Below are 72,089 nucleotides of genomic sequence, written 5' to 3' on the forward strand. Positions count from 1 at the left end.
CCATCATAATGCCTGGCCTCACGATTACAACCAACTGTCCCTCAAGGCCATCAAAAGGCCTCACGATTTGAGCATGGCCGCATTGTATGGCACTCAGCACACGGAATAATGAGCCAAATGTAGTGGGATGACTTACCTCAGCTATGTCAACATCCACAACACATTAGGTCTCGTCGTGTCCTCTATGCCATCATGTAGGAGCTTCCACCATGCCCTCCATGCCTTGGTTCACAACGTGCAAAGTGTAACCAGTGCACAAACAAAACCCATCACATTAAGGGCGCACAAACTCCCTTGCAAACTAGCACAAGAAACAAGAAGCCCCAAGCCTACCCATTTTTGCTTTTCAACGGCTTCCCATCACATATTCAATGCACAGCAACGCCAAGAAGACAACCTTGACCGGACTCCCATGAGGCATTCAATGCGTAGCAAGGCGAAAACCGTAGAATACTCCATGTGAGATCAAACCAGATAGTACCAGAGAAAACCATGTGAGACAAAAACCCTGTAGCTGTGTGTAGCATACATCCCATCAATGAAGGACATCGTGACAGATGCCGCAGAGGAGGATAGCATCACGCGGAAAAGATATACACCATGTGATAGAAAACCAGAGAAAACAATGTGAGTTGGAAACCCTGTAGCTACGTGTAGAGTACCTCCCATGAGTCCCATCAAGCAGCACAACACGCGCAAAACATCAGCAAAGCGGCATGCAATTTGAAAATCCCTAGCCTTAAAGGCTTCGCATACACAAGGCACTCATCCTCGCTGTCAGAAATCAAAGACTGTAAATTTGCACGCTTTCTCTACCAACCCCCTATGGTCTTTGTTTGCCAAAAACACAAATATTCTACCAATGTGAAGTCTATCGTCTCTTTATATAGACACAAAATGTCTACATAGTGCAATGGGACTTTAAAGAGAAAAAAAACGCTAAAGTAAAATTAAAAGAGAAGAAAAACATAAATATTGTACCAAAGTGAAATAGATCGTTTCTTTATATAGACACTGAAAGTCTTTTGACTTGTCACCTTCATGTGTCTTTTCATTTCTTAAACTCACAATTCACTTACACACTTAAGATGTTTTGAAAGGTTTTTTATTTTTTGGAGATTAGCGAGACCTAATAAATAATATATTTTTATATTAAAACACAACAAAAATTCCATGTGATTTTAAGCACTCATTAAAACATATTTTCCATAAGTCTCATCCTCCCTTTAACTTAGCATGCCTTTGTGCTTCCTCAACTTAATATATTATTGATGGTTTCTCCGCTATGGTTTATTTTTAGTGTTCTATCCTAGGCATTTTTTGTTGCCAATTTGGATTTTTAATGTGATGCTTGCAACTTCTAGTAGTTTGCTACAGTAACACAAAAGGGTCCAAGTCCTCCTTTTTGCAAGAGAGAGAGAGAGAGAGAGAGCGAGAGAGAGAAGATAAAGAAAAAGAAGAAAGGGGTGGACACTTCGAGGGATCCCATAGATTGTGATCTTTCTAAAACAAATTTTGCCATCTAAGATGATTAAAAAAACGTACACTAATAAGGACCCCTAGTGGCAAGTCGAAAACCCCTTACAATGGCCCCCCCCCCCCCCAAAACCAACAAAACTTGATGGTGGCTCACACGTGGCCAACCCTTTTGCTCCATAGCCTCAAAGCTACATAAGTCACACATACCCAATTGTGTGGGTTGGCGTATGAACCTCATGACTTCTCTTTGATGCTAAAACCACTTGAATGTCCAATCGAATTCATCTTTAAAAAACTTTGTAGAAGCCCTTATTCCCACTCACTGTCTAGGAAAAGTGTGCCTCAGCTTAACTTTGTGCCTCTCAAAAATTTAAAACAACTGTTTGAAGGGAGGGGTAAAAGGAGAAAATTCGCTTAGAAAATTTAAGAAAATAGAGTAAAATTGCAAAGAATGTCGATTATTTTGAACAGTGTCTTCTTTGAATCTACCTTAAAGGGAATTTATGTTTGTGAAAACGATTTTTCTCGAGCACTGTGCCCACTCAATGCGCAACATTACCTAATGCCCCTTCTAGAATCTCTACTGCTACCTTGTCTGAACCTGACCTTGTTTTAGTTTGTAACGGTCCCTTCATTATTTTAGTTTGTAAACAGTCCCTTCATATGGGGTGCAAAACGTTCTTTTCAAAATTTTTGTTTTAAAATGCCAACTCATGAGTCGTCATTTAGTTAATTAACATGTTCAATCCACCCTTCTAAGAAATTCTTTATGGTAATACTAAAGAGCAAGTGCTTACATTTTGAAGATAAGACGATGTTTTCAAGAATTATTCAAAAGTGACATTATAAATGGCTTCAAGCATAAAATGGAAACCAAGTACTAAGTTGTGGGTTTTGGGAGGTCAAATGATTTAGTGGCTATAATAATAATAACAAGCTAACTTAGAATTTAAAGTGGGAGGGAGAGAGGGGGAGAGAGAGAGGGGGGGGAGGGGGGGGGGGGGGGGGGGGGGGGGGGGGGGGGGCGGGGCGGACTGTTCTCTTTTTGCCTCTCTCTCTCTCTCTCTCTCTCTCTCTCTATATATATATATATATATATATATATATATATACACTTATGATTTTTTTTTAGAGAATATGCTTTGTTTGTATATAATCAACTCATCTTAGCATGTGTTTTGACCCAAGCCGAAATAAGCATAAAACGTAAAAGAAATCCCGTCATGAATATGAGAGAGAGAGAGAGAGAGAGAGAGATAGAGATCCAACCCCAACTCCAATTCACCTCTAGTTTAGTGTTCAAAGCTTTTTACACATCGAAGTGTGCCTCTCCTTCTGTTTTCAGATGGGCGGGGATGTTTGTTCACATCAAGAACAAGATTACAATTTATAATGAAAATTACTCTCGTAAACAAGTAGCTTATGTATCTGATTGGTTGAACATTTGTCTTTTTTTGATGGCGTATTACGTTCAATCCCTCGTTTGAGCTTGGTCAGTGGGGCTTGCTTGCTGAAACTTTTGTCTAGACCACTTTTGCCACAAGGAGTCCTCTGCTATCTCGTTACTGCCACACACACACACACACAACACGAGCGTTGGTGTGAATGCAACCTATTTGGTCTGTCCTAGACTAGTTGTCCTTACTATCTAATCTTTTGTATGTGATCTTCTCATTACTTTAAGATAGACATTGGAAGTGTCTTTCACTCCGGTGAGAGAGAGTGAGAGAGTGTGGAGATAGCAGAGGGAGAAAAATAAACCATACCTTAAAAAATTTGAAGGACTGCGTGGACATACACTCCCTTTCAGCAGAAAGGGAAATGCCAATAAAGGAGTAAAGATAATGAAACAACTGACTAGAAGATAAATAGCTATGGTGAAGTTTTAACCTTGAGGCTCGGTATTTTGGTATTCTTCGAGCAGAAGGGAGATGCACCTGACGGTGCGGCATGCGAGTTGGAAGTTAGAGAGTGCGCTGTGTATACGAGCGGGCGGTAGTTAGCGGAAGCTGAGTGTGTGTGTGCACAGAGAGAGAGAGAGAGAGAGAGAGAGAGAGAGAGAGAGAGAGAGAGAGAGAGAGAGAGAGAGAGAGCAGCAGCAGCAAAGATGACAATAATTGGGCTATTTCGGAGGTACCAGAGGTGGAATCCAGTTCACCCCACATATGGAGCTTTTTGGGGGATGGGTATTGGCGTGGGATGTGGAGTTGGATGGGGCCCTGGCTTTGGACCCGAGACAGTTGGCTTCGTGGGAGGTGGCTGTGGCCTTGGCTTCAGTGTTGGCCTCACCTTCATTGGCTTCGGCATCGGCCTTCCGGCTAATGGCCTGACAATTCTTCCTTACAATGGTCAGTCCCTTATTTGCTATCATTAAAATTTTAGTCTTCAATGGGATGTGCAGCATTTGCTACTGCTAATGATTAAGAGCTCTAAGACTGGCTGCATGTCTACCTTAGAAGTGTGCATTTTTGGGAAGGGTGAATGCCGTGGTTTGTATTCATTGTAGGTCCATACGTGAAAGACATCAAGTAGGGAGTGACCTATTTTGTGTAAGACAATTGATGGTATTGCATATTTTAATTGATATAGTGTCTGAGCTGCTCCATGCATATAAGGGTGTCTTACTGTTCCCTTATTTGGCCCCCCCCCCCCCCCCCCCCCCCCCCCCCCCTCTTTGGGTTCTCAAGCCCTAGCCCAATTACATGTGGGAACACTCCCCTATAGCTTGCATTGTAGCTTCAGTTTACATGGCCAATTTCCTCTATATGTTGTAAGGTTTTTAATATAATAGATACATAGCGTTCCTTTTTTTTTTTCTAGTGTGTCGAAGTTCTCTCTCTCTCTCTCTCTTTAACCTCTCCTTACTCTACTGAATGCCCTCCTAAGCCATGGCAAAACCAAGGTGGCATCCTCCCTAGTTGCAATCCCTTCACGTGGTATTAGAGCCCAGGCGGGCAAGGGCGTGGCGTTTTGATAGGCGGCACCTGCAGCTTGTCTTGGTCGTCATCCTACAACGACGGCATCTCAAAATGCTGTCGCTAGCAAGGCGCCAGTAGGTGGTGCAGCTTGGCCAACGTAGAGAGGGGTTCTGGGCATTCTGAAACGCCATTGTTCATAGGAGGGCAATTTTTGCCAAGGCAAGGCGTGGTGCCATCACAAGGAGCATCTCAAAACGCTCTAGATGGTGAGCTCCTTGCCCTTATTGAAACGCTTTTAGTTGAAGGCAATTTGACAAGGGTAATGCCAACGTTCTGAAACGCTCCTAGTTGTAGGATTTGTTGGCATTTTCGGCACGAACCTCTCAACACGTTGCACCTGCACACTGGGTTTAGAAAACGCTGTCTTAGGGTTGTTGTGGTGCTAGGTTCTAAAACGCTGCAAGAAGAAGAAAGCTTTGTCCTGCTTGACAATGAAGCAGCAGAGAGCCCATCATAGACCAACATATTGAAACACTGGCTAGGAGGTGAAGATCACAGAAGGGCAATTGCCCATGGTCTCCTCGCTGTTTGCATTTATCAATTATTCATATTGAAATTTGTTTCACAAAACTCTTTGACAACCTTATTTTTGAGCCTTAGACATTGAGAAGGGGATATCCGATATTCACACACCTCTACACATCTCGCGGCTTGTATCCTTGATAGATGAAAATCAAGGGCTACTCAATGTGGAAAAAATTATGGAGTATTGTAAGACTTGTTGGAACATATGTCACTGCTATGTCTACAAGATGCAACTACAGACTGTTTTCAAAGAAGCTTTGCTTCGAGCACTCGGTACATCAACAACGCAGAGTACAGAAAGAAATTTTCCCAGTTAAATGTTATAGGTTTATTTTTAATTTGGTATGTTGTCAATATCAAATGTCAAAAGCCTTGTTTAAGCCTATCAATTGTCAGTTACAGCCATGTCTCACAAATTTGTACGGGTTATAGACAGTGCCACATACAAAGTGGTAAGACCTCCCAAAAAACATATGGTGTGCCACTTCTCGTGAGGTGATTGGGTACACCTTAAACCCAAGGTTTGGAAGTCAACCAAAAACTCCATATATTGGTAGCTTAACAGTAGCACCAGGTTATGGGTATAGCAAAACCCTTGGTTGTGAGAACCTAAAACTCACAATTACATATGGGCATTGGGAACACTCCCCTATAACATGCATTGTAGCTTCAGTTTGCATGCAGTTTGCATGGCCAATTTCCTCTATTATTGTAAGGATTTTAATATAATAGATACATAGTGTTCCTTTTTTTTTCCTAGTGTGTCAAAGCTCCTCTCTCTCTCTCTCTCTCTCTCTCTCTCTCTCTCTCTCTCTCTCTCTCTCTCGCATTAACCTCTCCTTACTGTGCTGCACGCCCTCCTAAGCCATGGGGAAGCCAATGTGGCATCCTCCCTAGTTGCAATCTCCTTCCCCCCGCCCCCAAAAGAAAAAAAAGCAACCCTCTCTTGCCATCACTCTTCTTAGATATATGGATGTTAAAGAGTTTTGGTGGCTCATCTCTTAGGTTTGTGTCGAGATCTATTGGAGCGAGGGCTTCTTTGTGGCTTTGCCTGGTCTTCTAAGCCTCGTCTCTTTTGGAGAGGTCTTGGACAAGTCCGAGGCATCCTATTTTTAGCTGTGACTTCATGTTCTCCTATTTGTTGTTCATGGAGCCAGGCAGCCATGTAACATTCCTATGGCTCCTTGATTTGACCCATTGGTGGGTCATTGGACGTGTTCATTCTTGTATAGAGGTGCCATAGCAAGGCCTGTCTTCTCTTTCTCTCTGTAACATTTACTCTCTCCTCATCACCCTTGTTAGTCCCTTGAGTCGACTCCCAAGTAGGAGTCGACTCAAGCCTATGCTTCCGCTTGATCAAATACTTGGGGTAAGAAGCCTTTTGAGACCGCTTGACCCTTTGATCAGGAAACAACTCGGGGTCGAGTTTACTGTGTGGTATCCTCCAAACTCGGGATTTCCTTCAGAGGAACGAGTTGTTCATCCTATCCAACTGCTTTAGTCACGGGACGGGCACTATGTGCCAGCGGAAAAGAACAGACTGAACAAGCTTTTAGCACCTCATTAACAATTGAATTGAAAGAGATGCACGAGACACGAGACGGGGAGTGGCGGAGTTCCACCTCGGAGAGCACTGACCCCAAACCTTGGTGTCCCTTTCAATATTTCTTTATATTGCTTGAACACAGTACATTGCCGGTACTCCACCCACTACACTTTTGTACTGAAGCATGCTAGACAATGAGCCCTTGGCCTATTAAAAGCACTTTACATGAAAAGCTATAAACTCAAAAGCATCAAGTCCAAAAGCAGATGCCCAAAAGTTGCTAACGCAAAAGCAAAATTTTGTACAGCTCTGCCACGTCAGTAGTCAGCGTAAAGCGCGGAATCCGTACGGGTTTGCCACGTCAGCATGTCAGCGTAAAATCCAAAAATCCGTACAACTCTTTCAATGCAGAATCGGGGGATGCCACGCAATTGAGTGTGTGTGTGGGCTTGCTTTACTTTAATGTCTTTGGGTCACTTGGGCCCCATCGGACGGGGTTCCATATGTAAGGTGCAACAAAAGTGAATGTTGAACTTTGCTTAAAGATGAGTGCTCCGAATTGTGCTCAAGGTTCCTTTTACTTACGGAAGGAGAGTCTTCCGTTCCTTTAGTGAGAGAGTACAATGGACACAAACAAAGTGGATGAACTATGTGAATGAAGGTGCTGAGATTGAGAGAGAGAGAGAAAGAAGAATACGACACCAAAATGTTGTCAAACCCTCCTCCGAAGGCCCCACTTTCTAGGGAGAGACGGTCTACTTATGATTGCACAAATCTCTACAATGCTTGGACTTGCCGACGATGAGACGGGCTGAAATCTGAAAACGCTAAGGGCTGAGTAAATCTTTATCTGCTGAATTCTGACTTTGTGTCGATGATGACGATGCAACGACGACGATGCAATGATGACACGCTGAAAACGCAGATGCTGAAATCTGCGTTTTCCGGGCTGAAACTGCAAACTTCGCGGGATCTGACCGTGCAACGAGGATCTGCGAAGAATACGACACTAGAATGTTGTCAAACCCTTTTCTGAAGGCCCCACTCCCTATGGCGAGAGCGGTCTACTCATGATTGCACAAATCCGTACAATGCTTGGACTTGCCGACGATGTCGAAGACGACGAGACGGGCTGAAAGCTGAAAACGCTAAGAGCTGAAATCTGCAAATCTTTATCTGCTGAATTCCGACTCTATGTCGATGACGACGATACGATGATGACATGCTGAAAACGCAGATGTTGAAATCTGCGTTTTCCTGGCTGAAACTACAAACTTCGCAGGATCTGACCGAGCGGCGAGGATCTGTTGCGGGAAGGTGAGATCTGCGAGGTTCGGGGGTCTACTGCGGGATCTGACTGCTGAAAACTGAAAAGGCTGGTACTTCTTGAGCTTGAGTCCTTGTTGCGATGGAATTGCAAAAAGCTAGGGCTGATCTGCAAACGAAAAACGCTAGGGCTGACTTGGAGTCTGCTGTCGCCGGTTGTCCTGCAAATGCAAAACGCTATGCTGATCTGCTGTTCTACGGTCGCCGGGAATCTGCAAGTGCAAAAACACTGGCTGATCTTGGTGCAAAAACGCTAGCCTGTTGCAGATGGTGCAAAACGCTATGCCTGCTGGGAGTCCTTCTGAGAAGGTGCCTGTTGAACCGAGTTCCTGCTGCCTCTTCTGCCAAAAGTGCCAGCGCTAGGTTTCTTGATATACTTGCTTAGTGAATTTGCCCTACCCAGTTCCCAACAAAAGTCAATTAAAAATAATAAGTGAAAAATGTCAAAAAAAAAGGGAAAATAGGTCTATGCATTGTAAAAATGCTCATGATGGGTTCTGACTGAAATTTGACGATCATGCTGTGTGCAACCAGAGGATATGCATCTATTCTAAGTGCCTGGACATGCACGGTCTGCGAACAGACTCACAAAAGTGCCAGATCACTTCTTATTCTAGACTAACTGAACTGGACTGAACCCTTCTCATGAAGTAGCTTGTCCACGTACACATAGGGTTAGATGTGTCACCTGACACCATAGGTTGGTGGGAACTTCTCTTTAAAAATAGGCCTCTCGGCAAGACTTTGCAAGTTCGTAAAACTTTTTATGTTGCTTCTGCTTCTTCACTTAGGGTTTAGGCCCCCTCGACCGGGATCTGAAGGCTGGCTCCGTTCTTCAGTGACTTGACACGTCAGCAGTTTGTGATAGCTTCTTCAAGCGGCTAACATGGAATATGGGATGGACAATAATGTCGGTGTGACAAGTCAGTGGTGTGGCACCACCAAGTTCCAACCAATGGAATAAATGTAACATAACATGGGTGAGCGAAATAGATTGACAAAATAGAAATTGACAGAGTACGCAAAATAGATGGAAGAGAATAGAGGATCTGTATTGGTATATGATGATTATAGAAGGAGCTTAGCTCGAATCATAACCTCTCGACTAGCCTTGAGCTCTCTCACTCTCAATCGCGCCTCACTCTCACTCTAAATTTCAATTTCACAGAGATTCGCAATCACCAATCTCGCTCACATTCCTACTCACAATCACAACCAAGCAGCCTTCTTAGATGCTGTGTAACGGGGACGGGCACCACGTGCCAACAGAAAAGAACGGATTGAACAACTTTAAGCACTTCAAAACAACCGGAAAAGAAACAACACAGCGCGGCGGAGTTTCAAGCCAAGACGCGTTGGCCCTAAAGACTGGCGCCCCTTTCTGTATTTTGTTATTGCTGTTGATTCGCAAAGTACAATTGCCGGGGAACACCTTCTCTGCAATCTGTGCGCCGAAGAGTGCCAGAGAGGGCCGTCAAGGCTCATATTTAAAGACCCAAAGCCTAAAAACATAAAATATGGAAAGCTGACCCCAGAAAAATACTTTCCTAAAATTTTTGGATTTCTCTAAAAATCCGCCGCAAATCAGGGATGCCTGTACAAGTGCCACGTCATCATATTTTGAGGTTATAAACTTGTTTGACTTCTTTTCGACCACTTTCGAGCGCTTTAAACAGGTTTTCTTTGACTTTTAGGGTTTTTAGGCCCCTTGGCCGAGATCTATTCCATTGGTCAAAACTTGGTGGGAACTCTTCTTTAAAAAAAGGCCACTTGGCAAGACTTTATAAATTGGTAAAACATATTTTGCTGCTTCTGCTGCTTCTTCTTGGGGATTAGGCCCCTTGGGCCCCTTGGCTGGGATCTGCAGGTTGGCTCTGTTCTTCAGTGGCTTGACATGTCAACAGTTTGTGACATCCCCCCTTCTTGAAAGAAAGTAATCGTCTGCGATTACAACGCACTTGCAAAACATCTCAAGTTAGCTAAAAAATTTCCATTTCGAGGGACATTCCAAGGGACAATGCGAGGGACAATTGGTTTTCTCATTCCAAATCGGAGCTCTTGATTTCCTGGGTCGTTGGCTTGGCACACGTGGCGACCACAGTGGTCACGACACCAGATTCTAGTTAGGTGGCAGTTGTCGCCACTAGCTTCAGCCAGGGAGAGGCTTGTGAGTGGCAGAGAGGGGCAAACAGTGCTCCCTATTAATAATTTGGACCCTTATATTGGAGTTCAAGTTATCGATGTTTGTACCCCTGGGTCGGAGTTCAAGGCACATGCATCTGGCAGGGAGCCAATCAGACGCATCTAAAACTGTAATCACTTCCTACGAGTGATTGGACGGAAAGACAGACGGAGCGACAATCAACACAATTGGCAACACATTTAGTACTTCAAAACAACTGATATTACAGAGAAATAGAGAAACCACACGGGAACACGTGGAGTGGCAGAGTTCCACCCCTAGACATATTGGCCCCACAGATTGGCGCCCCTTTCGGTATTTCTTTCTTTATTGATTTGCAAAGGATTCAACTCCCGTCAAAACCAATCTTCCAGCTCTGCGTCCATATGCTTGAAAGACTGGCCCTAGGGCCACTTATAAAGAATACAAGGGTTGCTAAAGCAAAGCCCCAAAAGCTACCCCAAAAGCTACCGGCCTAAAAGCATTTCAATTTAAAAGCAAATGCTCTCTAAAAGCCTCAAGTAGAACTGCAAAAAAGTTTGTGGGCGCCAAAAGCGGAAATCCATATAGTTCTACCACGTCAGCAGCCCGTTTTATGGGATTGTCCGTACGGTCAACCATGTCATCATGTCAACGCAAATTGCGGGCCGGCCGTATTGTAGTGCCACGTCATGAGACTTTTGTGTGTGATTTTATTGAAATAACCTCTAGGGAGCCTTTTTTATTAAGCCCCTTGGTAGAACTTATATGTTGAAAGGTTTTTGTGTCTTTTTCTTTATTAACTTGGGCTCCTCGGCGGGTGGCCATAAATAGGTACCTTATCTTTTCTCTAGGGTTTAGGCCCCTGGGTCTGAATCTGCAAAACATAGTCAAGTTAGCCGTGGGTCACTCAGATGTCCCTAGTGCCACGTAGACGGATGCAAATACCACATAGAGAGAATTGTTCATGACATGGAGGATTCTAGCTTTGACCAAGAGATTGGCATGGACCACCTTCCTAGGGACAGTGAATCCGTGACTAGCCAAACGAACATATGGATTAGATGCGTCTATGACCTCGACGCAAAAACCCTAACCCTAAAACCCATCACAAAAACACTATGGATGAGTGCACCAATTCATTGTTGTTGGCCGGATTATGGACAGGATGAAGTTCATTGTCTGGACGTGATGTGTCCACAGTCCACGAATGGGGATTCTTGGATGTCCCAATACACTTGTCTCCCCGTCGGCTTCTTACACCTCTTTCTTGACTCCCTCCTCTAGTGATTCTGTATTTGGTAGAGGGAGGGCTAGAAGTTATACAAGAGGCTGTCGCAGAAACCTACCAATCCGAAATCTTTTGGATATGTGATGTGCAGGTACTAAGGAACGCCTGTGGGTGGCAGACTTTACCTACCTCCGAAGAAAGAAGCATGTAATAGAATATTTACACACTGCTTGTTTACTAGCAAGATTTTGGAAATTTTTAACTCCCCAATTTATTTTTAATAAATGCTTTAGACATGTTTTGGGACCAAATCTGTTGCTAAAAGATGTGATGTTTGGATGGAAATACTTGCTGTCTATCAAAAATTTTATTTATTCTAATGATTTCCTCCACAATGAAGATGTTCCTGTCTGTGTTTGTCACCTATATCCTAAGTTTTCTAAGTCTTTTACTAACTTAGGCCTACATGTTTGTACTTCTAAACTTAGAAATCATATCTGATACACTTGTGAGGAGCCTCTTAAGTAAAGACTTGAATCGTATTCCTCTTTTTCCACTGAATCCTCAGCTTGCCTTCATGGTTCTACTCGAATGCCTGGCCGACTTGGCCTTAAAACTCCAACTGGAGTTTGATGTTCACTCTCTACTTACCTCTACACTTAAAGAAATTTTCTGAAAAAAGATGAGTCTTATGCCGCATGAGTGGCTAAGTATTGAGACTACCTAGCTGACTCCCAGGTTTAAGACTTCCATCTCTGATATTAAGGATATTTGGTTCATTGTAGGCCTAGATAAAGCGTTTAACACGGCTTCCTTTGTTTGTAAAAAACTCGCTTTTGATTGTGCCTTTTTCAGACTCAATGGTGTTGATTTTTTTAAACTTGATACCTCTCCTCTTAGAACTTCTACACTTCTAAATGATGAATTATCAGAACTTGGTTATTGTCCTAACTCTTTGAAAATACCAGTACTCTTCCCAACTTATAAAAATCATAAACATAAATTTAGATGGATCTCTGATGCATCTAATAGCCTGTTTTCCTGTATTACAAATGACATCACCTTTTGCTTAAACTTTAAAAATTGAAGCAATTTGCGTCATCAAGCGTAATGATCTAAGACGATTTGGGAATTTAGACTACTGCCCTCTTTGGATAGTAAAGAATGTAGCAGAGGTTTCTATTAACCTCCCAGAAAACATTTACTATCTTTACGACAAACATAACACAATGTTATGAGAATATTCCTCTAACAGGTTCTATTGGTGTTTTTAATACCTTATCTAATCTTATAGAGATAGCATTCTCCCACAGAGCGACACTTGGATATATATTTGTCACGTGCACATCTAACCCTATGTGTATGTGGACAAGCTACTTCATGACATGGGTTCAATTCAGTTAGCTTAGGAAGTGATCTGGCACTTTTGTGAGTCTGTTCGCAGACCGTGCATGTCCAGACACTTAGAATAGATGCATATCCTCTGGTTGCACACAACATGATCATCAGATTACAGTCAGAAGCCATCAGGAGCATTTTTATACTGCATAGACCTATTTTTCCTATTTTTGACATTTTTCACTTATTATTTTAAGTGACTTTTGCCGGGAACTAGGTAGGGCAATTTTATCAAGCAAGTATATAAAGAAACCTAGCGCTAGCACTTCTAGGCAGAAGAGGCAGCAGGAGCACTTGCTCAACAGGAAACTTCTCAGCAGGACCCAGCAAGGCCTAGCGTTTTGCAACATCTGCAGCAAGGCTAGCGTTTTCCATCAAGAACCCATATCAGCGAGCATTTTTGCATTTGCATCAGCCTAGCGACAGCAAATGACAAATCAGCACTAGCGTTAGTGGTTTGCACCGGCAGATTCACAACGTGTTTGCAACAGGACCCATTTTCAGCCCTAGCGTTTTTGGTTTGCAGATCAACCTCACCGTTTTTGCAGATCTTCGCGACGGAATCAGCCCTAGACTCAGCGTTTTCAGTTTTCAGCAGTCAGTACCCGCAGTAGAACCTCCGAACCTCGCAAATCTCACCTTCCCGCAGCAGATCCTCACCGCACGGTCAGATCCCGTGAAGTTTACAGTTTTAGCCCGAAAAGGCAGATTTCAGCATCTGCGTTTTCAGCGCGTCGCCATTGACATCGTCACCGGCATAGAGTCAGAATTCAGCAGATAAAGATTTGCAGATTTCAGCCCGTCGCGTCGTCGTCCTCATCGTCATCAACATTGTCGGCAAGTCCAAGCATTGTAGAGATTTGTGCAATCATAAGTAGACCGCTCTCGCCATAGAGAGTGGGGCCTTCGGAGAAGGGTTTGACAACATTCTGGTGTCGTATTCTTCTCTCTCTATCTCTCAGTCTCAGCACCTTCATTGACAGTGTTCATCCACTTTGTTTGTGTCCATTGCACTCTCTCACTAAAGGAATGGAAGGTTCTCCCTTCCGTAAGTAAAAGGAACCCTTGAGCACAGTTCGGAGCACTCATCTTGAGCAAAGTTCAACATTCACTTCCGCTACACCTTACAACATCTATCTCAACAAAAAAGAATACAAGTCGGGTTAAAAAAATCTGAAATGTCTACATCTGTTGTCTTTAGAGAAGATGATCCATATAGATATATCTTTTGGCTCCTTAATAATTGTCGTCTCCAAATAGGGATTACTTGCTACAAACAAATTTTAAGGATTCCAATGGGATTTTCTTGCTTTCTTGTTATGTGTAATCTTTATCTTTGTCACTTCGAATACCAATAGCTCTTAAAAATGATAAGTGACCCTGCCAGGGCTCCGTTACTCACACTTTTTTCATACGTTTAGGTTTATGGATGACCTGTGTAGCCTTAACAATCCCATGTTCGAAGAAACGCTAAGAAATATATATCCTCTCTGTCTTAATATTGAACCTACTTTCTCTGATAGAATAATGAGGCTTGATAAATGGGTCGTCTCTAGGACTCACTTGAAACTTCTTGAATATCGAGATTACTCTTAACACCCCCCATTCTTGTGTAGTTTTCATACTCGTTTCTTCTGGAAAAGAGATAATCTCAAGCTCATATCTTCTGAATTTACAAAAAGAAAAAGCAAGGGACCCTTTAAAAATTCTTTACACACCTGTTTAGGAATGCTATTTCTAATAATGTATGCCTCTTCAGTCAGTTTTTCAGCTTATAAAGAAATTAACACTCTTATTACCAAGTTTATCTATAATGGATTTCTTAGAAAAGACCTAGTTGCATGTATCTGCAATTCCTAAAAACTTCGTAATTGGCCCGGCCTTAAGTTTGACCTGCAGAATAATCTCATTAAACCAGAATGAGATACCCTTGATAAATTAATTTCTCACTTCTTGAAGGAAACCCTTTTTCCTTCTTAAAAATAGAATTACAATTTTTTTTTTCTCTCTTTTTGAGGTAGTAGGCCCATATTTTATGGTGCCTGGGAATGGATGGGCACACACACGTACATACACACACATTGACTCACTGTAATGCATAAATTATCTTTCAAAAAGAAGATACAAATTGCACAGAATGTTCAGAAGGCATCTGTAAACCTTTACATCTCGATTAACCCATCCATTATGTGATCACAAAGACAACTATCACATAAAAGCACATATGGGGACGTTCTGTTAGCGGTAAGATACGATTAGCTAGTATTACACTGAACTCTCGGGTCCTGGGGGAGAAGTCAAAATATCCTTGTAAGTATAAACCAAAATGGAGACTTATATAGATTTTATGATGAGGTATAAACTGCGCTAATAAAAAAAGCCGCTCTGAAAATTCACGCTTCATCGACTGCTCCACGCAATAATACTGCGGGCCTAACCCCATGGCTTCCTTGACCATCGCCAGACTTATATTTTTTTTGAAATGATGTCGACCCCAGAGTGTCACTCTAGTAAGCTTATCTTGTTTGCGCTACTGAAGTTCCTAGTTGAGGAAATAGATGGCACGCATATCTGTTTACAAATGCTTTCTTGATAGACTCACTTGGCTGTTTGCAGATGAGGTATGGCGATAGCTAACACCATATTTTGACAAATATCCATTGATGAGGGAGAATGACACTGATAAAAAAAGCTAGTGGATGAAACTATAACTATGTTTACCACCGTCTCAAAATCAGCTCTGTTATACACTAATGCTGCTCCTGTTCATTTAACTACATTAAGTACCTCTACCTATGACTGCAGTTTAGAATATACACTGCTATTTTCTTTTCTCACTTTTGATAAGACTCTTTACCAGAATATTTGAGTGGCTCTCCAAGATAAACTACATTGCTAAAAACTAGCCTGGTACCATGCTAAAACCCTTTACCTAAGCTTGATTTTGGTGTCTTTTTATATAGCCTCTCAAAGATATTATGATAGATGTTTTAGCTCTGTTGACTTTATAAACATACGTATAATTTGATAAGTTTACTTCATAACTCTGCAAGAGTAATCATTTTACTTTGTGGAACCTCCACTGGATCCATACGTACTCTTTAGCCTCGAATATTGAGAGCTTGTTTGTAACTTAGCAAACTCTTTCAAAATAGTTGGAGTATAGGGTGTTAACTTTTTGCTTGACTACCCTACTTAAAGTAACCACACCTCTTGGATTACTTCAAACCCCTCCCTTTTTTTCTTGTTTTCTATGGTTTAAAAAGTATATATATATATTTAAAAAAATTTGGTTATATTTAAGCCTTACTTGGTTTATGGCGTTTTTTTGGGTGTAATATGATGGAAAAATTTGGTTATATATATTTATATGTAAACCTTACTTGGTTTATGTTTCTTTTTGGGACGTGATATGATAATCTTCTCGTATTTGACGCCAGTGCTTTGCACTGCGTACATGGCTTGCCTTGTTCCTTCACTCCTAATCCGCTGTTTGCGCACCTTTCACTTGCTTTGGCTTAATCTTGGCGTTGGTGTCATCCACTCTCAAAGGCATGCCGAGTGCAGATCATGGGGGGTCTCAGGCCTGGCTGGAATCTTCTGCGCTGTCATTTAACCTTGTTTAGGACTCTCCTGGGACATACCTATAAATAGGTGAGTAGTCTTACTCACTTGGCATTGTTACAGTATGTGGTTTTTCTGTCAAACTGTGTAAGAATAAAATATAGTGAGCCAAGTTAAACCATATCCAAAAAAGTTTTTTACAAATGATCGCTTTTAGACAGTTTATAAGGATTTTTTTTGAAAGTGAGATAAGCAGAGAGATTTAATAATCTCAAATGACTTCATCATTTACAGCTGTATCTTTTCATATGTCATGGCCGACATATTTTTTCACAAAGCCAGTAACATATTCCTGTTTTATTCCCTGCTAAAAAAAGAATAATATCAATACCAATTCCATCATCTATTACCAGATATTAAAAAGAAGTAGCAGATTTTTATTCTCGGTATGGAAACTGAAAATGCTGAAGAATTATAAAGTATGTTTTCATAGTGTAGGCCAAAGTGCTATACTCTGAATCACAACTAGACCAGCCGAGCAAGTCTAAGCCCAAGAGAAGCATTAAGCCAAAAAAAAAGAACTAAAAAAACCAGAACAGTAATAGCTAGAGATTAGTAAAAGTACAGCTAAAAAGCCAGAGACCAACAAAAGCATAGTCCAAAGATCAACTCTCAAGCTAGAGAGTACCCATTATGCCATAAACCCATTTTAAATATCTATTCCCTAGCTGGAGAGAGCAAGTTTCATATTCTTTGTAACCAACATCATAATATTCCAATAGATCTCTTTTTAAGGAAGTATGCTAGGTATACACATAGTTTGCATAGTATCCAATCAACCACACTATATATTGCTATACAAGCAAATGTATGGTAAAAAGGAGCCAACTTTTGCTAAAAAACCCCAGTTATCCTTGATACATATCATTAAATACCGATATTTCCTCTGAGCACAACCATCCTAGTATATCAAACTAAATGACAGGTCAGAGAGCTTTACAAATCTCTAAGAAATCTGAAAAAGACTCGACCAATCCCGAAACAAAATCAAAAGTAAAAAGTCAAAAAATTAGTTATAAGAAACCATATTTTCTTAACAAGTCCATCTACTATCCAAGTGAGAGGGTAGAGTATAATCCAAAAACCTGTCAACAGCTTCTCGGCCAAGAACCAAGCTAAGTATGGTAAAAAACCACCACCCTTGCTTTCAATGTTTCAAATACAGTTTTAAAACTATCTCCTTCTTTAATTCCGATGTGGTCGTATCCAGATCGAAGGTCAAACTTTGAAAATACTTGTGCACCGCTAAGTTGACTCATCAGCTCATCGATATGCAGAAGGAGATATTTATTTTTAAAGGTTCGTTTATTGAGCCCCCAGTAGTCAATGCACAGTCTATAAGTCCCATTCTTCTTCCTATGGAAAAGAATGTCAGGGCTACCCCAAGGAGATACACTAGGCCTGATTAACCCTTTCTTTAGCAAGTCATCAAGTTGGAGTTTTAGTTCTTTAAGTTCATCTATGTTGAATCTATAAGGGGCTCTAGAGTATAGTTCAGATCCTGGATAAAGTTCTATCCCATGGTCTAATGATCTAGGAGGAGGCATACTGGGCAGGTCATCAGGAAAATCATCCTTGAATTCATCAAGAAGCTTTTTCACATACTCTGGAATTATTTCTTTCCTTCCTTATTTCAGCTCCATCTTTTAACTCATTTGTAAAAGTTATAAATGTCTCACACTCTTATATAAGTCACTCTATCAATTCCATTGCCAAAACTAGATTTAGAATCTCTTTCTGTCCACGAAGAGTGTGACTATCATCATCAAATGATTAAACATAACTTTTCTTTCTTAACAATCAATCAAAGCATGATTTTCAATCATCTAATTGATACCAATGATAACATCATGCATATCAATGTTTATGATATAGAAATCATCTTTATGCTTCCGACTCTTCAAAGAAAAAAACAAATTTTCTACTAATTCTTTCGTGAAACTATTAATACCACTGGTTAAGTCCACAAGTTTTTTAACTTCTCGGTTTAATTTCTCAATCAATTTAGACGATAAGAAGCAATGAATACTATCCAAATCAATTAAGAAATTCAATTTTAAATCTCAACTTTTACGCATAAATTCGATCACAGAAGCTTTCAAAGGACGTATCAAAGACATAAAACATCACAGAGAAGGGGTAGATGACTTACTTTTATCGTACGCATCGCAAATAGTCTCCAATTGAGTCATCTTGGTAGGTATTGTCTTATCGGTAACTCTGGTGGTCTTGTACTCTATATTGAAAGCATATTCCGAATCTTCGAGTTCTTTAATCCACGCTTCTAAATCTTTGCATGTCTTTCTTATGCCATCAGCTTCATTGAGCTTAGCCTTCTTGAAGAATTATTTGATCGTCACTTCTTCCGCATCGGAGTCCTCATCATCGTCATCGGTTCTTTTTCACTTCTTCTCATTTGATCATTTACGTCCACTTTTATCTTCTTCTTTTGTCAATCATTTCTCACATTCTTTCATCGATGTCACAGAATCGAAAGCGCTCTGATACCACTTGTGACGCGGCATGGGAGAGCGAAATACATAGATAATGAATAAAGAATATACAGAGTATGCAGAGTAAATATATGAAATAAAGAGTCTATATGGATACAAGGTAATCATTACAAGAAGAATATAGCTCGTTTCATAACCTCCCGACCATCCCCGAGCTATCTCAATCTCAATCACACTCTCACTTTTAATCACAATCGCAATCTCAATCACACTCTCACTCTCAATCTCAATCACAATCACACTTTCAATCTTAATCTCTTGATGGCAACAACGATCATAATCGAAATCGCAACACGATCACAATCCCAATATCATGACACCTTGCACAGATCATGTTTCACACATTGGTTTCTACGCCGTCTACAAAATAGCCAAAAGAACATACTCGTGCAACCAAATCAACATGATAATCAAATTCAAAACATCATTTTGTACCATCATAAAAGAGTAAAATCACTTCTTGATTGGATCAAACAAAAGAGATATTACGTGTGTATATCTGTTTGTAAGCTAACGTGTTGCTGCTTGTAGGTTATCCTGCTGCTGCTGACAGTTTGTTTTTATCATAACTTGATTAAAGGATGCAAACTGTCCCACCCAAGTCACAGAAGTGGTCACTAGTGTAGAAGCGATCTATCCGAGATAGATTCACTCCTCCCACTCTGCGGTCCAAACGAGAGAAGGCCAGCTTGTTTGGGGGCCTCAAAGCTAGAATGCTGCCACACATCTGAAACCCGCAGTCATACATAACCTCTCCGAAGCTGCCAACTCAACTCCATGCAATGTAGTGTGGCTACCTCCAATCCTGTCAGAGGGGTCCTCCAACATGTTGAAGTCACCCCCAATGCACCATTGCTCTGCCTTGGGCAAAGACTCTGTCACAAATTAGTGATGTGGCAGCCTGCAAAGGAGCAGCAGTTATGCACTCACACACCCTTTCTCTGGCCAGCTCCCGGAAATGGCAGAAATTCAGCGCCAAGGCTGACGTGGCATGCTGTACGGCAGTACCTGTGATTCACGGAAGCTGTATGGAGTGACACGTGGCTGATAACGTATGGAAAGCAAAGCTTTTGGCCAGGGCAGCTTGCGGCAGTTTTGCTTTATTTTCTGGCTACGCAATTGGCAAGATAGAGAGAGAGAGAGATTTTCAAATTCAAGCCCTTGCTTTATTTTAGCTCAAGAGAGCTTGTGAGAGAAAATTGAAAGTGCTTTATTGGACAGCTTTTAATTTTCAGCTTTTGGGGCTCTGCTTTTGGCATCCCTTGTAAATCTTTAAATTAGTAGTTTGGGCTCTCACTTCTCAGAGCATCTGGACGCAGAGTTTGAGAGTGAGTCCCGGCTACTCGCTTGTACTACGAGTTACAGATTAATACAAAAAGAAATACCGAAAGGGGCGCCAGTCTTTGGGGCCAATATCTCTAGGCACGGAACTCCGTCGGGCCAATGTCGAATCAATTGTGAACTGTGAACTGTTTTGAAGTGTCTTCTTGTGGTGTCGCGGTAGATTCTCGACTTGGAGTGTCCAAGTCTGTTACAGTGGTATCAGAGCGCGGCCGATTTCTCTTCTACGGGGAAATCTGATCCTTTTTACGCGAAACTTATGCCTTCAGACAGAGATCAATCGACTCCCTCTGCATCCGGAGATGCGGAAGGAGAGCACGAAGAAGATTCACGCGAGGAGTATGGCCCGCCTCGACCTACTCCGGCGGAGCTTGAAGAGATGGAGCGTCGACGACTGATCGACGACGCAGGAAAGATGATGTTAAATTTTGCGAAGGACCCGAAATTTGCAAAATTTATGACTTAGACCTCCTTTGACCAGGTGTATGCACAGTGGCAGCAGACCACTAAACCACCCCCCAAACCGGTACTCAAGAAACCTCCTACCCCAAGGATGTTTACTAAGCAAGAATTAGAAGAGGTGGTTGATGCACGGATTTCTCAGCTTTTTGACGCGCAGAACAAAGCAGAAACGCACGACAAAAAGCAGAAGAAAGGAACTGACTTCCCGGGTTATTTGGGTTGTCAGTCTACTTTTGCCTCGGCCAAAAAGCAGAAGAAGCATGTGCGGTTTGAAGGATTACCTAGTTCTTCTTCTTCTTCTTCTTCTTTGAGTTCTTCTAGCTCTTCCGATTTGAGCGAAGAAGACAGAGAAGACAAAAAGCGAAGTAAAAAGCAAAAGGGCAAGAAAAAGGCAAAGAAGTCTAAATCTTGCCCAGTTTGAGATAGTTCTACAGAGGTCTCGTCTTTTGATAGTTCGGACGCCGACGACCGCAGATTCTATTCAAAGAAGAAGAATTTTTACAAAGCCAACCAGTCCGACTTTCTGGAAGATAAAAGCAAGAAAGTCCGAAAGTTCAAAGGTGCATAGTTAGTTAAATTTAACACTTTCTCTGGTTGCTTCGAAGGCTTATAGAGCTGTCAACAAAATCAGCATCAAGAATAGATTTCTGATTCCTAGAATCGATGATATACTTGACCGACTTCAGGGATCCTCGTGCTTTAGCAGGATCGACTTGAAAAGTGGATATCATCAGATCCGAATCGTGTCGGGAGATGTCTACAAGACAGCCTTTCGGACGACTTTTCGGTTCTTTGAGTTTTTGGTGATGCCTTTTGGCTTAACCAATGCTCCTGCGACATTTAACCGGACGATGGACATGATTTTTCGAGTGTACAGACTATTTGTTGGCACTTTCTTTGACTATATCATTGTTTTCTCCAAGGGTGAGGCAGAACATAGAGAACATCTGCTTCAGGTCTTTCAGGCATTACGAGATCACAAGTTGGTGATTAATGGGAAGAAAAGTGAATTTTTCCTACCAGAGACACTCTTTGGGACACATTGTGTCAGTAGCAGAAGTACAGATGGACTCGGCCAAGATAGAGACTATTCGTGATTGGCTCGATTTGAAGAATGTCCATGAAGTTAGAAGCTTCTTGGGCTTGTGTTCGTACTACAGGCGGTTCATTAGAAAGTTTGGAGAGGTTGCTTCCCCTTTGCATATCTTGACACTGAAAAGGAGTGCCTTTCTCGTGGGGACCCACAAAGGTGATTGCTTGTCAGACTTTGAAAGAGAAATTGACTATCGGACCAGTTTTAACTTTGCCGGACTTGCTGAAGTCATTTGAAGTATATTGTGATGCTTGTGGTCGTAGACTGGGTGCGGTCTTAATGCAAGAAGGCCATGTCATTGCTTACGAGAGCCGATTGTTCTCAAGGCCGGAATTAATAGCACAGATTTATGAGAAAGAGCTTTTGGTGGTTATCCATGCTCTTACTCAGTGGCGGCACTACCTACTCGGAGCGGATTTTACTGTCTTTACAGACCATCAGAGTTTACGCCACTTCTTGTCACAGAAGCAGCTATCGGAAAAGCAGATGCGGTGGACAAACATCTTGTCACAATTTCACTTCCAGATTGTCCATGTGCAAGGACATAAGAATTTGGTGGCAGATGCTTTGTCTCGGAAGCCGTAGGTTCTGGCTATTTCTGCGATACATTATAGGAGTTTCAAGGATAGGGTCGATCAGTATGCCACATATACAGATTTTGCAGACATTTTTACACGGATACGAGATGGGAAGACAGTAGTGGGATATTCCATTGGGGATGGCTACTTAATGAGGAAAACCATGTTGAGCCATTGAGGGAAAAGGTTATGACCGAATGCCACTGTCCACCTTTTACGGGTCACTGCGGCATTGCTACCACCTTGAAAGGGGTAGAGAGATACTTCTTTTGGCCGACACTCAAGAAGGATGTGGACGAGTTTGTGCGTAGGTGCTTGGTATGCTAGAAGGTCAAGTTTGACAGGCATAAAGCACAGGGATTGTTACCACCTTTGCCCATACCCACCCGCTTCTGGGAAAGTATTGCAATGGATTTCATTTTTGATCTCCCGAGAACACAGAGTGGTCACGATGGTATCTGGACTGTTATTGACAGGTTTAGCAAGCAAGCTCATTTCATTCCAGTGATAAAATAGTCAAGCCGGATCACTTAGCGAGACTGTTTGTGGCCTAGATCTTTAGATTACATGGCATGTCCGAGACGATTGTCTTCGACAGGGACCCCAGATTTATGATTTTGTTTTGGAAGGCAATTTGGGAGAACATAGGCACGCGGTTGTAGTTCTCGTCATCTTTCCACTTGCAGACTGATGGGCAATCCGAGATTGCCAATTCAGTGGTTCTAGATTTATTGAAGTCTACATCTCAGATCAAAAGACTCAATGGGAACAGTATTTACCTTTGGTGGAATTTGCCTACAATAACACGGTACACTCTTCGACGGGGAAGGTGCCATTTGAGATTATTGAAGGTGTTATGAAGGTTCCACCCTTCCTAAGCACGAAAGATAAGATTTTTGAAGCCGATGAGTACATGCGCGACTTGGACACGGCTTTTGCCAAGGTACGCGAGGCTTTGCATAAATCTCTAGGAAGACAGAAAAAGACAGCAGATCGCCATCGTCGTGATTTGAAATTGAAGGAGAACGATTGGGTGCTGTTACGTTTTGAGAAGGCATGCCTGAGAAAGAAAAAGGGAAAGGAGAGGCTTTTTCCCAAGCTTAGTATGCGATAATATGGACCTTTCCAGATCTTCGAAAAGATAAACGATGTCTCCTTTCGACTGAAGCTGCCCGAAACTTGGAGGATTCACAATGCTTTTCATGTGAGTCTGCTGAGGCCTTTTAGAGGCGATGTGCCCGAAGATGGGGCTCTTGATCAGCAATCCGAAGTGGAAGAAAACGAGGAGATTCTTGTTCTAGAACAGATAGTGGCACATAAAGACAGAAAGATTAAGGGTGAAGTGATAAAGCGGTTTTTGGTTAAATTCAAGAACTATCCTGCATTGGATGCGAAGTGGATGGAGGAGGAGGACTTAGCAGATACTCCTCAGATTGTGAAACTTTACCTTGAAGCTTTTGGTTTAGCATAGTCTATTCCAAGTGGAACCCCGAATTCAGCTTGGTCGGAAATCTGGTACAGTGGGTATGCACAAGAGGGGAGTTACTCCGCTCCTTTGTCAACAGATGCCACGAATTTTGAATCCTAGAGTCACTGATGTCTTTTTGAGCTTCAGGGATACTGAGAGCTGATAGTATTCTGTTGTAATGACTTTATGAAATGGAATTCTGGAAAATATGACACTGATTTGTTCTTGACTTTTTTAAGTGCAGGAACGGATAGACGAAATGACTGTAGCATTTTGGTCTGAATGATCTTGATAGACATGGTTGCAATAGGGATTAGTCAATCGGGCATCTATGAGGTCCTGAGCGTATCTAGATGCGATGCATTGCCGATAAATCATGGTCTAAGATCCGAATGAGTGCTGAATGTGATTTGTCCTGTGATGTCATGTGATGTGACTGTCGATTGGTACATGTGCTAGATGTGTGTTCCTAGTGCGTCGGTACTAACAGTCAGTGTCTGCTAAGACAGTTTATGGCTTTTGTCTGTTTTGCAGGCGTAATCGAGGGCGATTACAATGCTTTCAAGAGGGGGGTATGTCACAAATCAGTGAAGTGGCAGCCTGCAGGGGAGTAGCAGATACACACTCACACACCCTTTCTGTGGCCAGCTCCCGGAAATGGCGGAAATTCAGCGCTAGGACTGACGTGGCAATGTGGCATGCTGTACAGCAGTCCCCGCGATTCACGGAAGCTGTACGGAGTGACTAGAGTGTGTCGCAAACGAGCACCACATGCCAATAAAGAAGAACATACTGAACAGACTTTTAGCACTTCAATAACAAGCGAACTGAAAGAGAGAGAGCACACGCAACATGAAGTGGCATAATTCCACCCCAAAGAGTATTGGCCCCAAACCTTGCACGTGGCTGACAGCGTACGGAAAGCAAAGCTTTTGGCGAGGGCAGCTTGCGGCAGTTTTGCTTTATTTTCTGGCTACGCAATTGGCAAGATAGAGAGAGAGAGCTTTTCAAATTTGAGCCCTTGCTTTATTTTAGCTCAAGAGAGCTTGTGAAAGAAAATTGAAAGTGCTTTATTGGATAGCTTTTAATTTTCAGCTTTTGGGACTCTGCTTCTGGCATCACTTGTAAATCTTTAAATTAGTAGTTTGGGCTCTCGCTTCTTAGAGCATTTGGACGCAGAATCTGAGAGTGAGTCCTAGCTACTCGCTTGTACTTTTGCAGATTAATACAAAAAGAAATACCGAAAGGGGCGCCAGTCTTTGGGGCCAATATCTCTAGGCACGGAACTCCGCCAGGCCAGTGTCGAATCAATTGTGAACTGTGAACTGTTTTGAAGTGTCTTCTTGTGGTGTCGCGGTAGATTCTCGACTTGGGGTGTCCAAGTGTGTTACAGACTCTACAATATGAGACCAAAACTGTGCATGTGCACTCGCCACATTGGGCACATAGATGTTCAGGAAGCCCATGAGGCAACCCTGAATCTGCATAGTAATCCACGTGGAGTCTCTCTGTGGCGGAGCAGAATCCTCCATCTATGTTTGCTGCTGCGAAGGCAAGCGAAGGGGAGTTGAGGGCATCGATGAGAACGAAGCGAGTCAGTGTCTCCGTGAACCAACACAGAAAGAAAACCCGAGGTGGGGGTGGGGGGAATGTGGACAGGCTGTGGGCAGCACGAGGAAGGGGGGATGAGGGGCGGGCGAGCGGCATAGGTCAGCGCACGACGGGCGGCCAGCTCAGGGCAACCTGAGGAGGGGGGGCAGGGGTGTGGCGGGGCTGGTAGGGCAGGGCAGCATGAGGGGGAGCTGGGGGTGAGTAGAGCGACGACGACGGCGAAGGCGAGCAGGAGCAACGAGCGTAAAACTCAGAATAGGCAAATTTTGTTGAGGATTTTTTGAGAGGATGTCGTGAAGTTCATTAAGCAACTGAAGTACTTGCTGACTGAAAGCTCTGATACCATTGTAACCGTAGAGGGCACCATGTGCCAACTAAAAGAACAAAACTGAAAGAGACTTCAACACTTAACACAACTTGAGAGAGAGAGAGAGAGAGAGAGAGAGAGAGAAAGAGAGAGAGAGAGAGAGAGAGAGAGAGAGAGAGAGAGAGAGAGAGAGAGAGAGAGAAATGAAATGAAATGTTATATTAACGTCTTCAAAAGGCCAAAATGACCTATGAGACCAAAAAGTTACATCAAATTACAAAGTTACAAAGAACTAACACTAAGACGCTAAGGAGAAAGGAAATTGGGGGGGGGGGGGGGGGGGGGGGGGGGGGGTTGGTTTGGTGGGTTCATATGAAATTTCTCATCGGTCGTTGTCGGATCTCATCGACCTCCTCCGTGGTCAGTACTCTGGTTGGGCGTCCTGCATGTCGAGCTAGAGTGATTTGTATCTTCTGTTGCAGCCTTCGCCGGTAGTGGGAGACCCCCCGAGGTCGTGGACGTCTGGATCTGCCAAGTTCCATGGCTCGATCAAGCAGTGTACCTCTAGTATGAGTAGGCTCTGAGATTTGTTGTAATGACAACTCCGTTGGCTCTCCTCTGGCTGGTGGAAAGAAATCTATGATTCGTCTCTGAGATTGTCTTTCCTCTGATGTTCTCAGCAAGCTCTCCCTAAGTTTGCGCATCTCTAGCAGGAACAATCCGAGACACCTCTGATCCTTGTATCTCATGACTCTAGAAAAAGGTCCGAACCCTTCTCTGAACAGGCAGTGGAAGCGGCCGCGTATCTCATAGTATGCCGGGCAGTGACATGTGTAGTGCAGCTCTGTCTCTGGCTCTAAGTTGCATAGGTGACATATCCTAGCTCCTGCCGGCACCCCTCGAAATCGGCCAATCTCGATTTGGAGTTGATGTGAGGATGTGCGTATCTGTTCAATGGCGCATCTTATCCCATGAGATAAGTGTGTATCCATGTATGTAGGCCTAGTCACAAAGCTGTCCTCCGTGAGTTGGAGAAGATGCTCTCTGTAGAAGGCCATCTTCGTGCCCAACTCGTGTGTCGGCTGTATCCATGTGCTCCTGGTATTTAGCTGAATTAGATCCTAACGTATGAGTCAGGTGATCTTTGTCCGTGTGAGAGACAGGGAGGGTGCATCCAGGGAGTATTGAAGCGGAGGTAATCTATCCATCTTGAGACCATGCGACTGAAACCATGTTGTCATTTGTCCATACCAACATGCTGTATCGCCTTGTAGAGCTAGTTGTCGAGATGACTCCAAGGCAAGCCGAGCGTATCTGTCCCTGGGGAGATCCCATAGACCGTGCATAAAAGAAACTGATCTCGTCAATGCCTCCACCACGAGGGGGGGGACGGCTAGCTCGGCTCGGATAATCTCATGTGCCCGAATCATCCGAGCGATCATAGAGACCAGAGGCCTCTCCATATATCTCCATCCATCTGTGTTGCCAGATCTCCCATGGTGGTCTACTGAGGGTCCCCATACCTGAACTCCATAGATCGTAGCTGGAGTCACTAGAGTGTCAAAAAGCCAAAGCTTTGTTCGCGGTTCCTGAAACTGAACCTGCGAACACATCCTCTCCAGTCCTCCCAAAGCTGCGTATGCTCTCGTCAGTCTAGTCTCTGATGCTCTCCTTAGTGAAAACACCGGTCCACCAAAGACTACCCCAAGATAAGTATATGCATCTGTGTACTCCACAGTCTCCTGGCCATACATAAATGTGGGTGCCGACCTCTTGACCCACTGTGGTGTGGTTTTGAACACCATAACCTTGGTTTTCCCCAGATTGACAGACAATCCACTGTCACGAGCAACTGTATGCAGAACATCCAAGTGACGCTGCATCCCCTCTGGTGAGTCAGAAATGAGCACAATATCATCAGCATATGGCAACAACGGAATCCATGTCCCTGCTAGTTGAGCCCCCGTGTCCCCCTGACGCTCTACATAGTCCAAAAACTCATCCACATACATCCCAAAAAGAGTCGGGGATAGGGGGCATCCCTGCTTTACTCCAATATTGGAGACGACCATGTCCGACATTCCCTCAGCGGTGCGTACCCGCCCCATCACTGTCCTGTATAGAGCCAGAATCCCCCAAATCAGCTCTGTAGGCACACCCATGTCCTGTAATCTGCGTATGAGTCTGGCTCTCGGCACTGTGTCGAAAGCTTTGCGGAAATCCACAAAGCTACAATAGATCCGCTTGCCATGGTGTCTACCCTCCTCAATAATAGCTCCGAGTGTCAGAATGTGGTCAAGAGTGGAGAAAACTCTCCTGAAACGTGCTTGCCGTGGTGCTCTTATGCCCTCTCGCTCTGCCCATCTACTCAGCTCTTGTTCAAGAATGGATGCATACAGCCTAGCTAATGTGTGACCAACCATGAGGGTGCGATAATCATGGGATCTCCTGACTTGAAAATAGACACAATCGTGGACATACTCCAAGTCTCATGGAAGCCTTCATACATGGCTCGATTAAACATCATAGCCAGGAGCTCTGCGAGCATATCCCTGGCATGGATGAAGTGCTCTGCTACCAGACCATCATGATCATGTGCTCTCCTTGTCTTCATCCTGTCAATAGCTTTCCTTACCCTCTCGGCAGTAAAGAAAGAACATGTCTCCGGGGGGTCCGGTAGAGGTGGTTGTCCTGATGCAGTGTAGAGAGATGTGGCATATTCCCCCCATGTCTTAGTGGAGGTGACCGCTGGTGGTGGCGAATGTTCGTGGAATAGCCTCCATGCTTCGCCTGAGTCCCGACTTATAAATAACTGATACAGATCTTGCTCTAGCTAAGATAATCCGGGACTGTCTATGTGTGGTAATACCCATGAGCACTTCCCTCTGTAACTTGATCCTCTCTACACTCCTCATCATACCAACTGTTCTGAGGCATTTTTCTAGATCGTCTCCGTGTAGGCTGGTTGTGGGGGTATGCTTCTGATGCTGCATCATGGAGCGTCTCTGTCAGTATCTGAGTGAGTTCATCTAGTGGCCGTCCTGGCTCCTGGGTGCATAGCTTCCTGTATATCTCATCCATATACATAGAGTCGGTCTCCCTCATGAAGGTATACCGGATGTGTGTAGGGGCCTCTCCTAATGGAGCTGTGCTAAACTGAAAGGTCAGGGTGAAGGACAAGATAGCATGATCAACTGCTACTCCAACTGGCCTAGTTGCCACCATGAAATCTTGAAAGAATGGAATGAGACGTGGCTGGGCCAAAACATAATCCACTATGCTGGCACCATGTCGGTGTGGAAAGCAAGTAAAACCTCCAACTGTCGAAAATCTTTGTAGGCCATTCAAAATGGCCAATCTATGTGCGGTTCCCATATCTATCAAGTATTTGCCATATTCCGTGTATTCCTCATCTTGTGATAATCTGGATAGACCCATCTTTGTATCGTCCAGCTCCCTAAGCATTTCCTCGGAAGTATCATAAAATATTGTCTGGTGGTGGGCAGTCCTAGCATTGAAATCCCTTAGTATGATAATGTCACCATCCTTAGAAAACTCCCATATGTCATTATCCAAAATAGCAAAGGGGGATTGTCCCCTAGGTGATGCATATACTGACGTACTAGGAGGAAAGTAACAGATAGCAATGTAGAGGTATCTGCCCGTCTCTGCCCTGAGCCTCACCCACATGTACCTAGCATGCTCATCCTTGCGCGCTATATATATCAATGGCTGCAACTCCTCCCTAAATAGAACTGCCACTCCCCTTGAGCCTCGTCCTCGATGCTCCGATTTGGTCTCTTCTCTGCAGGTTGTCTCCCATCTATATCTGCTCACCTGTCGCATGGAATGTCGAGGGGCTTGATGCGTCTCAGAGTAGAAGATGATGTCTCCCCTTGTGAAGCTATCCTCAAAGGCCCCTACATCAAGACGAAGTGAACCGTTACAATTCCAGGTTGCCATCTTTAGTGTGGTCCCATAGGTCTCGCACCGTCAGGCGGGACGTCGCTCCAATATCACCACCTTTCCATCTTTGTAAAAAGCAATCTTCCCCTTTTCCCTTGCTGCTCTAATTTCCGGCATTACTTCTTGCATATGAGCAATCTGCGAGAGGGTGAGGACATCTCCAAGAAAGATGCCAGTCTTCTTTAGAGTCGGTCTCTTCTTTAGGAAATCCTTCTTCGCTTCCATGGAGGGGAAGCGGAGAATGAGTGCCCTATCCTTCGAGGTTTCTCCGTTGCTCCCGCTTTTCTTTGTGCCCACTCTCCAGGCCCTCGTATGCGTCTGCTCGTTGACCCCCACCAGAGTCATGAGTTCTTTCACCTCTTCCTCCACATTATCTTGGTCTCTGAGGTCACATACCCTTACGTGTAAGGCCTGCACACGTCTCCTTTGCTCCTTTTCTAGTGTCAAGTTGATGATGGTTGGTATGGGGGTGAGGGTTATTTCCTTGCCTTTCCCTTTATTGACAATCTCGATCCATTTTTCGGCCTTTTTTGCTTTTTGTTGGGTCTTTGTGATGACATCTACCCACGAGGTCGTCATTTCTTTTTGCTCCCCACCTTCTTTGATGGCCCGCACTTGTTCCTTAATCGTGTTAAGCTCTTCAATTAGTGAGGGTTGAAGCTCTCCCTCTTCCAGGACATTCTGCGATCGCACCTCTGCAAGCTCTTTCTTGAGTAGTGTGATTTCCTCATCTTGAGCCTTCACGCGATCCTCGAGTGTATGTATCGTGCTTTCCTGTGCCGCCACGCGTGCGTCGAGTATGTTGATAGTACCTAGGAGGTGGCGGTTGATCATGCTGATGGACTCGCTCAGTTCTTCTTTGCATTTTTGGATGGCATCCTCCAGCGGGTCATCTTTGCCATTCTGCTTCCTCATGGTCGGAAGGCCGCCACAAGAGAGGGAGAGGGATTTTTTTTTTTCCTCTCTCTACGCTCGCAAACCTTCTCTCTCTACGCTTCTCACCTCTCTCTCTCTCTCTCTCTCTCTCTCTCTCTCTCTCTCTCTCTCTCTCTTTCTCTCTCTCTCTCTCTCTCTCTCTCTCTCTCTATGCTTGAAAAATCAATTATCTCTCTACGCACCATTTTTTCCTCTTTCTCTCTCTCTCTCTACGCTTTTCTGCTTCTCTCTCTATGCTTGTTTCTTTACCTCCATTCTCTCTACGCTCGGACAGCAAGGGGGGGCGAGGGGAGAGCGCGTGAGCAGCGGGGGGGGGGGGGGAGAGGCAAGAGCAGGGGTGCAGGGCGGGAGTGGCAGCAGGGGGCAGCAGCGCGGAGCCGGTGCAACAGACAGAGGGAGCAGGGGGTGGCAGGGGGTGTAAGGCTGCAGCACGCAGCAGAGCAGCAGGGCAGCGCGAGCAGGTGGAACTGTGGCGGGGGAGCGAGCGTGCAGCAGAGCAGCAGCAAGCAGCGGGCGAGCGGAGCGCAGGGGCAGTGGGTGCAGAGCAGGGGGCAGAGAGAGAGAGAGAGAGTCCACACGGTAGACACAGAGTGGTGGAGTACCACTCTTAGTTACACTGGCCCCAAAACTCTAGCGCCCCTTTCGGTATTTCTTTCATATTGATCTTCGAAGTACAATTCGGGAGGAGCACTCTCTCCAATCTGCAACTGCAAGGCTGAGAGGAGCCTCCCCCATGGCTCTTCTTTAAAGGCCACTAGCCGAAAAACAGCAAACACAAAAAGCTAGCATAGCTTCAAAAGCACCTTGATCTCCTGAGTCATGACAGAAACTCAGTACGTTGAACTTTGTTTTGATGTATGCTCATGTGTGTGTGCGTGTGGTGTGTGTTGTGTTGGGGAGCATATGTTAGTACCTAGTTCTACACCCACTATTGGGCACTGACGACGTTAGTGGGGATGTCGTGGTATTTAGTCAATACTATGCATGATGGAGCTGATGGTTATATTGTCTTGTGGGTGACTACCATGGGTCTATACCTTGCACTTTCCTTTCAGGGTGAATCTGGGCTTATCCTGGATTCATCTAGGTATATAGCTTCAAAAGCACCTGCCCAAGTCAGCGCCCAAAAGCAACTGTTTAGCTTGCGGCAGAACTGCCACATCATCACCTGAAAACATGCTGCAGATTGCGGGATTCTGTTTAGGGGGCCACGTCACCACTGGCGACGTTCTCTTCCTCCGGTTAAGACTGCCATGTCATCACTTTTGTGACAGATGAGCACATCAGTAACATTGTACCACAACTTGAGAACATGAGATGCTGAAGGGCTTGGTTTAGGTATAAGGGTGAGTAAAAGATTCATAGCCGCACAAAGGTATATGTGAAAAAGCGTGGGCATTTCTATGCTTTGTCAAGCTACATTTTAAACATGACACGTGCTTGTAATAGGTACCTATATAGCATCTATGGTACCGGTGATGTACTGACACACAGTGATTGCTAATTGTTGGTTTTTCTGATGTTATTGTTTCCTGCAGCTTTAACCTGCATTACTTGTGAGACATTCAATTTTGCAAGAGGAGCAGCCCCTGTTGTCGCCAATGTGGGTAATCAGGGATTGACCTGTATTTCGCACAAGGCAACAGAGATGCACAGGAATATGCTTAAAGGAGTAAGAAGCATTCAGTCCTCTCAATTGTCAGCATTTTCATCCTCTGTCAATTCAAATATCAGAAATGGCTGGCTCACTGTTGGGACTACTCTTCGAGACTGGGAGTCGAAGCTGAAGACACAATCCCTTCGGTCACTAAAGGATGCCGGTCCGAAGGGTCCAAAAGAATTCAGTTGACAGAATCACATAATCACAGCCAATGTAAATTATACAAATGTAACGAATGCTTTTGAAGAAACCCTTCTTTGCAGTAGGTCCTCACACATCTTAGAAGTATGTCAAAATCCATGTATCAAATTTGTCTCCAATGACTTCAAGAAAATTACTTTACTTCGACCGGTTTTGGGATACTGCGTCCTCAAAGCTGATATCTTTAGAAGCACGCGTTACGTGTTTCATTTTGTGTTAGATTTGTGTCTTTGTCAGATTTTAATTGCAGGGATTCTCGTATAGCTGAAAGGGGATTAATGTATTAATACTCCCTAATCAGGTTACCTTCTTCTAAAGATTCCATTTTGACTTTGAGCTTGCCCTTCAACATTTTCAAACTCTCAATATCAGCATTGTTGATTGTTACATGTGTTTACTCTCAACTCGGTTTATGAATGCTTGTGGTAGACAGCACTCTCTGCAAGGCTTGAGCTCGAGTCTTAACCCACAAAAAGACATTTCTACTACCTAATGAAGACCAATTATTTGTAAGGAATGTGTATAGTCTTAATTTGAATTTGGATGCTTAGTAACATAGAAACATTCCCAGGCCCAAGAGCATTTGAAAACGTGGTCAAGGCTTAATGATGATATCAATGATATCCAATACGTTCCAGCCAATTAAGGCTAGGAGCGCGTCCCTGACAAAAAGGGCGGAGCGACTAGTGCACACCAAAAGAGGCACTTTCTAGAGATAGAAATGTTCTTGGATTCAAGCTTGACTCTTGCAAGCCTTGGAACATTATGGTAGATTCTCGAGCATGACATGTGAGCTATGTTGGCAAGTTTTGTTTCATTTTTGAGGATCTATGTAGGGAATAGAACCATCCTTGAAACTTTAGCTTTCAAAAAATGTTGTCAAGGCTTGAACACGATAGTGCCTATTTGTTGGTGTTTTTAGAGCTTAAAAAAAATAAAATCATAAAAGGCCAGCATGTAATTGCCCTTGTTCATAAAAATACATGAATTATAGAAAAAATTGAGATGCTTTCTCCATGAAAGAAAAGATAGTCTTGGATTGGCTAACAATGTCTTCTAATGCTAGATGCCTAGTCTCTATCTCATCTTTATGTTTTTCAAGCTTTTGGCTCTTATGAGGCTCTGCAACACTCATTTTGTGCATGCCAAACTTTTTAATATCTTTTGATATTATTTCCTCCCTTGATTATAATTATCGTACACTCATACTTTAGATCATTCTTGGACTTTCGTTTTACGTGTGTGCTAATGCATAGATCCCATTTGAATTGATCATAAACAAAGGCATCACTTATTCTACTAAAGTAGGTAGATGCTTGTAACTTATCAAATAGATCTTCTATCTTGGGAACAAGAAATCTATTCTTTATGGTTATTCAATTAAGCGCCCGATAGTCCACACACATTCTATAAGTACCATCTTTGTTTTGGACTAGTAGAATTGGTGAACAAAATGGAGATGAATTAGGTTTGACCATCTCTTTTTCCACAAGCTTGTTTACTTGCCTCATAATATCCTCTTGTTGAGCCGATACTAAGGTTTATTAGGAGATGAACTACCAAGTAGACGTTTTATAAAATGATTATCTTGTCCTCTTTTGGGAGGTAGCTTCATAGAATGTCATCCGTAAACACAGCTTGAAACTCATTTAGGAAAGTAGAGAATTCTAACTCCTTTTTAGTTTCATTTTTTATTTCATTAGGAACATATACATCTTTCTTAGACTCCTTGGCAAAAACCATGTAACAAGAAAGAGAACCTTTCATTATTTTGTCTAAAGTTTGAGTCTCTACAAGTGGTATAGTGTTGCCTGCACTATTTACATATTGATGGGGTTCTTCAAATATGTGTGCATATGCAAGCTAGGATGCAGGTCATTTCAAAAGCTCACAGTGGGAGTTCTAGAGGACACTTTTCCACTGATATTACTTACAAGAAGAACTTACAAGCCGATCTATGTTAACAAACATTGATGGTTGATGTACGAGCTTTGTGCAAAACTTGTGATATTTGTCAGGGGATGGGAAGGCCAACAACATGTAGATATGACTCCTTTGACACCAATTAAACCATCAGGAGTAGTCATGAAATGTGGACTAGATTTTATGGGGCCATTCAAGAAAGTGACATTCAAAAAGAATAAGTATATTGTGATGGCTACCTGTTATGTCAGCAAGTGGGTAGAGGCTAGGCATTACCAAACAACTCTGCAAAGTCTACAACATGGTTTTTGTACGAACACATGATCTACAAATTTGGCTGTCTGAAAGAGATTGTGTCAGATCAAGGAGCCCATTTCATTAATGAAACCATTCAAGTACTGACTAAACTCTTCTCCATCAAGCACATGAAATCAACTCTATATTATTCTCAATGAAATGGACAAGCTGAAAGCAGCAACAAGACCATCAAAACCATACCGACAAAGATCATTGAGAAGGAGCCTCATAGTTGGGATGGGAAGCTGTAGATTGTGCTATGGGTGCTCATAAGGTCACCACTAGAATGACACCTTTCAAAATGGTTTATGGCACAGAGGCTCTGGTCCCTATGGAAATTTCCATTCCCAGTCTCAAACTGACAATTTATCATAGTATGGACTTTAATGCAAACTTGAAAGCAAAGATTGCATGAGTTACTGAAATTGGATGAGATTAGGTAAAGAGCTATGCTTGAGAAACTGGTGGTTCAATAGAGAAGAAAGCACTGGCATGATAGCAATATGAAAGTTAGGGAGTTCAAGAAGGGGGACTTATTGTTGCTATATCAGTCCAAGTTAGGCGGGAAGAAACCTAATCTGAAAGTAGCATGGTCAGCACCTTATGAGATGGATTGGATTTTTTCAAATGGCATAGTTAGATTGAAAGATCTATCAGGGATACTATTGCCAGGGGTCTACAATGGAGCTAAGATCAAATTGTACTATGCCAGATCAGATGAAGCTCCAACAACACCAGTTTCGGGGGTCAGTTCAAAATCCAAAGAGAAACCTTTTATTTTTTTTTTAAAATTTAGTTCTTTTCTAGCACCACATCTAAAATTTTGGAAATATGAAAAATTCAAAGAAAGCAGGAAAGGGAATGTAGACAATGGGAATCACCCCTAGATGGGAAGTCAAACAACCGTTTGAGCTGGTTTACTGAGCCAAATTCTTGCGGTAACTGCACTGTGGATATTCAATCAAAGGCCCATTCCGGAAGATATAAATAGGGCAGATTACTCATTTGATGGGGTTTTTAATGATTGTGGCTATTGTTGTCTAGTGTCAATCTTGGATCTCATTATGCTCTTGTACCCTTTTGTACAAGAGCATTTGATGGGCAGATTACTCATTTGATGGGGTTTTTAATGATTGTGGCTATTGTTGTCTAGTGTCAATCTTGGATCTTATTATGCTCTTGTACCCTTTTGGTTATTGAGTTCAGAGCAATATTTTGGCTCATGTTGTTGTACTCAACTCTAGTTTTACTTATTTGAATACACAATCTAGTTCCAATTCTAGTCTTTTCATCATTTCCATTTTAGTTATCATTGTATCTATCTGATCTGTTGTGTGAAATCTGCCTATCTGAACTGGTGTAGCTAACTCTTCTAACTCAACTTGGAATAGTTGTCAGAAAAGACCAGCTCATTCCACAACTAAATTTCCATCTTTGGTTGATGAAATTATGAATGTGGATTGAATATTTCCGCTTATGATATAGACACTGAACGGTCATTGTGAGGAGGAAGTAATCCCTTGAACAAAATTATCAGAGTCACGTCATGCATCATGGCTCACCGATGAAGGTTACAAACAGAATATCTCCTTTTATGGTGCAATTATAATTGATATTGGGAACGCATTGCTCCAAGAAAAATGTATGGATTATACAAGGGAAAATTATATTGGCAATGGTCCAAGATGAACGGAAATGCACCATCAGGACAGTTTCATACTCCTAGCCCATCCCAAAGTAGCCATGTAATCAATGATGCAATACAAAGCACGGGCCTCCCAAGGATTCTTGAATATAGGGGGACAATGTGGATAGTAACCAAACATCGCAAGAGTACATTTACATGAAAGTGTTTTGAATGGACATAAATCACAACATGTTCATCCACCAAACGAGCTCAACATTTTGCTACAAGCCAGGCTTATGCAATATTTTTCTTGAGTTATTATAAAATCTCTATGTGTACAAGGTTGAGGAAGAAATTTCAACATTTTAGTTACTATGAATAATGTGTTTGTCAAGGCTCATTTTTTATAAAGATTTTACGAATTTGATTTAGCTTTGATAAGTGTGGCTAGAGGTTCATTCACTTTTTCAACTAGTATGGGTCCTCTCAAGCTTGCACTTTTGGGTTTTCCAACTATATTCGGCACTGATGTTCAAGGGTCTCCTTTTCTTTGTTGTCTTCTCTTTGTAGTTTTCTCAAATTTTCCTTGGTTTATTTTAGCTCGTATGCTAAGGAAGTTTGTTCTTGTTTTATCCTAGCTTTCATGCATGCTTTCTTAGCCTTCCAAGTGTTGCATTGACTTTTTCATTCAAGAATAAGAACATCTACTCTAGGTTCCTCAATTATTGATTCTTTCATTGCTTTTTGAGCTTGCACTCTTGTGACAACCTGTATAGGTATCATCGTTTCATTTCCAGAACCACTACTTGACGGGATTGCCTCTAATATGTTCAAAGTTGTTTTCACCAATTTATTTGGGTTTTTTGGGCAATCACTATCAAATGAGTGATGCCACAATCTGGACAATATACATTCACTCTAATGATCTCTGTATGAGGACAATCTTTCATAAGGTGGTCACCACCACACTTGTACCATGGTCCTAATGGTTGTCAAGGCACTCCTAGAGCCGCTCTCTATTGATAGGAAGGCCTTTGTCTTGCTACACCACCATTGGCTATGAACAATAATGTCTCTCATCTAAGTTGTATCTGCCTTCTCCTGCAACATGATCTGCTGGTGGTGGTCCAACATTGTCCATCATGCTCCAAGGTTTTGGTGCTTTCGGCTCTTTGGGTGGATAGTATGCTAAACTAGCCATATATCCACTTGGCTCTTCATAATATGCGGGCACATGCACTAAGTCTTGTTCCTCCGGTTCTTCTATAGTGGGTGCATACCTAATGCCTACTGGTCTTGCTCCTGGGAGAGGTGGTTGTTGCCCCAAAACTGGTTGTGGCCGTTCAACCCCTACTGGTGTCCTAAAAAATTTCTTGCTGTATACCTAGGCATTGGTGGTAGTTGAGGAGGTGCTACTTGGGCTTGTGGGGCATACTGTCACTCTCACATATCCCTTGTTGTAGTAAAACTCTTTCATCACATGATTTGTCCATTTTTGTTTGATGGCACACCACTTAGGTTGCTTATCCTGTGGCTTAGCAAATGGGCTTATCCTTTTGAGCACTTCTTTGATAAGTTTCTCTTGACTTATAACTGCTTTGCTCTTTTGTGCTGATTTTGTGGACTTAGATCTACTATGCTGTGATGATGAATCATCAACTAAGTATTTTTAGTCACCTTTCTTGTAGACATCACAATTGTCTATTAGGTATAGAGCTTCTTTGATCAACTTGTTTAGAGTTGAGCTCTAAAAATCCTTTTGAAGGTCTGCATTCCTCAGTCCTTGGATGAATATCAACATGAGTCTGGAATGCATTGGTAACTCTCCCACAGGGCAAAATTTCACGTATCTCTTCAACCTTAAAGTTGCTTTCGGAATAGATTCCCCTTCTTTTTGCTTGAACTTATGGATTTGTGAGACTCTATTGTGAGCTATCCCTCTTTGAGAGAATTCCTCTATAAAATCGTCAAATACTTTCTCTATAAATTCAAAAGCTCCACGTTCAATGGAGTCAAACCAGATAGCGGCATCTTCCTCTAAAGTTAGTCTAAATCCTCAGAATTGTGTGGGAAAGTCTAGGACTTCCTTAGCTCTAATGATGTGCACAATTTATGCCACGTGATCCCTTGGATCTTTGTTTTTGGAATGTTTCTTGTTAACCCATTTTTGGACTTGAGATGGTTTGATCCTATGGTGATCCATAAATCTAAGCATAGGATCTTCCATTCCTCCTCTATGAGCTCTTTTTGGCCTAGGATATGGTAGTGTTCCTCACCTAGGGGTGATTGGTCTAGCAAGTGGTTGTTCCTCTGCTCAGACCCTTTCTTCTCGTTCTCGTTCTCAATATGGTGCTTCAGTCCTGGTCAGATTTGACGTTCTTGTTCTACTCTCATCTTAATATTGCTGATGGAGTGTGGTTTTGATGATGCTTCTAGCCCTGACATAACCTGATATCCACCCCCTTTTGTATTCAAGTCAGCAATGCTTGAAATGATAGTGGTGAGGTTTGTGAGTTCTACGGGTTGGGCAATGGCTATCTATTAGATTGCGATGTGGTGTTGTTATCATCTGAGAAGGGATTTGCAGATTTTCCAAGGGTTTCTATGGGCTTTTTCTTCTCTTCAAAAGCCTGTGCCAATAGTTCTAGCGTTATCACTCTCCCTACATCTTCTGGGTGAATTGGCTCATACTCTTGTCCCTACTTATCGACAAAAATGATTGGTTTCCAGTTGCAAAATCATATAAGAACAAGTACATGACCTTGTACTTGCTTAATTCATTCACCTGTGCCTCCATGCGACGGTAGTAAGAGATGACTTTCTCCTCCTTGTGCTTGTAAATTCCAATATTTTTGTGAGTTGTAGCCACTCTCACCACTCTCTTGTCATGAATGTAGAAGGCTCCAGGAAGATTGAGTTTAGGAGGAAATTCTTGAATCTCCATAACCATCTTCCCTTTTGCTATGTTGTCTCCGTACCGATTGTAATTTTCTTGGTCTTTGACGATGAGGTAATGGTTTCCCTCCTCATCGTCGCAGAACCTATCACCATCATCATTTACCACAATTACTGCTAATCCTCTAGCTGGCTAATCTTCAATACAAATGCATTGACATCCTTGAACATCGATACACATGCATTGACGTCCTCGAACACACTTACACTAGGGCTCCCTTTAGGAGGATTGTCGTGTATTTTGGCATGTTTAAGGGTTTTTGGGAGGTGTGGCCCCCCATAGTCCCTTTCTGCTGGAAGCCTCCAAGTTGTTGGTTAGCCATCTATTGATATGATTTGTCGAAAGAGGTGTCAATATCACTACCCTCTTCTATGATTGGTGCTAACGGATATATCCTTGCTTGGTTTACACTCTCTTCCCACTCTTTGGTCTCTTTGAAGACACCTATCGAATCTCAAATTCATCAAATCTTTCACACAAACAACTATCAATCCAAACCTCTTACCTGAGAAGTCTGCTTGCAACTGATCTTTGCTTTGACTTGCTTTTGAACCGCTTCCCCAACTTGTAAAGTATTTTTCAATCCAAAATGATCACTTACTTGAAAGATCCTTGGTTCTAGCTATCTAGACAAAACTTTTGACTCTGCAATTCTTTATCAAAATAGCAATTCCCACTTTAGTACTCTATAGTGTTGATCGTTATAACTAGAGGGTTGATCCCAACCAAATAATTATATATATGGATTTGATTCCTTATGTGAGATCTATGCACTGATCTGAAAAGACAGATGGATCCTAGGGTTGCAAGAATTACTCTTGGCTGGTTAAATCCTCTGTCTGGCGCCTGTGTATGATGTCTCTATGATCAAAATTCACCTAAACTCTAGGTTTAGACTCTCCTTGATATGCTCTATTCACCCCAAGTTTTGCTTTGTGATTCAGACACCCCTTGGCAAGTCTATCACCCCTAATTTTGTCTTAGTTGTTGTCAGCTTCTTTGGGAGGTTTTCTAAGTCATAGATGATCCAAATTGGATGAAACTTGGTCTCTAGGCTTGTTTTGTGGTGCCAAAAACTCTTGTAAGCTTTGATATCAGCCCTCGTCTCTAAAATTGGCCTCCAGACATTATATGCGTATGATGTTCAATTGGTCAAAATAAGGTGAAATTTACTCCATAGGTCTTACACCCCACAAGCAACTCACCACAACTTTCAAAACTCAATTTCAACACTTTTTGTGCTAGATATGATCAATTCAAGTATTCAATTTGCCTTGATCCTTCACTTGGTCTTTACAAGCCCAAAAATTCTCCAAATTCAATGTAGTTTTGCCTATTTGCTTTTGAAATTCTCTACAATACAAGGGTGTACTCAAATGTGTCTTTTGACCCCAAATTTGGCCTTTAAGTCTTCATACGCGTATGATGTCTAGTAGCTCAGAATGAAGTTCTGTTTCTACCCCAGGTGCCCCTTGATGTGTACGACATGCACATGTGCTCACAACAATTTTTAGAAGTCAAACTTGCACAAAATCACCGCTTTTTACTTTTTCCTTCTTTGAAATTGTAAAATCCCTATAAAATCCAAAAATAAATGCTCCAATGAGGTGAATTATTGGCAATAAGCTCAAAACATGTAAAACCCTCCTATGTGGTTAGTTGATCTGTTGCACCTTCAGATTTGTCCAACAGACATCATACGTATATGATGTCTGTGGTGTCTTTTCCACTCTGAACTAGTTCAAACTGGTCTCTACAGTTTTATTACTTGGTTCTATACCTTATCAAGAGTTTTCACATCCCTTGAAGCTCAAACCAAACAATTTTCTAACTTTTAGTCTAATATTTCTCGCCTTTTGTGTTTCAAGCACGAAATGTTGGTCAAAATTCTAGTCTCAAGGTGTACTTAGGGTAAAACACCCCTTTTGAACACTCTGGTGCATTCATTTTTTTCAAACTTGCCTTCTAATAGCCCTCAAGACATCATACGTGTATGATGTCCATAATTACGTTGTTGCAAATTTCCTTAGCAAATCTCTTGCATATACTTTCTTATACACTCAGCATCATTCAGACATGCACAAATATCCTCAAAAGCTTATTTGTTGCATTTTTACCCTAAAAATCAAACTTTTCTAGGATTTTAAATGCAAACAAGCACACAAGCAAATACGTTTGTGATGAATAACTCTAGATCATAATCAGCATGTCCTTCCTAAAACTACTCGATGTTGCATTTATGATTAGGAAAACACATCACTGCCTCACATGGACTAGCTAATGCTTTTATCCCCTCAAAAATCACTCACACACATCAACACTAAAATATGACTAATATTACTACGACAAAAAATCTAGGCGAGTCACATGCTCCCTAGCACTTCTCTAAGATCTCAAGAGTCCAAATCCCAGATCGTACATAAAATATGATAAAAAGATTTTGGAGAACTAGAGAGACTTCTACCTGATAGGAATAGTCTAAGGTCACCCACCTAGGGTTCTCGTCCGTGAGAGCGATGCCAATGTTGGTGAATATGCCATGAGTAGACGCTAGCATAGTAAGAACTAAACCAACATACCAAAAATTTGGCCAAGGATGTAGCTCGACGACCCACAGGCGCGTGGAAGCAAGTAGATGGTCGTCAAACATCTGCTTGACCTTCTAATGACAATCACTACTCGAGGAAATCAAATCCAGACATCCTATGTGCTTGTGATTGCAACATACTCTACGACACTCACGCTATTAGAATCAAGATCAAATGTCCTCGAATGACCTCAAAACTCATAGGGAATCCTCTACTTACCAAGAGGTCACTACCCTAAGGACTCTGACCCTATATCCCACTCGTAACCACTTGGTGTAGCAAATGCTATGAAGACATGCAGTCTATTACAGGTCACCAATTCTCAACATGCAGATCCTAACGTGTAGCTCTTCTCGCCGTGATTCTACTGACATGAAAAAACCTCAAAACAGACACATGGTTTGCAAGATAACTCACTCAGAAGCTTGTGGGAGCTTGCCCAGGGATGGAACCAAAAACTTGCAAGCTTGGCGTTGGTGTGTAGCCCTCGTCGTTGCTAGGTCTCTGGTGGTGTTGCCTTCACAATGTCTACTCCGTAGTGCACGCAAAGAAGAGATAAAGTCTCTCTCTCTCTCTCTCTGTCTCTCTCTCTCTCTCTCTCTCTCTAAGTCACAACACATAGTAGATGCAAAAGATTGATTAATTCAAAAAGTCTCCTTTAGGGTTACAAAACTTTGGCTTTTATACCTCACTCTTGAGAGGTATATTCTCATCAAAAATAATTTCTTATCTAATACAAAAGGTTTTCTTGTCCATCAAAATTTAATATTACAAAAATGGTGTTTCTCCACTCAATAGCTGACTTGCATGAGTTCTTTTGGGGAGCATATTCGTTATCCTTATAAAAGGATGCCTGACCATTAGATAAAGTATCAAAAACTCAAAACTTACCATAAGAATTTCCACGATGTATTTTCACCAATTAATTTAATCCAATTTTCCAAGAGTCTATGCCTTTTATTGGAGAATAGTGTTATGTAGGTAGTTTCTTTTTGTGTGTTATCATGGTTTCTCAATACCTTGATTTAGCTATAGGAGTTCACACACAATCTCAAGATCTAATCTGCTAATTCTTCCCTTTGATTTATAGTAAAAGGAAGTGACTTTTTGACATAGTAATTTCCTAAACTAAATATTTGAGTAAAATATTTTTATCGTAGCTTTCTCATGGTGTATTTAAGTTTTGATAATTATCTTAAATTTTTTTTGAAATCATTTCTTACTTTTTTTGAATTATAGTAAAACAATAGAGCATTTTTATATAATGATTAATAAAACTAAATATTTGATTAAGATATATTTATCCCAGCCTTTTAATAGTGTATTCCAACTCTAAAACGATCTCATAGATTTTTAGGTTAATTTTACTAATTATCCTCTTTAATTTTCTTCTAAAAACAAAGAATTTAGAGCATATGAATTAATTAAGATATTTTTTTATCATGGGTTTCTAATAGTGTGTTCTAACACTAAAAATTATCGTTTTAATTTTAAGTTGATTTACTAATTATCCTCTTTAAGTTTTTGCCCAAAATAACAAAATCAGAGCATAGTAATTAGAAAAGCTAATCATTAAATTGAGATATTTTTATCACAAGGTTTTAACACTGTGTGCTAACTCTAAAAATTATCTTATAAGTTTTTAATTTGATTTACTAATTATCTCCTTCTAATGTTCTATTAAAAATAGTAAAATTAGAGCTTAGTAAAAATCACTAAAAGTAAACACCTAATTAATATATTTTTATGATGGGTTCTTAATAGTTTTTTTCTAATTCTAAAAGTTATCATATAAGTTTCTAAATTGATTTATTAATTATTCTCTATAAATTTTTACTGAAACCAAAGAATTGTAATAATTGGCAAAACTATTAAAATTATTTTGAGATAATTATGGCCGCTAGTTAGTAATGTAGAGTTTTTTTGATGACCCCCTCATTTTTATTAATCTATATTTCTTAAATTTGTATTAATTATAAGGTGAAAAATAAATATTTTTTTGTAATAAATAATAAAATTAGGAAGAAAATTTTTGATACAATTTCCATAACTTTCTAATAGTGTGTGAAAGCTTTGAAAATTAATTCATATTTATCTAAGGTAGTCTGGTATATTTCTTCTTATTTAAGCCAAAATTAAGTAGTCCTAATATAGGTTAATAATTAAATAAATTATTGCTCTTAATCAAAGAATTAGGATTCAATAGTTTAATTATGTATAAAGAAGACAATTATCAATAGAGAGAAGCTTCATCTTTCTTAATTAATAATATAATTATAAAAATAAGCCTAAATTAATATACCTTTCACTATCTATCGAGACTAAGGTTAATAACCTTAATTTATCATCACTTAGAGTTTTTTCTCACTTAGTGATTTTTGGGAAGACTCTCTCTAAGCTATAGAGAGAGTCTTCCCAAAAGTTAATAACTTTAATTAATCATCACTTAGAGTTTTTGCTCACGTAGTGATTTTTGGGAAGACTCTCTCTAAGCTATAGAGAATTTGCCAGGGTCTCAGAGTCTAAGAAAAACTGTGAAGACTAGGGGGCCTATTTATAGTTTTCGGGCAAGCAGAGCCTATATTTAGCAACCCCCCAACTTCCTAGGCTTCCCCCCATCTCAAGGAAGCACCCCTTGCTGCCAAATCAGTCCCCAAACCGATAAAAAATATCCTCCCTAGGACCTGCCCAACTTAACTTTTCAAATCTACTATCGTTAGTTCACTTTACTACTTCAACTGGAAATATTTGGTCCATGTGATAAAATATCTGCTAGGCCATGTGATGTAATATCTTCTAGCCCATGTGAATTAATAACCGCAAAGGTTTCCAATTATTTAATTTATTAAAGTGATTTTGTGAAATTTCCGATAAAAATTTCAGGGGGGAGAGGGAGTTAGCTTTGATCCGAATTTGATCCAGATAATTTTTGGTTGAAGTAAATATGTACTTAAGATTGTAAAAATACCAAATATAACTATTTTTAGTGAAGTTTTTAATGGTTTGTTGATTCAAAATTCTTTAAATAGCTTTGTACACCTTTTCTTTATTGTAAACAAAATGGAAATGTTATAACATTGTCTACCCATTGTAGGTCTCTTAGGTGCATGATAACATAATCTCAATGATGACACTGACGTGCAAGGAGCAAGAAACAAGACATGTTTCATTCATGGGTGAGCTCTTGCATGCTCACGTGATAGAGCATGTATCTGTGCAACACATGTCATTGGGCTTTGAAAAGGCAGAGGTGGAGTAAGATTGCTCTAGTGAGACACAACTGGTGTTCTCAGAGTCTGTGCAAACGGAGGTAAAGTAGATCTTCTCCCTTGAAACATAGGAAAAGATGACAAACATGGAGTGCTTTTTTTTTCCGAGAAAAAGATCCTTCTATTAGTTACTGAAATTGCCCATAGGGCTACAAACACCTCTTCAAGAGAGGGCTACAACAACCATGGTGGGAGACTCTCCCAATGAAAAAACCAGCATATGTACAATGGGGTTAAATCAAGAAATGGGGGGAGGGAAAAGACACACAGGTGGTCAGGAGTGCCATCGGAGTACACCTTGGACCATGGTGTAGAAAGGCCCAGGACGCTAGAGTCAAAGGAAAGCCTCTCTACACTCCTGCATGCGGTCGGAGCTGCCCTGTAGTCCCTCAAGCTGTCCTCAGAGAGTATGGATTAGCTCTAGCCAAAAATCGCGAACAATCTTTGCTGGTGGCACAGGGCGAGCCTCAAAGATGCGGAAGCAACGGGCCCGCTAGATGAACCAGAGTGTCAGGCCACTAATGAGCTCCCAACACTCCTCTCTCTCACTGCACCACTCCTATGGAGTAAGCCATGTAGTAGGCTAGAGTGTAGGTCACCCCTCCTGCATCACTATCATCCTGCTAGTGGAAGATAACTCAAACTGAAGTGCTATGCCCGTGAGGGTGGACCAAGCCACTGCTCCCCAAGTGTACTGTCGAGCCGTGGAGAGAGCAGGCATCGGCCGAAGAACTCGTAGCCACACCTGCTAGGCCGAGGGACAGTCCCCGAGGGACAGTCCTAGAGACAGTGATGCTAACTCTCCACAAGATGGTCACAAGCTGCACATACGGCCGAGAGACCACTATGCACTAGCCAGCTCCCAACTGCTGTAGCTCTATGTGCGACCAGCCACTGAAACAAGGTGACTCGCCTCGGCTGTCTGGAGTCCCACAACCTCTCCCAGAAGGCTGCCAAGAACTCAGCTGTGAGACCCTCCTCCTGCCAATGAGGTGCTGCAGTGGGGCGGGCCTCTCTCTGTGATGCTAGTATATGACGTCCCAGTTGAATAGTATACTGAAAGAACGGGACACCTGGGTGGTCTGCAGAAGAGAAAGGGTCCTTGTAGAGCCACTCACCAGGATCCCACTGTACTCGTGCCAGTGGACAACACTCCCAAGCCCACAACCTCCAGTGTCCAGTCTCAAGAGCTGCTGGGTCAGGATCTATGAATCAAGTCCTCCCACAGATGCCCACTACTCGGATCCTTTGAAAACAACACTCTGCCACCTACGGGGCCTCTACTGCAACTCGTTGTAGGCGTCCCCCACCTTGAAGCTCGAAGAAAAGGGATGGAACAGTCTCTGAGCAGGCCCTGACTGAGATGAGAACCTCCAGTCGTGTGAAGGCTCCCATCCACCTGGGTGCTACTGGCTCAAGAGGCGTGAGCCACTCAGCTGGAACTGCCTCTGAGATGTCCTGGCACATGCTCTGTACCCCTCTCATGCCATGTAGATGGAAACCCTACACCTCCTCTCACAAGCCTGTGAACTCTAACCAGTCACCTAAAGAGTACGCTGGACCTGCTACCATGGGACCCCAGGAAACATGAGGCCAACTACCAACCAAGTGGCCTCTCTGAGTGCTGACCATGGGGTTCTAAACAAGGGGCTGCCGTAGGCGCTCCTCCGTGCAAGTAGGCTGTCTTTGCTCCAGGCCTCGCCGCAAGAGCTCCCAAGATCGAAGCAACAAAACGGTCCTCCAATCTCCTGCTCAAACCAACTCTGCGCATCTCTGTGAAGATCCATATGGTCGAAGGTTGCCAGGGGCCTCCTGCCTGAGGCACCCTAGCATGAAGCCACTGTAGCAAGAACTCCTTCCAGGGCTCCTCACCTGGAAGAAGTCCTCTGACGATGAACTTCCCAAGAAGGGCTCTCCTCTGCTGTGCTGGGTCAATGATCCCAAGCCCTCCCTGTGAACAAGGAAGAGTGATGACCTGCCAAGCCACTTTGGCTCGGGCTATCTGAGTGTCACGTCCTGACCAAAGGAAGTTCCTGATCAACCTCTCTACCTGGCTGATACAAGAACTCAAGAAGATCCAACAAGAAGTGATGTACCACATAGTCGCCAACAACACCTGGTTGGCCACTACTACTTTGCCAGCCAAAGAAAGTCGTGCTGAGCTCCAATGTAACAACTTCCTCCTGACAGACAGGAGAAGGGGAGCAATCTGCTGCTCGGGAGACAAGTCCAAACCAACCTGATAGCCCAAGTACCGAACTGCAGTCCCTGGGGGAATCCACCTAAAACCCTCTCCTGGCATCCAATCGAGCACAGGAGCACTATCAACCAAGAAATCCACTGTTTTTCACCAATTGATCAGTGCGCCCAATGCACAACAGAAGGTCTCCAAAGCCTGCTCACACCTGTGAAGGTTGGCCTCTTGGCCATCTAAGTAAAAGGATGAGTCTTCGGCAAACTCAGCGTCCAGTAGCTCATCTCCTCGAATAGGGAGTGCTAGGCCCCGTAGACCAACCTGGTGCGACACCTAAAACCTGCTCATTGCCTCCGCATAGAACAGAAAGAGGAAGGGGGCAAGAGGACAACCTTGTCTGACCAAACGTGTGAGCATGAAGCAATCACCTCTACCTCCTGCCAAATGTACCTGACTATGAGCCTGTCTGTACAAAGCTGACACCCCTATGATCCAAGCATATGAAAAGCCCATCCTGCGTAGAGTGCCCTCTAGAAAGTCCCAGTCAACTCTATCGTATGCCTTCTCAAAATCAAGAAGAAGAATCACTAGGTCCTCACCACGGAGCCGTGCTAGGGCAGAAGCCTTCCAAAAAGTAAAGATGTTGTCAAGGATACTATGTTCCTTGACAAAACCTGTCTGAGTCCCATGTATAAGGCTCTCTAGAAGTGGCTGAATCCTCAAACTCAGAGCCTTGGCAAGAATTTTGTAGGCTAAGTTGAGGATGGTGATGGGGCGCCACTGTCGAATCTCATCCAAGGAGCCACCCTCCTTCGGAATGAGGTAGATCAGGCCCTCACTCACACTGTCAGGCATCATTCCTGTGTGCAAAATGTAATGAAAAGCACTACAGAGATCTGGGTTAAGCAGGTCCCAGTACTCCAAGAAAAAACTGGGAGTCAGCCTATCCTCACCTGGACAGCTACCACGGGGGAGGGCCCTAAGAGCCGTGTGCAGCTCCTCAAGCTGAAGTGGCACTCTAGCCTCTCACGCATCTCCTCAGTCCCAAGACAAGGTATCTATGCCCAAACCTGCTCCCTGCATGCATCCTGACGCTCTGACTGGGACTCTGCAGACAGTAACTCACAGTAAAAGTAAGTAGCAACTGCACGCATATCCTTGGGCTCAGAAGCAACTGACCCGTCAGGCCTCCTCAACGGACTGACCTTGGCATGCGAATGCTGAGGTCCCACTGCCTCAAAGAAAGCACCAGTCACTCTGTCGCGCCCACCTGGGTCCAGTGAGATGCTTGTCGGTGGAAAGCAAACTCATGACACCTCTCCTCTATGCTAACAAGCTCCTGTAGAGCCTACTGTAGATGCTCCTCCAACGAAGGACTGTCTGGATGTTGCTCCTGCATCCTCTATAACGAAGCAATGCCCCATCTGAGACGCTGCACCTCCTCTCTTGCTGCAGCCCGACGAGCCAGAGACTCCTGGAGAAAGAAACGGCTAATCTGAGCTAGTCTTGAGGCCACTCTGTCAGCAAGAGAATCCTGCCTGTCCAAGCTCTCTGTCCAGAGAGCCTCTACTCGCTCTCTGTGTGCTCAGTCCAACAAGACCCTCTTTGGGATGCGAAGCATCGTGCTCCCACTCCTCTGCCTATCTGCCACTATGAGGATCACTGGTGCATGGTTCGAGAAGGAAGTCCCTGCCAGAATGCCAACTGTCCCTCTCAAGTCACTGAAATGGTCACTAGTGTAGAAGCGATCTATCCGCGATAGATTCAGTCCTCCCACTCTGCGGTCGGAACGAGAGAAGGCAAGGCTGTCTGGGGGCCTCACAAAACCAGAGTGCTGCCAAACATCCGAGACCCTCAGAGTCATACAAAACCTCTCCCAAGCTGCCAGCTCAACTCCATGCACAGTAGCATGGCTACCACCAATCCTGTCAGAAGGGTCTGTTGAAGTCCGCTCCTATGCACCAGTGTTCTGGCTGTGGCGGAAGAGACTCAACTATTTGTGACCAAAACTCTGCTTGAGCACTCGCCACATTGGGCGCATACATGTTTAGGAAGCCCACAAGGCAACCCTGAACCTGCATAGTAATCCATTGAGCCCTGCCTAGCACAATAATCCCTCTGCCCACAATGGCCTGTTGCAAAGAGTCCGCAATAGTCATACATACCCCACCCTGGATGCCTCCAGGTCCAAAAGCAGCTGACCAAAAAGTATCATATTGTCCACGCTAGAGCTGACCACAACGTCTAATGCGGCTCTCACACAGATGGTGCTGAAACTGGGGCCCACCTAGTCCTTGCACGTTCCATGAGACGATCCTCATGGGGAGCGAGAGAGAACAGATGCTGCCGCAGTAGCTAGACGGGCTATCTTTGAGGCTGGCTTGGATGGGGAGTAATCTGCATCCGAGCGCCCTCTAGATAGGCGTGACTGCAACGAGTGCCTGGCCCAAGCCCAAGCAGAGCGAGCCGTACGTAAAGCAACCTCCTCTGTCCAGGAATCCTCATGAATGTATACATAGCATGGCAAGCACCGTGTATCGGCAAAGAAGTAAACCACAATGTGTCTACATCCTGATGAATCTGGAGATGTGATCGCAAACTTGGCCAATGGCCACAAAGTATGAAGCATTTCTGTAACTCCTAGTTCTCCCATGCGGTGAGAGAGTGTGTGTGTGCAACCATCCCAACACTGAGTCGAGAGTCCACTCAGTCTGATCCCTGCCGCAAAGGGGAAAGGAGAAGCCAACTGCTGAGTCCAAGGCCTTTGTCCCCCTAGCTGCAAGGAACAAAACATGGACCCTGAAGCAGGTTGCCTCATGGTCTGTTGAGGGATCATCGAGAAAATGAGTAAAGTCGTAGTCGAAGAAGTCCCATCGGTGCCAAATGTCAATGCTGGTTAGACCACGAGGGATAGCTGCAAGGGGAGACGCCTGAACCTGTAGAGGGGGCCGCAAGAAAGGCCGTCCCTCTCTCACCAAGCGACTCATGGAAAAGGCACTGCCAAGAGATCTCCTAGCAGCCGGTGTAGGCCCTGCCCCCTGGGTCGACTGTGGAACTGAAGCGGGAGGGGGGGGGGGAGAAGGAGCAGGGGGGAGTGGTGGAGAAGAGGGGGGGGGGGGGGGGGGGGGGGGGGAGCGGCAGAGGTGGAGGGGCGGGAGCAAGAGGCGGGGGAGAGGATGATGAGGAGGGGGGGAACTCTAGGGGTGGGGGGGGGCTGTCGAGGGTGAAGCTGGGGTGGGGGCTGGAGCAAGGACCTCATCCTGCTCAAGAGGACCAAACTGGTTCCCCGTGGGAACCCACTGCTGCTGACTAAGCGCCTGAGAACCACTCTGACTGCCAAGCTGTCACTGTGGCCCCCGTCGTCGGTGACCACGAACTTGCTGCCATCCCTTCTCCGCTAGAGCCCCAGTCTCAGAGGGTGGCTCTGCATGTGTGCGCTGTGTCTCTATGTGTGTCTGCTGGCCAGCCCTTGCAGGCTGGGGCTGAGTCTGTGGTGTAGGTCGAGGCCTCCTCCATGGATAGGCCTTCGCCAGATGGCCCATCTGTCGACAAATGAAGCACTGGTTCGGGAGGCCCAAATACTCCACACTCTATCTAAACCAACCCCCACTCACCCGAGATAGAAGAATAACCTTTGGGAGCGTGTGAGTGTCTCTGACCAAAACACGAACTGAGGGAATGTCAGCCACCTTGGCAGCTACTGAGGCTGCCGTACGAGGTGTGACGAGGACAATCCCAATGGCTGAGCGGAACCTAGACAAAAGTGGTAAGTACTCGCTCCGCAAATCCAAGAAGCAGACGGAGATGGGGATGTCTGCCTCCTCTACTAGAACATCCGAAGTAGGGTCGAAACCATGTCTCCACTGTCAAAAGTGGGCTCGTGCTGCTTGGATGATCAATGGACTCATGACGATGACCTTGGATGCCATCTCGGAGGTCTCAAACTCGATCTGATAGTAACCTCGTCCGAGTATCTGTACATCCAAGATCTTGCCCACCTCTGTGAGAAAGTGGGCCTGGAGAAGGTCACACAGCTCTCCTTTGGTAGGTCGGGTGCCGAGAATGTTGCGAATGATAGAAGTCGCCTGCAAGCGCTCTACCTCTGCGGCTAGGCTCGCTTGCTCTATCGGTGAAAGAGCAAGTCAAATGGTGGGCTCAGCAGGGTCGGGCGAGGGGGCTTCGGACGAGTCCCTTTGTGGCGGAGCTAGAGCCTCCATCTGTGTCTACTGCTGTGGCGAAGAAGCGGACAGAGAAGAGACTCTGCAACCGAGAGCGTCGAGCACTGTCCAAAGAAACAATGCCGCCAGAGCCAATTGTAGGAGTCTTCGGGAAAGAGGAAGACGTGGGGGGGGGATAAGGATAAGGCGGGAAATGGGGCGAGAACTCAAGAGGCAGAGGATGGGTTGGGGGGGCGGGGGGGGGAGTGGCGGCGCGAGAGGGCAACGGGCAGCGGGCAAGGGGGCGAGAGGGCAGCGGGCGGGGGTGGGGCGGCGCGAGAGGGGGCAGCGGCGGCGGGTACACGCAGCAGGGGGGCGGGCGGGCTGGGCTACCACGCATAGGGACAGGCGGGGGGCAGCGGGGGGGGGGGGGGGGGGGGGGGGGGGGGGGATGGCGCAACAGGGGGGGGCGTTTAGCAGTAGCGAGTAGCGCGATTAAGTGGGAGAGAAATTATCTTCATAATCTATGCCTTCTTTTGTGCTGACATGGAGTTCTTTGATATGCTCATTCTAGAAGCTGATGAGTCGATTCCAAGACACATAGTTTCACCTATAGATGGGAGGGGCATAGCCATCCTAATGTTAACAATGACACATTTATACGTGATGAAAGTAGTCTTGATGCTACAATGCATGGACATAGCACTTAGGAGGCTAGCACAACCGGGAGCAGTTAGGTGCTTGTGTTGACATGTTAGTGTCGAGCCCCGACTTAACAATTACAATAGGAGAATTTGTAGTAGGGATTGTCAATTATGACGCTAGCTTGATGCTTTGTGGAGCTATGCATACCATATAGAGATGTCTACCCATGTAGAGGATGATGCACAAGGCCATGAATGGGGCAAGGTGGTTGCTTGTGTTTGTGTATGAGAGAGAGAGTCTCGGCATAAGCAAAACCATCATCCAAGACCTTTGTGTCCATGAAAACAGCTGTGATGTATGGCTACCCAAGGAAAGAGTATAGGTAGACATCTCTTGCACAAAGAAGATGTTGCTTATCTTTGACATTATCAATGGTCACTTTCACATTTGGACAAGCCCATACATATCTGCTGAGCAGCTCTAATCATCCAACCACGGTCTGTGTCCATTGGTCACTTGCCCTTCATGTAAAGACTCTTGGACATTAGATTGATTTTGAACCATGATCTATCCATGCAACATATTGAAGTCGCGGAGCGGAGCGTGGGTCGACTCTCTCACACACACACACACAGTGAGCTTACACAGTACACAGTATGCAGAGATCTGTTAGAAGGGTTATCTCTCTATTCCTTAGTATTCACAAAGAATATGTTAGTATATACAAAGAGTTAGAGGTAAGTGAGTTAGGCGGGCGGCCGGCCATATCCGCATAAGAGGCCACTTGGGCTTTAATCCCAACAACCTCCCACTTAAAGTCCAATGTGGCACTTTAAGTAACTGTAAATCTATGAACATAAATGTACAAAGATTTACATGGCTGCCATCTATCCAATGCCCAATAACTCACGACAATGCACAAAGCCCTCTCCTGGAAGTCCCTTTGTGAGTAGATCAGCAGGATTGTCCTTGGTGTGGATCTTCAGCAGTTGTATCTGCTTGTCTTCAAGTACTTCCCTAATGAAGTGATACTTCACATCAATATGCTTAGTCTTCGAATGGAACACTGGATTCTTTGCCAATTGTATAGCACTTTGACTATCACAATATAACTCTGGCATATCTGCATTGATTCCCAAGTCTGCAACCAATCTACCAAGCCAAATAGCTTCTTTGCATGCCTCATTTGCTGCAACATACTCAGCTTCTGTAGTAGACTGCGTAACACAATCTTGTAATCGAGATCGCCATGATATGGCACCTCCAGCCAATGTAAAGACATAGCCTGATGTAGATCTCCTCTTATCCAAGTCTCCTGCATAATCTGAGTCAGTGTATCCTCTGACACTCAAATCCTGACTACCATAGCATATGCGCATACTCTTTGTATGTTTTAAGTATCTCATGATACCTTTCACTGCCTCCCAATGTTTCTTGCCGGGATTTGACATATATCTGCTAACCACTCCCACTGCAAATGCAATATCCGGACGTGTAGCAATCATTGCATACATCAAACTACCCACTGCAGACGCATATGGAATCTTATCCATTTCAGCCTTTTCTTCCTCAGACACAGGACAATCTTGTTTGCTAAGTTTCACATATGGTGGCAATGGAACACTCAGTGCCTTTCCCTTCTCCATATTGAAACGTTGCAAAACCTTGTCAATATACTCTGTTTGAGATAACCAAATCAACTTCTTTGATCTGTCTCTCTCAATGCGCATACCAAGTATATGACTTGCCTCACCCATGTCTTTCATGTCAAACGATTTTGCCATCTTTGACTTCAAAGCTGAAATTTCTTCCAAGTGTTTGCCGGCAATCAACATGTCATCCACATACAAAATAAGGATCAGCCAACTGCCATCCTTAGCCTTCTTTGTATATAGACAGTGATCGAAGTCACTACGTTTGTAGCCTTGAGAAAGCATAAACTGGTGGAACTTATGGTACCATGCCCTCGGTGATTGTTTTAAGCCATAAAGACTCTTTAACAACTGGCATACCAAATGTTCCATGCCTTTCTCAACAAACCCTTCTGGCTGCTGCATGTAAATTTCCACATCTAAATCACCATGCAAGAACGCTGTCTTGACATCCATTTGGTGCAACACCAAATCCAATATAGCAACCAATGCAAGAAAGCATCTCAATGTAGTCATCTTGACCACTGGAGAGAAGACTTCATCAAAGTCAATGCCTTGTTCTTGCTTAAAGCCCTTGGCAACAAGCCTTGCTTTGTACTTTGGCTGACTATCATGAGTGGTGATCTTATACCTGTAAACCCATTTACAAGGTAGAGCCTTTTTGCCCTGTGGTAATTTAACCAACTTCCATGTCTGGTTTTTATGCAGAGCTGTCATCTCTGACTGCATGGCCAACTGCCATTTTTTCGAGTCAACCACTTGTAATGCTTCCTTGTAACAAGATGGTTCTCCGCAATCTGTGAGCATGACATAATTTAGAGATGGCACATAACGATCAGGTGGTTTGGAGACACGCTCAGAACGTCTCACCACAACTGATTCTGCCTCTCTAGCCACTATAGGCTGTTCCTGAGCCTGACCATGCTGTCTTGATGTGCTAGCACTAGGTCCATCTTCCCTGAAGACAACTCTTCTGATCTCCTCTGTCTTCTCTGGCTTAGCGTGAAACTTGGCTTCATTGAAATGCACATCATTGCTACGAATAAGCTTTCTGGACTCAGGATCCCAAAGCCGGTAACCCATCTCGCCCGATTCTCCGTAGCCAAGAAATATACACTTCTTGCTCTTTGGTTCTAACTTATTTCTGAACTCCTTAGGAATATGGCTATAAGCTTCACAACCAAAGACTCTGAGATGCTTATACGAAGGTGCCTTGCCTGTCCATAGCATCTCGGCCACTGCACTCTTATCCAGAACCCTACTAGGAGACCTGTTGATCAAATGGACTGCTGTAGCCACTGCTTCCGCCCAAAATCCATCAGGCAACTCAGCATTTGACAACATGCTTCTGACCTTCTCTTGTATGGTCCTATTCATACGTTCTGCAACCCCATTCTGTGAAGGATTATATGGTGCAGTAAGTTCCCGCTTAATCCCTTTTGCTTCACAAAAGTCTTGAAAAGCTTTGGAAACGTACTCTCCACCATTGTCAGTTCTCAAGCACTTCAGCTTCTGACCACTCTGATTCTCCACCAGCTGCAAGAATGTCTTAAAGACCTTGAGCACCTCATCCTTGTGCTTCAAGAAGTAAACCCATACTTTGCGAGAATAGTCATCTATGAATGTACAAAAGTACGCTGCTCCCCCTAGTGACAAACTAGGCATTGGTCCGCATAGGTCACTGTGTACAAGAGCTAACCATTCGTCCCTACGATTCCTCTTTGATCTGTGCGGTTCCTGTGTTTGCTTACCATAAACACAATGCTCACAAAACTCGAAATCTTGAAATGAAAAGCCAGGCAAATAACCATAACGAGAAAGTATTTCCATTCCTCTTTTTGACATATGTCCCAACCTACGATGCCACAGTGACACACTTGGCTGCTCAATCACATTAATTACATGGTTTTTAACCTCTGAAACATGTAAAGTGTACAGAGTTCCTGACTTGCTGCCATGTGCTACAGTCATCGAACCTTTGGAGATCTTCCAAGCGCTGTTCCCAAAAACTGTCACATAACCCGCATCATCCAACTTCCCTGTACTAATCAAGCTCTTTCGGATTGCTGGAACATGTCTGACATTCTTGAGCCATAAAGAAGAGCCATTCTGAAACTTCAACTGCACATCTCCCACTCCAAGTATGTCACAAACCTGCTCATTGCCAAGTCTGACATAATCTTTAGTAGCCACATATGATGTAAACCACTCTTTGTGCGGAGAAACATGTAAAGATGCCCCTGAGTCGATAATCCAATCACTCATAGCATGTCCATCCTCTGCAGTCAAGAAAACAGAATCAAGATTGCTTGTAAGGAAGATGTCACCACCTGCTATACCAGAATCACTGTCTGAACCAGATCCTGTGACATTCACCTCTTCAATCTTCACTGAACTCTTCTTTTCATCTTGCTCAGAACTCTTTGTTTTGCCTTTTTCTTGTTTCCACTTCGTACAGTCTCGCTTCATGTGACCCTTCTTGCCACAATGGTAGCATTCTATGTCATCCTTTGACTTCGAATCACGAGACTTACTTCGGTTTTGTGCCTTCTTACCCTTCTTCTCTTTAAACTGTTGTCTCCCTCGAACGACCAAAGCACTATTGCCTTTGCCTTTGTCAATGTTCTTCCTGTTCACTTCCTCTGTGAGCAAGCTGCCTTCTACATTGGCACTCGTAAGACCTTCTGGCGCGACAGAATTACTTAACGCTGTACGAAAAGTATCCCAACTGTCTGGCAAAGTGATTAAGAGAAACATAGCCTTCACTGAATCTGGAAAGACTATCTCCTGTGCTGTTAACTGGCTGAAAATTGAGTGAAATTCATTCAGATGATTTGAAATGGCTGTCCCTTCCTTCATCTTCAAATCCACCAATTTCTTGAGCCAGTAAATCTGAGAAGCAGCACTTTGTTTCTCGTACATATCACATAGCTTTTGCCATACGCCATACGCTGTAGTCTCTTCTGCTACGTTGAAGTAAACATTTTCTGCCAGTGTCAGCATGATTGTGGAACAAGCTAACTCGTCAAGCTCTTCCCACTCATCTTGAGCCATAAATTCTGGTCTCTCCCCTTTGAGCTTCAGTGGCTTCACTTGTTTTTTCTGCACCAAAACCTGCCAAATCTGCTTCTTCCAGAATGGAAAGTTTGTGCCATCCAGCTTCTTTATGTTGTAAAGAGTCTCACTGTGAGAAGAAGTCATATCTGCCAAACTGTTTACTCCTGAGAAAAATCCGGCAGAGTTTCCCCTGTAAACTGGCCTTTGTACACAGTAAACAAGCTGTAATCAACAAGCTGAACACCTCTCCTCAGGAACTGTCAGTATTTTGAAAATTTTTGACAGAGTCTCCCCTGTAAACTGAGCTCTGGGAACCAAAAGATAGCTCAAAAAACAATCATAAATAGCTGACTAGTGACAAATCCTGTAAGCATACACTGTCTCCTCTCTGGGCGATGACAGAACCTGTATCTGTCTCAAGACTGAACTCTGAACAATGCCTCAACGGCCTGACGCATAAGATGCAATCCAGTGTCTACACAAAGTCATACATCCTAAGGGATAAAAGTCGCCGAAGAGGATGCGTGTAGAGGGGAACTCCAGCAACCTAATCCACCTCACACTGGGTAACCCAGCCCCCAGTGCTTGGCTTCAAAAAACCTCACACACGACCCTCTCAGATGGCTCAGCAAACTGCCCAGAACTAGCATACATCCTATAATAGACCAATCACTGTCCTATGACCGCTGCGGCGGTCTGTCTGCTAGCGTGACTCACAACTAGCAGACCCACAATCACAGTACATCAATCTGCAATACATGCTAGTGGTGTCAAGCCGTCGTATGGCCACACCTCCCCTGGAACCTGGCAAGCACAAGAAGTAGCAATGCAGACTGCAATATATATATCTGATGATATATATGTGTACCTGGTCTATAGATGATGCTCTGAAGACGAATAAGTGATGTATGTCGATGTCGATATTGATGTCGACCACCTCCTGCTTGCCAATCTACACAAGATGGATTTCTTTGCGGCTGAAATCTATCTTCTGCTGTAGTGCTCAGAACGAAATTCTGAGGGCATAAACGGCTTCGAAAGGGGGGTAAAACCCCAGGTCGCCTGATGGAAACGCTCCCGGAACGCCGAGTGTGAATTTTCGAACTCCGGATCCAGAATCTGCCGGAAAAGTGCGCGCGCGTGCGATTGCGCAACTCCGCACTGAACCAAGGCTATGATACCAATTGAAGTCGCGGAGCGGAGCGTGGGTCGACTCTCTCACACACACACAGTGAGCTTACACAGTACACAGTACGCAGAGATCTGTTAGAAGGGTTATCTCTCTATTCCTTAGTATTCACAAAGAATATGTTAGTATATACAAAGAGTTAGAGGTAAGTGAGTTAGGCGGGCGGCCGGCCATATCCGCATAAGAGGCCACTTGGGCTTTAATCCCAACACATATGGCTCCTCAAGGTCACCCACCTTGACCAAAGGTTTTGTTGTAGATCTTGCCCAATGACTTTTAAAGTGGTGGCTTTTATAGGAGGCTTCATCTTCATCATCATCATTCACAAATCTAGTATGCATATCTCTTTCAAAAGACTGGTAGCATCCTACCACACTATCATCACATTCACCCTCTTGTACATGTAACCCTTGTGCCTTCAGCGACTCTCCTTCACCTTGAGATTGTGGAAGAGTAGACTTAGTGAGAGTATGCCTCTTTCTTTTTATGATATCTATATTTTCCTTATGAAAATTGCACTTAGCTATGCCAAGAACTTCACCCAAGTTGTTAAACTCAAGTATACTATTCAAAATCCTTTCTTCCAATACTTGTTTTAAGTTTGTAGCATCTTCAATGTTGGATCTATACACATGGCCTTTTGCTTTTGATTTTCTTTGTGTGTTTTTCTTTCCTGTAGATGCTTCCTCCATAGAAATATCAGGAGGAGGAGGCACCTGTGGCGAATCCTCACAAGAAGGTCTTGGATCCTTCCTTCCTCCATCTCTTGTAGCCCTTTTTGAAGTAGAGGGACGTGCATCCCCATTCTCACATCTACACTTCTCTTCCGCAATTGCCTCATTGTTATGGAATTTTGCAAGATGGACATGCACTAATAAAGAGTCCATAGGATCATTCCAACGTGTTGTATGGCGTATGAAATCACCAGCTTTGTATAACATCTATTTAGTTACCTTCCCTTTTTTGGCTGATGCACTTACATACGGCCATAAGCTATTGACCTCCTCAAAAACATCTTGAGTAGGGTTTGAATCTTTCTTTGAAATTAGCTCTATCTTTGTCCACTAACTTATGTACGATATAGCGACAATATGTTATGGTTGGTCGCTATATAGTACATAAGTTAGTGGAGGATATCTTAGCACAATATGTACATTATTTCTTTTATTGCCATGCATAAAAAAGTGTCAAAAGTGAGGTGAATGGCTTTGCATGTACCACGGCCTGGAAATGTAGGCTTTTTCCTTCTTCCTCATCAAAAGCACCTGCAATTGTGGGGGAGCCTACTACTACTCGCTTCTTGTAGTAGATAGCCTTGTTAAAATTTGATGCTCTTTGGTCGTAATGTTTTGTTGCTCTTTTACACTTTTTGGCCATTATAGCTTATGGACACTCTCCTATCCGAAAATAGATTTCAAAGCCACATTTTTTTTATACATTGCACTTTATTTTTTTCAAGAGCCATGTATATAAGCATATGTAATTTTGATCCTAGAGCTAAAGATCTCATAGTTGTAAAAGTCTTATTATGTATGTAACGCCCAAAGTAGGTGGCCAATGGCCATTTCTTAAATCCCTAGGTATAAAAGATTATAGCTCTAGTTTGAAAGGACACAGTTTTTGCATAAAGAAAGAGCTCTCTTTGTACGTGCTATCAAGCTGCTTCTCAGTCTACTTTGTAATCAATGTAACTCTTGATTGGGTAATCTATCAAATTTCAAAACCTACATTGTGTTCCTCTTCTCTTACTCTTTCATTCAAGTGTAAGCATTTCAAGTCCTGTCGTGGTTTGTGACTAGAGCCTTATCTTCAAATTTGAGTGCTAAAAACCTTATTTTATGACATTTTGACTAGAGCAGAATGTTATTAGACCTTAGTGGCCTATGTCATAAAATCTAATATCTAACCAACCCAAATGATTTTCTCATATAAAAGTGATCATTTAATGTGGGAGAATAAACAAGAACAAGGGTTAGAATATAGACATGTGCTTATGGATCTATTTCAACCTGGATCCAAGGTTAAAAGGGTCCAAATGAGAGATGGTATGTCAAAGAGCAAGGCTAGCTAATGGAGCTTAAAGGCCTTATGGTTAGATTCATTAAATACCTCTAGTGTTAAAAGTCCTTTGACCTTTGACCTTAGGCAAGCTAGGGCTGTGCTTGAGGTGGGAACCTGGTCCAACAAGCTTGAGGTGCTTGTCGTGCTTGCTGACTAAGGTGCTTAAAGTGCTTGAGGTGATTGTTGTGCTTCTTCACTAAGGTGCTTAAAGTGCTTGAGGTGCTTAATGACTAAGGTGCTCCATGACTAAGGTGCTAGAGGGGTTAAGGTGTTCAAAAGTCAAAGCACATCCCTACTCATGAGGGGATGAGCCCTCTTTGTAGGAGCTTGAGAGAGAACACACACACCCTCACACAAGGCAAGCTTGGTACAAAGAAAGCAACTAGGACACTTGTCAAGTTCCTCTTCATGTTGCCCTCATGGTGTGCCTAAAGCTTATTGGTTAGACTCCCAAGGGATCCAATGATAAATTTTTAATTAAATTTTGTGTATGCATTTATCAAGTCCTCTCTCTCAAAGGGGAAAGGGAGACACTTGTCCCAAGGCTACCCTTGTTGCTTGATATGCACTAATCATGTGATTGGCAAGCTTGAGGAGGTCCAATCAAGTGCAAGATAGTGCTAGAAGAGGGGGGGTCGACCAAAGCAAGGAGGGGGCTAGCTTGGGGGGTGTACTCCCCCCCCCCCCCCCCCTCCACACACACTCTCTCTCTCTCTCTCTCTCTCTCTCTCTCTCATTGTATGAATTGAAAAGTGCAAGAGCTCTATCTCCTTCTCCAAGCTTGTAGAGAAGTTGAGAGCCTACACCGACACTCTTGGCTATGGAATGAAAATCCAACCAAGAGCCATGCTCCAATGCTTAAGCTTGCTATCTTCTCCATCTTCATTACTATGCTATTATGTATGCTAAGCAAGAAGAGTGCTGATAAGAGAGGAACTATTTCTTTTTCCTATGAATGTTTCTTCTTCCTCTTCTGTACCCTCATTCCCCGCTAGCTCTCTTTACCTTTGAAGGTGTTTGAGGCCTGGGAACTGAGGTTGGGGATGGTTAATACTTTTTACAAATTCTATGTTATGCTCGTGATACATGCTGCTTTCCATACTCATTGCATCACCTAGGTCACAAGGAACACAAAGATTGTATTGTACCAAGTCTCTCTTGATGGGGAAATCTATAATGCAAAAGCCTATTGAAGGGGGGGGGCAGCTCCACATCAATATGTTCCTCAACTATTGTCAAGTTCTCTAAACTCTCTCTCTTTCAAAAGTATTGTTCATGCCAAGTTACTATGGTTATTTTGCTACCGCTAATTATGTTCACCCTCTATGTTCTCAAAGTAGTTTTAAAAAATGCTCTCTCTATCTCTCCTAATTTCTCTATTCTCAAAGTTTGTAGGCCATTTTCATTACATTGGTATCAGAGCTATTGGTTTCTCTTTTTTTTAATAAAGAAGAGAGGTTCTTAAGTTTTCCATGAAAGGTTGGGCCTGTTTATTGCAATAGGGTAAGTGGGACATGGATCTATTATCTTGGTTGCAAAGGACTTAGTTCAAGGTACACCATTGGGAACTATATTCTTAATAATGGAGCCTTCCTTTGGCTTAACCATTATTGAGCTATGAGAAAGCTCAACAGGAACCATAATCAACCGAGCAATGCTAGACCCTCTCCACTAGTTTTTGAAATCAACAATGTCTAAACCACGGGTATGGCCGAACTGTTTCAAAGCTAAAGAAGAGTAGGAACTAAGGTTTTTGAGGGTACCAAAGCACAAAGTAATCTATACATAAGTTTAATTAGCATGTTTGACAATAACCAAGAGAGTAGAATGAACATTGATAACTTTGATTTTGCACATGAAGGTGCTAATGATGTTGCCCCCATGTTTGTCAATTATCTTGTTACTAGGTTGCAACAAGCTATGGGCAACCCTGCTTTTTTCAAGCTGAGGTTACCTAACAACTTCATGCTTATGGGATTTCCTTTCCTCTCCAAGAGGAGAGAGAGCTTAGGAGGCCTCTTGATGCGAACCCCAAAAGAAGACTCTCCCCCATAAGAGAGGAGGAATCCAAAGAACAAGAAAGAAGCAAATCCCTAAGTTCCTCTGAAGATGTGGCTCCACGAAGACAGTGGTCTAGACGATCACCAACTCCTCCCAAGAAGCGGTTAACCCACAGTCCTTCTCCTCATTACTTTGAACGAGAAGAGAGGAAGCTAAGGAAGAAAAAGGCAAGAAAGAGGTCACCCTCTTCTCCTTCTTCTTCACCTTCCTCCTATTTTGACAAAAGCTACATCTATTCTCCTAGAGAATACAAGAGGGGAGGACATCGTAAATCTTACCTTGCATGGCGAAGGTCTCAAAAGCTCAAGAAGTTCAAAGAGGAAGGAAAGAATATCTCTTTTCTCACCTATAATGGCATCTTTGGTGCTACCAACAAAGTATTGGCCTTCATCCAGCAATTTGATGCGGCCTTTGGAGACAAGGGATTCACGGAGTCTTCCAAGCTACACCATGTAGGTATGCACTTCCAGAAGTTTGCTCGTCAATGGTGGGCTAGCCTTCGTGGCAATGGAAAAGCCCCAAAGACATGGAAAACTCTACGAGTTTCCATCATGAAGCAATTCCTTGCAAGTGATGCAAAGGACAAAGTGCTTAACAAATGGCAGAGTTTGAAGCATCTCTCCCATGAGTCTATCCAAAAATATGTAGACAAGTTTTGGTATTTATATCTCAAGGCTACTGTCTTTCAAAAGATAGATTTTGCCAAGTAAAACAACAACAATTCTATGCGGGATTACCTGAAGAGATGGCCGAGTACGTCAACTCCCAACAGCTTGGTTCTATCACCAAAGTAATCCACCACACTATGGTTCCTTCGTGCATCAATTTCCAACAAGGGGCTAGAAGGAATGTCAAACCCATGGAAAGCTAAGACAAAGTGATGCAAAGGGGAAAACCAATGCCCAAAATTCTTCCCAAGATAGTTCCAATAACAACAACAACAACAAGTCCAAGGAGAAGGGAGTTTACAAAGGTAAAAATAAAATCTCTCCTGAAGAGTTTGAAGCTTTTCGTAAGGACCACAAATGTTTTAAGTGTGGGGAGCAAGGACATGGCTATTGTTCTTGCCCCAAGAGAAATGCCCACAATGAGACTCCTAGAGCTTCCACTATCAAAGCTCCAAAAGAGGATGATCATTGCAAAGGATCACCTCTCTCCTATGCTTGGGGAAAGGTAAGGGAGCATGATGCCTTCATCTTGTTTGACTTTGGCTCTACCCACAATTTCATATCAACGGAGTTTGCCACCAAGTTGGACATTCAAGCTTTCGAGATGGGAGATACTGTAACTGGCGATATAGCTTTCAAGGGACATCAAGCCTCTGTTACTCCCTTGATTGGGAAGTTGAGGATTCACATCCAAAGCTAGTTGACAAAGAAGACTTTTTCATCTCTCCTCTCCAACATGAGGATGCTATCCTAGGGGCATCATGGTTCAATAGCATGGCTACCAACATGAAGTTCCCTAAAAGGAGAATCTACTTCACCTACATGGAAAAGAGCATGTATATAGATGCTAGTGAGACCGGTCGTACTATACCACTTGTAAATTCTCCTACTTTTGACAAATCAATGAAAGGCTTAGTTTTTGCGGACATGATTTTTGTCAAAGAGTCCCTAAAAGTTCCTAATGTTTCATAAAATGTAAATGGTAGGAATCAAGAAGAGTTAGACTTGTCTAATTTTCTAAAAGGATTCCAAGATGTGTTCATCGATGATATCCCTATGAACTTACCTCCAAAACGAGGGGATGATGACCATCGAATTGAGCTCCTACCAAGAAGCTCACCGCCTAAGAAGCCTCCTTATCGAGTTTCCCAAGCTCAACAAGATGAGATTATGAGGCAAGTACAAGAATTGGTAGACAAAGGAATGGTGAGGCCTAGCTCCTCTCCCTTTTGTTCTCGATTCCTTTTAGTCCAAAAGAAAAATGGCACATACCGCATGTGTGTGGACTATCGAGCACTAAACCATATCACTATCAAAAACAAATTTCATGTACCTCAGGTAGAAGATCTATTTGATAAGCTACAAGGATCTACTTACTTCAGTAGGATTGACATTAAAAGTGGCTATTATCAATTAAGGATAGTGAATGAAGATATCCTAAAGACCGCAACATTTGGTCTTTATGAATATCTAGTCATGCCTTTTGGCTTGACTAATGTACTAGCCACGTTCAATCATTTAATGGAGAAAATCTGTAGACCCTACCGGAAATTCATTGGAGTGCTCTTTGATGATATCATCATCTACTCCACGTTGGAGGAACACAAGCAACATCTCTAAGTGATTTTTCAAGCATTGAGGGAGAACAAGTCTTTTATCAGTAAAAAGAACAGAAAAATTTTCCTTCAAGAGATTCAACACTTAGGACATATTATCTCTCAAGATGATATCCTTGTGGATCCATCAAAGTTAGAGGTAATAAAAGCATGGCCTAACCCAAGGAATCTACGTGAGCTAAGAAGCTTTATTGGTATGTGTGCATACTATAGACGCTTCATAGCAAAATTCTCTCAAACAGTAGGACCATTACATGACTTAACAAAGGAGAACGTTAAGTACTCATGGACTGCTAAGGAGAAAAATGATTTTGAAAAGCTCAAAGAGAAGCTTACCTCCCAACCTGTCCTTATGCTTTCAGATCTCTTAAAGCCATTTGAGGTCCAATATGATGCTTGTGGTGATTTCCTTGGAGCAGTCTTGCTTCAAGAAGTGCATGCCATAGCGTATGAGAGCCAAAGGCTCAATGCCAATGAACGAGTCTTGGGTATATACAAAAAATAGCTTTTAGCTGTTCTACAAGCCCTAGACACATGGAAGCACTATCTATTGGGGAGCCCATTTATTTTGCAAATTGAACACCAAAGTCTCAAGTACTTCATGACGAAAACCAAGCTTTTCAACAAACAAATGAGATGGGCAAATTTTCTTTCACAATTTTATTTTCATATTCCTCACATTACCGGTAAGCACAATCAAGTGGATGATGCACTTTCACGATGACCAAAAGTTAATGCGGTGTCTATAGCAACTCACAATGATCTATCTTCTATGATAAACAAGTATGCTATTGACCCTGACTTTAAAGACATAATGTCAGACCTTGCTTTGGGGAAGAAAGAAGAACCATTCACCGTGTAGGATGGTTATCTTCTCCATGGAAATCGGCTATGTGTTACCCACTCTCTTCGTGAGAAAGTCATGTATGAATCCCATTCTCCTCCCTATGCGGGGCATAGAGGTATTCAACCTACTCTCCAAGGAGTAGAGATGTACTTATATTGGCCTACCATGAAAGTGGACATACAAGAGTATGTTTCAAAATGTGTGGTATGCCAAAAGACTAAATATGATAGAGGGAAGCAATCTCAATTACTACAGCCATTGCCAATTCCTAATTCTCCATGGGAGAGTATATCCATGGATTTTATCTTTGATTACCCAAGTTTATCCATGGGAATACGGGAGTATGGGACAATAGTCGATAGGTTTAGCAAGCAATCACACTTTATTCCTGTCAAAAAGACTAATAAGGCACACCAAATGGCAACTCTCTTCATATCCCAAATTTTCAAATAACATGGATTGCCAACATCCATCGTGTAAGATAGAGATCCTAGAATGATCAGTAATTTTTAGAAAGGTCTCTTTGAAAATCCAAGTACAAGATTGAATTTCTCTTTGGCCTATCACCCACAAACGAATGGCCAAAGTGAGATAGCCAATCTTACGGTACTCAATTCACTAAAGACTTATGTTACAGAAGTAGATCAATGATCACAATGGGAAAAGTACTTACCTCTTGTAGAGTATGTGTAAAATAACATTGTCCATACATCTACGGAAAAAGCACCTTGTGAAATCATTGAGGGAAGACCTAAAAGTCCTTTGCTACTTAAAGTACATGAAAAGATCTTTGTTGCTGATGAGTATAGCCATGACCTACAAGAATCTTTCCAAAAGATTAAGGAGTCTATATCCATCTCTCAACAAAGGCAAAAAGCTGCTGCTGACAAGCACAAAAGGGCCTTAATGTTCAAAGAAAATGATTGGGTCTTACTTAAGTTTCCCAAGGCTCGATTGAGGCAAATGACGGGAAAAAATAATACGGGCCATCAAAAATATTATCCTAAACTAGCAAAAAGATATTATGATCCTTTTCAAATCTTGAAGCCAATCAATGAGATGGCTTATCAACTCAAGTTGCCCAACGATTGTCTCATACACAATGCTTTTCATGTGAGCCTACTTAAGCCCTACAAAATAGAGCCACCAAGTGAACCAATTATTGAAGACCCTCCCGAAATCAAAGACCAAGAAGAGGTGCTACACCTTGAAGCTATCCTTCGCCATGAAGACAAGGTACTACAACATGGTAAGATTATCTGACGGTATCTTATTAAGTCCAAAAATAATCTTTTTGAAGATGCTAGATGGATCCAAGGAATACAGCTTAAGGATAGTATGAGCCTTGTCAATGCTTACAATGCTACATTAGAGAAGCAAATGTACATGTTTCTTTTAAATGACCAATGTATTTGTCTTATAAGACCAAATCTCTTTTTATTGTGCACAAATTTAAATAGTATGCATGCTTAGAATCATGTTTGTGATGATGATGTCTCTTAAACACCAAGTAGAATTTGTCACTCTACTTGGGAGAATGAAATTGACTAAAGAGTAGACATGCTTGAGGCAGCCATGTCTCCCAAGCACCAAATGGATTAGTCATCCATCTTGGAATGATGTTGTAGGGTAAAAAGGGATCCTCTACCCGCTAAGAAACATTGACTAATGACTAAGACTTTATCTCTTCTACCTCATAGTTGAGGACGACTATCATTTCAAGAGAGAGGGAATGTTATAAAATCTAATAGCTAACCAACCCAAATAATTTTCTCATATTAAACTGATCATTTAATGTGGGAGAATAAATGGGAACAAGGGTTAGAATAAAGACTTGTGCTTATGGATCTATCTCAACATGGGGCCAAGGTTAAAGGGGTCCAAATGAGAGATGGTCTATCAAAGAGCAAGGCTAGCCAATGGAGCTTAAAGACCTTAGGTTTAGCTTCATTAAAGACCTCCAATGGTTAGTGTTAAAAGTCCTTTGACCTTAGGAAAGCTAGGGCTGTGCTTGAGGTGGGAACCCAGCCCCAAGCTTGAGGTGCTTGTCGTGCTTGCTGACTAAGGTCCCCATTTTCCTTTATGGCCTTTAATTGCATTATTTTGTTCTTTTTTGTTTCATGTTTCTTTTCAACAGATAGGAATAGGATAAGTAGGATCATCACCATCAAATTGAGCTAAAAAGATTGGGGCAAAAGAGTAGAAATCCATGGTGTGAAAGAACCTCAGAAAACTCATCAGAAACAAAATTGAAGAATTTAGAAAATTCTATGGAAGAACATGAATGGCAATCCATGTCCCCCATAGACAGAATATTAGAGCATAACAGAGACCAAGCAATAGATGTTCACTTCAATTAATTGAAACTAAATTTTGGGGTGAAATTGTGATAAAAAAGACACTCAAACGAAGGAAGTTGTGGGAAAACACTTAAAGTTAGTCTATTTGACTAAAATCTGGAGGTCTTTTACCTTTTCTTATCCAAATCAAAAAGGATTTTGGGAATAGGCTCCAAACAACATAGTCTACCAAGTGACCAAGTTTCATATCCACATGAGATGGAACATAGATCACGATCCATGTTTCCCATCCAAGATTTTTGGCAGAAACCTAAATAGTTTGTAGTAGAGTTCTATAGAAACATATTCCCAGTTTTTTTTTAAAAAAAGAATCCAAAAAGACCAAAACCAATTCATGGTGAAAAAATCGCAAAGTCGGACGCAGGGTTTGATTTTCACCTGACCAATACTAGTCACTTAAAAATCATATACCTGGTATTAGGGTACCAAGGGCAAGCTTGGGACAAAGTTTCATCACATTTGGTGACTGAGGTACATGGATCACAATCCATGTCTCCAAGAAAATTTTGAGAAAATTTTGCAAATTTTGATTATTATGGATTGGTGTACATAAATATCATCATTTGAGTGTAAAAAGGGTAGAAATTGGTTCCCAAAACTATGAGGTAGTCAATTTCAATGAAAGGGCTACGAAAGCCAAGATCTAGTGAAAATTTGACTTCCCATATAGCTGAATGAACCCACAATGAATTACAGATAGATGTAATCATAAGGAGCATATAGATCTTCTCAAAATTGAATGGGGACATCATTAGAGGATTTTGCAACCCAAGATAGGATTTGTGCAAAAAGTGCAATTGCTTGATCAATTCAAGAATTTTTTACTAACAGAGTGGCTTTAAGTTCATAGCCATTGAGTGTTTATTGTGCAGATTGTGAAAGTTAGAGCACTGTAGCTTGAGGTGATTTTGAGTTGGAGATTTTGAAGGGACCAGAGAGGTATCAGCTTAGGGTTTTACAAGAGTGATTATTTCTTGATGTATTTGAGGTTAGGTAGATTTTACCCAATTGGAAACCCTACCGTAGGAGACCAATTGATCATTATATTTACTGAAGAAAGTGTGAATTAGGGACCATTAGCTCTCTTGAAGTCGATCATTGAGAAAAGTCTATCTGATACAAGAGGTCTTTTACCATCATGGCTGGGAGATTCAACAAGGTGGGTTTCAAGGAGGGACCTGATGTGGAGGCAAGACCATCTTAAAAAGCACCCAAAATGAAATTATTGAGCTTAAAATATCAATTCAAAAATAACCAAAGAGCAAAGATCTACAAAGATAGTATGGATCACTATTGCGTGAAACTAGAGGAAATGCCTAGTGAGTTTAAGGACATAGTGTCTATTGACTATAGTGGGTAATCAATATTTTGACAATGAGGGAATGTATTTATTTGTGCAAGACCCCTATTTAGTGGATAAATGGGGAACTCATGGGGAATCACAGGCACAAAAGAAAAAGTTGACGTAGAGCCGAAAGATGAGTTGCCTAAGTTGGACAAGCCAAATGCTAAACTAAGGCATGTAAACAAGGTGAAACAACTCAACACAAACAATACCCACATAGGGCTAGATAAATAATGGTGAACAAATACACTATTAAAAATGCCATGAACCCTACTTAAGAGAGTTCTTGGAGCATAAAAAGTTGTATGTTTTTACATATATTGAAGGGAGACACCCAAATAATCATGCTTGATAAGTACACATGTAGGTATTTGATGGCAGACCTAAACTTGAGAGATATTTATATTTTGGAGACCCACTCCATCAATATTATATCACTTGTAGTGCAATTAGACCTGCTATATTCGGGGAATACTAGACCAGACATAAGAAGATTGAGTCCATAAAGAAAAAGATCAAGAATTGATGATTCAATGAGCCAACACTAGTTTTCAATGATTAAACCAATAGGATCCAACGGTTCCAGGGTTCCAATGACTACACATAGGGGTAGTAAAGCTCTTAGCATGATATATACAATGAGAGACATAGTTACCTTGCTGAGAGAGAGAGAGAGACAAAGAGAGAGAGAGAGAGAGAGAGAGAGAGAGAGAGAGAGAGAGAGAGAGAGAGAGAGAGAGAGAGAGAGAGATGTGCTTCATGCAGAGAGTACCAAAAAAATAACTCCAAGTAGAGTTCCTTGGGGATGTTATAAGGCTAGAGACATATTAGGAGGAGAGTCAAGAGTAGTGAGAATGGTTGCCAAAACATAAGTATGCGAGCATCTTAGGTAGCTAAATGTGTTTCTAAAAAGTATAATGGATTAGGACATTCATATGCCCATGTCTCAATCTTCAAACAAGTTTTGAGAGTTGAATAGATTTGTACTTTTACACATAATATGAAGGATTTGGGCTAACATTAGAAGGAAAAATCTTGATGTGGTTCCAACCTTTAAATCAAGGAGATTCTCCAAATATAGAGCAACTTTTGTGTGAATTTTTTGAGGAATTCTTTGAAAGGGGAATCAAGAATAATATCATGTCCCAAATATATACTTTTAAGAAAAAAGAGAATGAGATTTTCTTCACTTCAATGCTTCACCTCAAACATTATATAGAGAGGTGTCCTGTGAGAGAGTTACGACAAGATGAGAGGCTATCATTTCTCTTTATAGAGGGCTTGAGGAATGAAAATCTCAAGAAGGACCAACATTTAAAAGCATACATGTTTGAACAAGTCACTAGAGAATCTTTATATTTAGTTGACAATTGCAAGGCATATGGAGAGGTGACAAAAAATGTAGAGAATGTGACTAGTAGCACCTCTTCTATGATGAGTAAATCCATGACAAAGCAAAATGTTCAAAATCCTACTATGCTGAACATTGATCAACTAGTAGAAGAAGTGGCAAGGATGAACCAAAACTTTAGATAGAAATCAAATATAGGATAGAAACCAATGAGGAGATGTGACACTTGTGGAGGGGATTATCCCACCCCATGGTGTAACACTCAACCAAGACTAGCAGTTGTAAATGCACGACATATTTTGAAGTGGTGTTCTATTGAGCAAAAACTGTTGAGGTGGATGGGTTAGTGAGCCATTCATGGCAATGGCATGCTTGGGGAGGTTAATGTAGAGCTTGAGAGAGAAACTATTGCACAATACAATATGGTATGATTGCAAATGATCAAGGTTACATTTATTCAGCAGAATGTGCCTCTATATAGGCTTATACAAATAGACAGCCTTTTGACACATGAGCATAAGATGTGGCAGTCTATGCACAAATACAAGTGGTTGTTCTTTACACAAAGGTTGTAAGATGTTCTTCACATGGCTTGACACATGAGGTGGAAGAGTTTGTTCACACAAGAGATGAAACAAAACCTCGCACCCCAACAATCCTCCCCTATGTGGGTTTTGGTTGCATATCATCACACAATCCTCCCCTCAAAACACACTAGGGTGAGGCACACAATGCACAAGCCTCCCCTTGAACACAAATTTTCCTCCCCTAGACACAAAGGGTGTAGGCATACAAAACATCAGGGTGTAGGCACACACAAGCCTCCCCTGGCACAAATAGAGGGTAAGGTACAATTGAGACAATGCTCACAATACATCATCATAAACCAAGCCAATATTATTGTTGTTATCTTTGTCAAAATCTCCAAAGGTGGCAAGGTTGATTTTTACTTTTGGTTGATCTTTGAAATGTCCTTTGTGATTGGTAACCTATGAAGATTCACTGTTGAGTCTGCAATTTGTAGCATGGTTGTTCTTGCCACAAAGGTTGTAAGATGACCGAGTAGAGAGAATTGGGATCTAGTGATTAGGAAGTTATAATCACAATTATGGCTCTAATACCAGTTATTAGGTTAAGGTGGATGGTCTAGTGAGCCATTCATGGCAATGGCATGCTTGGGGAGGTTAATGTAGAGCTTGAGAGAGAAATATTGCACAATACAATAGGGTACAATTGCAAATGATCAAGGTTACATTTATTCAGAAGAATGTGCCTCTATATAGGCTTATACAAATAGACAGCCTTTTGACACATGAGCATAAGATGTGGCTGCCTATGCACAAATACAAGTGGTTGTTCTTTACACAAAGGTTGTAAGAGGTTCTTCACATGGCTTGACACATGAGGTGGAAGAGTTTCTTCACACAAGAAATGCGACAAAACCTGGCATCCCAACAAAAATGGACCAACCGTGAAACAAGTGAGTGTTTCTATAACAAGAATTACGTGAGAAGAAGGCCATATGGACCTTTGGGGGTGCAACCATTTGCACCACCATCGAGATACCAAACAGGCCCAAACAAAGTAGCCCAAAGTGGAGATAAACCTCAATCAATGTTGGGTCAACAACCTCCTTTACCTCAAGAGAATCAAACAATTGTAAGGTACACATAGCTTGTAGAAACACTTGCAAGTCAGAGAATTCTACCACCAACTTCATACTATGAAGAGCCAATTGAATCTTATGGGGAAGGAACTCGAGAGTAATGCATATGTTGGCAAAGGTCATCCTTCTTGGATTATTACTGATGATTCTACAAAG

The 72,089-nt window shown here is 42.7% G+C and overlaps 1 protein-coding gene across 1 annotated transcript; it reads left to right on the forward strand.

The window, feature by feature from the left end:
* Nucleotides 1–3,372: 3,372 nt before the first annotated feature.
* On the forward strand, nucleotides 3,373–32,563 carry LOC147428200 (Putative membrane lipoprotein). Its single transcript, XM_086497440.1, has 2 exons — nucleotides 3,373–3,827; nucleotides 32,082–32,563. Exons 1-2 carry the CDS (start codon nucleotides 3,587–3,589, stop codon nucleotides 32,390–32,392), a joined length of 552 nt encoding a protein of 183 aa, XP_086353566.1. The 5' UTR covers nucleotides 3,373–3,586; the 3' UTR covers nucleotides 32,393–32,563.
* Nucleotides 32,564–72,089: the final 39,526 nt, after the last annotated feature.

The sequence above is a fragment of the Adiantum capillus-veneris genome, chromosome 23 (genome assembly GCF_014529385.1).
Source record: "Adiantum capillus-veneris isolate H3 chromosome 23, ASM1452938v2, whole genome shotgun sequence".
Taxonomy (NCBI): Eukaryota; Viridiplantae; Streptophyta; class Polypodiopsida; order Polypodiales; family Pteridaceae; genus Adiantum; species Adiantum capillus-veneris.

Excerpts from the sequence above, each read along its gene's own strand:
- LOC147428200 (XM_086497440.1), top strand. The coding sequence starts at position 3,587 with ATGACAATAATTGGGCTATTTCGGAGGTACCAGAGGTGGAATCCAGTT. Across the intron at positions 3,828-32,081 it reads GACAATTCTTCCTTACAATG|CTTTAACCTGCATTACTTGT; the intron begins GTCAGTCCCTTA and ends TGTTTCCTGCAG.